Source organism: Pipra filicauda, unplaced genomic scaffold (assembly GCF_003945595.2).
Source record: "Pipra filicauda isolate LSUMZ 115617 unplaced genomic scaffold, ASM394559v2 scaffold3_size10097308_pilon, whole genome shotgun sequence".
NCBI lineage: Eukaryota > Metazoa > Chordata > Aves > Passeriformes > Pipridae > Pipra > Pipra filicauda.
The window spans coordinates 5,194,795-5,255,742 of record NW_024104532.1 but is presented as its reverse complement, the minus strand read 5'-3'; the positions used below and the strand labels follow the sequence as shown (position 1 = coordinate 5,255,742).

Below are 60,948 nucleotides of genomic sequence, written 5' to 3'. Positions count from 1 at the left end.
ATCTGCTCAAGGTTATGGTGTGAAGTGTCCTCCCAGCGCTGGGTATGTCTGGGCACGTGCAGCTCCCAAGGCAGGGGCGCAGGAACCAGATCAGCTCCTCACACTCACCTTGCCGAGCAAAGCCCGGTGCGGGCGCTGCACCGTGTTTGCTTTCATGGAGGTGCTGGCAGAGGACGTGCCCTTGAAACGTGCAGATAAGATACTGATGATGGGGAGCAATTCCACTTGCTATTAAAAACATCCAGTGACTGGAGAGCTCCTCATCTGATACCTGCTGCAAGGGCACGCCAGGCGCCGCGGCAGCCTTGGGATGTCCTGCAGGCACTGCACCTGTGCCAGGCACTGCGGCAGCTCCAGGGGGGCCCATGGGCATCCCTGGCTGCTCCAGGCACCACAGCAGCCTCAGGGGATCACACGAGCATTGCTGCCCACTCTGCCCATGCCCAGCCACACATCAGCTTCCCGGGGTCAGCATTGAAATGCATGTCCCCCCACAGCACTCTCCTTTCCAATCCTGCTTCTCAGAGAGCAGAGGTCCCTTTCCATGCAAAAATCAGAAATGGCTCCCCCAGAAACCAATAATGATTCCCAGTCAACTGATCTGGTCTTGTTTGTTCCTCTCCCGTTTGGGTCCATTTGCTGTCCCCATCCCGTGGCAGGACACAGGAGGACCAGGGGCTCTGCAATCCATTCATGTGCCTGTTTATATTCACTTGGCTTCTGAGATATGGTTTGGAACCGTAAAAATATGTTATTTACTGTACAATTAAATATTTGTTTTCTAGTGGCTTGGACTTGGGTGAACTGCAGTTTCTACAATACCCTTTAAGCATGACTTACTATCTTCCTCACTGCCTTCCGTTTTTTACCATTAATACCCTCACTCTCCATTCCTTTAGTGGCTGCAGTGAGCTTTGCTGGGGACTTTACGTAGTAAAAACTGAAACAAAAAATTCTCAAAGGAACAAATGCAAAGATTTAAAAGATTACTTTGCAATTGAATCCATCTCTCCTAATTTGATCTGCAGGAAGTGCAGTGACAAACTGAATACAGAATATTTTTTAATTAATCAAGAGTACTTCCCCTGCACGTACATTGGCCCAGCCCAGGCACCCAATTACTGTATTTTTAATGATGACAGTGCCGTGACATATTCGAGTGGACTGTCACAGCCTCTGCCTGTGGATTATCTGCTTCACCAGCACTTCCCACGGCGCTGTGTTTAGCTCTGGATGGCTGTTGTTTCCAGCAGGAGCCTGGCAGGGCAGGGCTCAGTTTCCGCCAGCCGAGCTCTGCCCTGGGCTCCCATGTCCCTGGCAGTGTGTGACACGTTGTTCCATGGGGATAAGCTCAGCTCAGTGCTTCTGTCAGGTTGTCCATGTTTGATCCATGGTGTGGTTTTTGGAGTTGTCCTGTGGAGGGCCAGGAATTGGACTTGATGATCCTTGTGAATCCCTTCCAGCTCAGGTTCTTCCACGATTTTATGATCCAGGTGACTCCTAATTTTGCTGTTTTCTGGATAAAAATCTCTTAAATGCAATTCAGTGTAAAAACCCAAATTATTTCCTTCACTTCTTCTAGAAGTGGGCAAGTTCCCCATTCATTTGATACTTCACAGCTGGACCCTGACCATTCCATTTCCCTGTGCATCCGGGGGCCACAGTGCGGTCAGACCCCCCAGCCAGGCCAGACGCCCCCCACACTACACAGCCCCATACTCAGCACCCAGGACAAGGCCAAACTGCAATTTTCTGGGTTAATTGCCAGGATGCCAGTGCAGGGGAGAGACAGAGATTCCTTTGTGCCGGCTCCAAGTGCCTCTGTTCCAGGAGAACGGCTTATAACCGACCTTGCTTTGTGTGCCCAGCCCTGGCTTGACGCTGTTTGCACAAGTGGCTGGGCTGACAAAGACAAAATCAGGAATTCTTGGAGATTTTGGGCAGTGAGGTATCTCCTGGAGCAGCTCTCAGACACAGAAGTCCCAGTTTTCATCAAGGGTTCAGATCAGAAAATCCAATGCTGCAATGAGCAGAGCTGACATTCCTGGGAGAGCTGACGCTCCGGGGTCCTGGGCTGCCCTCCTTGCCCTCCCCTCACGCAGTGAGGGAGCAAAAACCTTCTGATGCAGCAAGGCAAAGAAAGTTCCACCAGTGGCACACACTGGGAGAGCTGAGATCCTTCAAGTCCATCCATCTCTGTGACCTCAGTCCTGCCAGGTCCAGCCCCGCAGTGCCAGCATCCACTGGGCTTCATCCTGCTCATGCCAAAATGAGGAGAAAAAAGTCTGTTTCCATTGTCAAGCACATGGGAAATCAAATGAAAGCCCAGCACCGCACAAGGACCAGCCAGGACAGCTCTGAGGGGGCCCTACACAGAAGGGACTTTCCCACCTTTCCTTCCGAGCCACCACTGCCGGTGACAGACACCGCCCTGGCTCACGGAGCCAGTTCTTTCCCAAGTGGGAAGAAAACTGCCTTGGCTTGGCTTCCAGGAAAGCAGGGGCAACTACAAAAGCTGTGGAAACCACACAACAATCAGAGGAAAGAGGAAAGTGATGCTGATGAGCAGATACTGGCTCTGAGCCTCACCTTGGTGGGGGCTGGGAACAACAACAGCTATGGCAAAGGGTGGATGAAGGAGCAGCAGAGATGCACCACTTCCTGCTCAGAGGAATTACCTGGGTGGCAGCAGCTCCCAAAGTCAGGAAGGTTAAAGGCAGCCAGAGGTGGATAACCTGAGCCCAAGGAGCCTCCTGGGCAGTCCGTGGTTTTAAATATGGATATAAATATAGATTTGTGTTAATATACGTGACACAGGTTGCCCAGAGACGCTGCAGCTGCACCATCCCTGGAAGTATTCAAGGCCAAGTTGGACAGGGCCTGGAGAAACCTGGTCTGGTGGAAGGTCTCCCTGCCCAGGGGTGTGGGACTAGACAAGCTTTGTGGTCCCTTCCAACCCAAATCATTCCATGATTTCTATGATTCTATATTTTGCAAGGCTGGGATGAGGGAATAGCAAGCATGCTGGTGGGTTCTTGGCAGGTCTCAGGAAAAAGCTGTGTCAGTGGATTGATGCTGTTCATGATGGAGCAGGAACTGCAGGGAAGAAACATCATCGGGAAGCAGGGGAAAAGGACAAATGATTTCTGTCAAGCTAACTTGATCTATTTTTAGATAAAACTGTAATTAAGTCAGTACTTGATAACAGTAGGACTTTTAAGGTAATAGGGCTTCTGTTAGGTATCTAAATACGACATGGCACATATTAAATGAATCAGGAGATGTCTGTTGTCTCTGGAATGTAATTACAAGAGAAGAGGCCTCATTTGGTTAGTGTATCCAGGAGAGTCCTTTGGGAATCAGCTCTTGACTCTGAACTAGTGCTGAGGGGAGTAAACAATGTTCGTTTCAATTTGTTAAAATACAAAGGCTGGGAGTCATTCCTCAGGATGGGGTGCTCCCTCCTGGGAAACAGTGACTGGGAAAGACCAAAAGGATCCTGGTGAAGGAGCTGGGACTGAGAGCAATGTGCAAGACCATGGCAAAGACAAACAAAATTACAGTCCTGTGTGTCTGGCTGGGTAAGTGACAGGTTCTGGCAGAGATCAGGCAGAGCAAGAGGATCTTAATGAGGAGCTCCTGCCTTGCTTACAGGGGCAGAGCCTCATCCCCACCTGTGCTCATGCAGGAAGCAAAACCAAGCCTGTAGCACCCGCAGTGGCTTTTGGAAGACAGCACAGGTAACCTGGGCCCCAGGTCCGGAGGTGAGTGCGCTGCCAGCTGTGCACAGGGCCAGCCGTACCTGAGGTGGATGCACCACAAGATGAGTACATGGGTGTGACACCAGGTGCCAGATGTGCACAGTGCCAGATGTACCAGAGGGGGGTGCACTGCCAGCTGTGCATGTGGATGTGACACCAAATGTGCACAGTGCCAGATGTACCTGCTGCCACTCGGCCAGAACTGCCAGCTTTGCTGCCACCCAGATATGCCCCAGCTGTGGATGCTGCACCTAAACGAGCTTCAGATGCCCCATGGCTGCCAGTTGTGCCACAGCCAACACAGCTGTGCCAGGGCCCCAGCTGTGCCCCAGCTCCAGACATGCCCCCTCGGCAGTGCCATTGCCCCCTCTCCCCTTTGCCCTGTGCCCCAGATGTGCCACATCCCCCAGCGGTGCCCCATTCAGCTGTGCCTTACCCCCAGCGGTGCCCGCCTCCCCATCCAGCTGTGTCCAGATGCTCCAGCTGCGGCCCCGCTGCGCCCTCTGGCGGCCCCGACGCCTCCCTGCACCTCCCTCTTCTTCAGGGTTTTCCCTTCTCAGTCATTTTATTCATCTTTTCCTTTGCTAAAACCTCTGTTACTTTTATAAAGTAATTGGTTTCCCCCGGAGCCCTCCCTAGAGATTGTTCCAAAGGGGTAAACTGGCTTCTTAGGAGTTAATGGTTATCAAAATTCACCTCATTATTATAAATACCATAATTTGCAGCAAGTGCAACAGAAAAACTTTGGTGGGGTTCATGGTGAAAGTTCCCATTCCCCCTAAAAGAGAAGAGAGCATTTAATAGGTGTCAGAGAGGAATTCCTTATTAAGTCCCTATGTGACCTAAAACTGCTTAATGGGCAGCAGTAACAAGAAAACAATTATATATATTCTTACATATAAATAATATATTTTCATTTTATAGTTTTATATATATTTAATGTACATTTTATGTATTTATTATATTTTATATATAGAATATTAAAAAAAAGAGACTGGGAAACAGGCTGAAAAAAATGGGCCTCAAATTTTTGAACCTGAATTTTTCCACTCATGTAACACACCTCTGGAATAACCCATTTCTCTGTAACACAAATCACACTGACCTCTGACTGAAGTCTCACATGGTGGGTCCTGTACTTCGCCTGTCCCGTGCTGCCATGTGCCACCTGCCCACAGTGCTGTGGAGTCAGTGCTGAAACCCTCTTCTTTCATAGCTGAACTGGGGAGGCTGGGGAGAGGGAAATTCAGGTTTCTCTGAGACTCATCAACGAGTTTCAGTCATGCAAAGACCCAATTTAGGCAGCCAAACGTGCCGTGACAGCACCCACTCCTCCCACCATCCACCGTGAAAGGGCACAGATGTGTCTGCAGTGACACCTGCACGTGGGGACAGCAAGAGCCAGTGTCACATCCCAGACATCCATGTTCTGCCCCACTCCTGCCCATGCAGGGGTCACTCCTGCATCCCCTGAGCCACAGAGCCAGGCTGCCCTTCCCCAGCACCCCACTGGCCCCCCTCAACTTCATTCGTGGGGCTGAAAGACATAAATGGGATTAAAATTGTCAGTCCTGACAGTGCTGAGCGTTTGACACCAGGATGTGCCCAAGGATGTCCCCAGCAGAGCCCCTAGGGCAGGGACAGGCAGGACACAGCACAGACCCCCAGAGTTCCCCCCCTCACCCATGTCCCCACCTGTCCATCTCCTCCAGGCGCTGGTGGGATGCTCCCAGCCAGAAGGAGGGGAATGATGGGCAGCACACAGAGTCAGGGCTTTCAGTGGTTCATTCCAAGGCTGCTAAAAGCTCCAAGCATATTTTTAATGCATTTATCTCCCATCAGCTTCCTGCCAGGCTGGTCTGGGGGGGAAACGGGCAGAAAGAGGCAAATGGTGCTGGGGAGACTCCGACTCTGCAGCTGAGCCAGTGCCAGTGAGAACCCTGGTCCCAAAGGGCAGGGGGAGGCCATGGGATGGAGGGGTGACCAGGCACGGTGTGCTCACCACAGCCTGCTTCCATCACCCCTCGGCTGCACAGAGCAGAACACAACAGAAAGGGCTCTGCAGCAAGAGAGGGAAAGGGCTGGAAGCAGGCACGGACCAAGAGCCGGTGGCAGGGTTTCACCCCGTCCGCAAGCAGACAGGCAGAGGTCCTGGAGGGCCTCCGGGAAAGGGGGAGGCTGGATTCAATCCTTGTCTTTCACCTGGGCTGGAGTCCAGCCCCAAAATAGCTGTCCAAAAACAAGATCACATGAGAGGAAAAAAATAGCAAGGCGAAGGATTATCCATACTTCCTTGTCCTATGTGGGTGCAGAGCGGCAGCCGGCACTGCCAGCCACGGTGTCGCTCTGGTGTCTGCCGGCCAACACCAGCCACTGCCCAGGACCTGGCACATTCCCGGTGCCTGTGCCCATCTGAGGGACCCTGCCTTTCTCTGGGACACCCGTGAGTGCTGCGAGGGGTGTGGGTACGATTGCTGTGGGAGCTGCTGGCTCTGGGAAGCGGGGCAAGGGGCAGGGTGACCCCAGCTTCCCAGCCGCCCCTGCCACCCAGCCCTGCACACTCCGACTGACCCTCAGGTGAGTGCCTCTTCCAGCATTCCCCATTTCCCCTGGCAGAGCACCCTGCAGAGCCACAGCCTCCCAGGGGCTTTGGAGCCCCTTCCTAAAGAGTCTACACCGCACGGTCCTGGTTCCGGAACTCCTGGCCAAGCTCACCAGCTCGGCCACACGTGTGGCACTGGGGAACAACTGGGGTTTCCTTTTCCTCCCTCCAGCTCTGGCAGGAGTGGCTTTCTACCATTGTGAAGTACCCAGCTTGTACTGGGCTGAGCAGTGCTCACTGAGTCTTTCCAGGAATACCACTCCAAAAGGGATGGAACCAAAGCCGAAGGCTGGGGGATCTTATGGATCTCATTTTAAATATGCAGGACGTTTCGCCTAAGTTGTCTTTGCTGCAGGACCATGGTTTGTGGGGATAAGGAGCTGCTGGGGCAGCAGGTGCTGGGGCTCAGCTGCCCACACACGCACTGCCTGCGTGAGCTGGTGCCAGGCAGAGAGAAGCACCTACAGCTTCCTCGGGGCTCCATAGTTAATTATTCACTGTGCTTCCGAACAACCCCAGGAAGTGTGGATTATTTATGGGACTCAGAGCCGAGGAGACTGGTGGGCATTTGAGGCAGTGAGGTAAAGAGGTTCCTTACCCCAGACAGAGGCAGGAGCAGGAGAGGAACAGGAGCAGCAGCCAGCCACCAAAATCCATCCCAAGAGCCTGGGAAATACCATGGGTACCTGCTGCAGCTGGGGCTGCCCAGGCAGGGCCAGACTGGGAAGGGCAGAGGGAGGCAGAGCTGCTGCCATGGCAGTGCCCCGCAGTACCACCCATCCCCTCAGTGTCCCCATCACTGCAGTGCCCCCCGTTTCCATAGTGACCCCATCCCTGCATTGTCTCCCATCCCTCCAGCTCTCAGTGCAGGGCCTGGGGTCACTGCAGTACTGTCGGTGTCTGGATTTTGGCCAAGTCTCCTCTCCCCTTGTGCCTGGTGCAGATCCCACTGCCCAAGCCCGTGTTTGCTCCGCGTCCATACCTCACTCTGGCTGTTGGCTCCGTCCCGGGGCCGTCTGCCTTCAGGACAGGCAGAAAGGACACCATTTGGCAGGACACCATCTGCAGCGCTCCATGCCCTGCGTCACACCAGGGCTGCTGAATGCCAACCAAAACCAGGGTGCAAGGGGGACCAGGCAAGTGGGGAAGGCTGGGTTGCAGGGAGGGGCCAGTCTCCCTGCAGCTCCAAAACAAGGGGAGGTGATCCCTTGAGTAAGAAGGAGCAGCATTTCCTAATCTTCCTCATATACTCAAAACCCCAGTGCCTTTCATCCAGGACAGCCAGAGGCAAAGCCAGGACTGCCATTCTGTGAGATTCAAGAATGTTTGGCTATAACTTTTTTTATTTCCTGAAATAGCAGGAGGAATGTGTGGGATTGTTCAAACTGGAAAAAAAAAGGAATAGTGCTATAGCAGGAAAGGCCATAGAGTCCACCTGTGCTGTGGGGTGCATTAGGAGCCATCTGCACCAGCCACTGGTAACCACAGTCAACTCGGGAATGTTTTATCCAAACGTCTGGGCTCACAACATTTCCAGCCCGGAATGCCTGTCCAAACACACTGGCTCCACGTGAGCTGGGACTAAAAGCCTATTCTGGGCGAGCCTTAGATAACACAGCCTAAACACCACATCAAAGTGCTCATGGAGCCCAGCCAAGCGCTGAAGTCATCGCTCGGGCTTCATTAGCCCTGCAGCAGCAGCAAACACGCAGCGACCCGCAGCCTCACACCTCGCACAGCTGCACCCCAACCTGTACCCAGCCTGTACCCCTTGAGCTCGCCACTGGCACCCCATAAGCCCACGAGCTCACTGCTGCCACCTCACGAGCCCACCTCCCCGGCATCTCATGAGCCCACAAGCCCGCTGCTGGCACCTCACAAGCCCACGACTGGCACCCCAAGAGCCCACTGCTGTCATCCCACAAATCCACCCTGACATCCCGTGAGCCCATTAGCCCACAGCTGGCACCCCACAAGCCCAGCCCTGGCAACCCAGCGAAGCCGATGCCCCGGCTGTGGTAGAGCCGGCATCGGCACCAGTTCCCGTCCTCGGGGACGTAGAGCTGCATTTTATCTGGCTGACAGCGCTCTCGGGAACACTTCGGCTTTTAAGGCCAAGCTCTCTCATGCCAGCGGGAACACAGCCGGAGTAGCCCTGCGGCCGCCCCTGCCCCGGCCCCTTCTCTGCGGCTGCCCAAGGGGAGGGCAGGGACACCGTGAGCAGGGCAGGGACTCCCACGGGGAGGGCAGGGACCCTGTCCCCGCTGCCCGGGGCACCCGGAGCTGATTAGGGTGAGAGGGGTCATCGCCTTCTCAGAGGGTACTGAGACACCCAGCACTGCAGGAATGTCCTTGGCCGCAATGATGGGAAAGGGAAACGCGAGGGACAGGAATGCTGATGCTCGTCCAGCATTTGGGGGGTTTTCTCCGATCCTACTGGCCGGGGGGGCCTCAGCCCCAGCCCGCTGGTCTGATCCGTGGTCGGGCCGTGCAGGCAGGTGCCCGGCTCCGCTGCGGGAGTGGATGCGATCGCGCACTGCCGCCCCCTTTCCCTCCCCCGCGTCCTCCCGTCGCTCCCCCGCCCCGAGGCAGCTCCTCCTCATCCTCCTCGTCCCCGTTCCCTGTGTTCATCCCGGTTCTCCCCGCGCGCACTTGCGGAGCCGCAGCCGGGAGCGCCGCGCAGCCGCCGGTAGGTGCGGGGCGGGGGTGGGCAGCGGCGGGATCCGCACCCGGGACGAGGCGGGCGGCGGGGCTGAGCCCACGGGGGTCTCTGAAAGCCCCACGGGAGACTCACACGAACCCCTCGGATCCCCATGCATGCTCTGCCAGCTCCACGGATCCCCACTGGCAGCTCTGGGATCGCCAGGGCATGCTCGTACATGCTGCACCGAGCCCTACGGGATGCTCTGGGTTCCCCATGGGATGCTCTGCGAGCCCTATGGATCCCCATGGGAGGCTATAGGATCCTCACAGGATGCTCATATATGCCCCATGGATCCCTAAGGGTTGCTCTGCCACCCCCACGGATCCTCATGTGATGCTCTGCCAGCCCGATGGGGTGTTCTAACACACTCACAGATCCCAACTGGATGCTCTGCCAGCCCAACGGGATGCTTTAACACCCTCACGGATCCCTATGGGATCCTCTGCCACCCCCACGGAGCCTCACAGGATGCTCGGGTTCCCCATGGGATGCTCTGCCAGCCCCATGGACCTGCACAGGAGTCTCTGGGATCCCCACGGGATGCTAGTACATGCCACATGGATCCCCAGGAAGTGCTCTGCCACTCTCACAGATGCCCATGTGATGCTCTGCCAGCCCCATGGATCCCCATGGGATGCTTGGAGTGAGGGGGCAGAGGGAGGTTCCAGAGCACAGGTGTGGGGTGGGTAGTGGGGAGGCAGCAGGTCCCTTCTCCAGGGACAGTTTTAAGGAGTCAGTGTGCTGCTCCCCCCAACTGGGACAAACCCCCTCAAGCCCTGCAGGTGCCCCCAGACCCCGGGAGATAGGAGTGGTTCCGCAGCCAGGAGCATCATTCCAAATAACACTTTCCAAATTACTGCAAATTCACCTAAAGCTTCGGCCAGAAGCAGAAGCCCAGATCAGAATTTAAATTGAAATATACATGTAACAGACATACAATAAACTAAAAACATTTTAAATGGCAAAACACAATATTTGGACCATTAAAATAACCAAACAAACTAAAAAACCCCAAACAAACAGGAATGATATAGTGCAGTGACACAGCACTATAAATGGTTCATTTTTGATGCAAAAAAACCAAAATAAAGTCGCAGAACCATAGAAGGGTTTGGGGAAACCACAGTTTCTCTGGACAATTAAGGGTGATTGGGGATGCTCCATCCCTGGAAGTGTTCAAGGTCAGGTTGGGTGGGGTTTGGAGCAACCTGAAGGTGTCCCTGCCCATGGCAGGGAGTTGGAACTGGATGATCTTGAAGGTTCCTTCCAACTCAAACCTTCTAGGTTTTATAGCTGAAATAACACTACTGCAGCAATTATCCTGATGGGCCTGTCAGCCCTGACTCCTCATCACCACCATGCTCCAAGCTGTGAACTGTTCTCTCAGCCAAACCAAAGATGCCAAATATAAAGACAAATCGCTGCAAGGCTCGAATCGCCCTGGCTGGGGGTGCGGGTGGTGTCAGGGCTGAGCCTCCTCACCCCCCCAGGGTTACATGTCCCCACTGCCACTTTCCGCCACCTGCAGCCTCTTGGTCCCTTTGGGCCATTTAGCAAAGAGGAAACTCCCTGATAGAGCAACAGCTCCCCATCCCTGCTTTGCTGAGGGTCCGGGGTGCCGTGGGGCTTCTGCTCTGGAGCTGAGTGTGCAGCTGATCAGGAGTAAGGGCAAGGAGCTGTAGCCAGCTGCATGATGAGCTGCCTCAGCTGGGAGGAAGATCAGGGTCTCAGGAGTGGGAGGAAGGCCAGGGTAATTTAGGGAGCTTGGGAGGAAAAGTTTATCCCCTGGGCTGGGGTGGAGCTGGGAATGAAAGTTTATCCAAAGTTCTATCCAAAACTCTATGCAGAGTTCTAGGTCTGGCTGGGGACCTCGGCAGACCCGAACTCTGTCCAGCCCAAATCCAAAGTCTGTGTTCCTGCACATCTCGAGCCCAGAAATCAGAGGAAGTTGGGCTGACTTGGTGTGCAAGGAGAACAATTGGACATTGTGCTGCCTTATCGCCACTGAGCCCTGTCCAGGCCCAAGGAACCGATTAAACTTTAGACCCCTCTGCACAGACCTTCCCGTATGTCTCATGTGCCTCTTTGACCTCTCACCCCTTTCCATCCTCCTCTTTTTTTTGGTCTCTGCCTTTCCTTTGGCCTCCCTCTTTATTTTGGCCTCCTGCCCTTTTCAGCTTCTGCATTTCTTTCCCCCTCCCACCCTTTCTTGGCCCTCTACCTTTTTGCAGCCTCTATTTTTTCTGGCCTCATTTTCTCTTCTGGTCAATCTTTTTTTCCTCTCGCACTCCTCTACTTTTTTTTCTCCCCAACCTTCTTTGTGACTCCACTTCTTTTGCAGGCTTCTTCTCATCTTTAGCCTCCATTTCTCTTTCAGTCTTCCTTGCTTACTCCATCTCCAATCTTTTTTGGCCTCAAAACACATTAGCACTTGTACTATATCTTCCAACTCTTTCAGTAAATATTCCCTAAAGGAAAATGTATATTCCAGGGAGGTAAACCCTGTCCTGACCTAATGGGCTGCCCCTGAGTACCAGCACATCTCCCTCCTGGGCACAGCAGGCACTGACTCACGGCTGGGGCATTTTTAGGAATCCTGCGTACATTGTCTGCCAGTGCAGAGCTGTCAGGGATTATTGTGAGGGCTGGAGGCCTGCCTTTCAAATAGAAATCTCACAATAGAAATCTCTTTGCAGAAGAATTTTTTGAAAACCCGTTCAGCAAGAGAGAATGAGACACTATGGCTTTGTCACAGTCTCTGCTGTGGATGCAGGAATCCTCCCTCTCCCCCTTTGTTTTAGAAAGGTGCCTGACTTGGTGTTTCTCAGCAATGGCAGTTCCTATTTTTTCCCCTCGTTTCCAACATTGGTGTCTGTTGGTTTAAAGAACCAAAGCAAACACTGAAGCACAGAGCAGCCACAGCAGCAGTCAGTGACTTGCAGGTTTTATATTCCTCAGATTCTGTTGGTGTTTAACAGGGAAGGTGGCACTGCCCACCAAGAGACAGGGACTCGTGCCTCATGCCTGGGTCACAGGCAGCCGTAGCCTCCAGCCCAGGGAGGAGGCAGAGGCAGGTCTGTAGCATGCAGAGCACCCGGCACCTGCAGGTGACAAAATTCTGGCTGTCACAAGCCTTGCTTTCCTCTCTAAAAGCTTGCTAAGGAAAAGAGTATAATAAAATGCTTCACTTCTGAATGTGGCAGACCCTCACAGTGCCAGGGTTAATATTTGGGAATTCTCTTGGGAAAGGACCCCCCTTTCCCCTGCTGTTTGTGCTGACCCAAATCCCCAAACCCATTCCCTTGCCCAGAGTACACACTGGACCAAGAAGGCTGCCCAGGGATGGACCAAGCAGAGATCCCATAGACAGCACCCAAGCCCAGGGTACTTGAGCCTGGCAGCTAACTCTGAGGAAAAAGATCAGAAAAGAGGCAGAAAAAGGTTTGCCGCGGGAAGTGTTTCACAGGGTGCAGAAGCTGGGCTGGCTGCTGTGCCCAGGGTGCCACTGACTCACAGGGTGACATCTAAAACCCTTTTGTCCCCTACAGACTCCTTTCAGAACTGTTGTCTGCTGTGAGGCTTTGCCCTTTGCCCACAACGGTCTGGACACACAGTTCACACATGACTCACAATCCACTTGCACTCACAAAGTCTGTCCTTGCTCCTGGCTCTTAATTTAGATCTGTGCCTCAAGAGCTGAAATCTCAGATCTTTCCTTCCCACATCTCTGGGGTTGGTAAATCCGCCTGTCCCACCTGCAGACCACCCTTGCCAGCTCTCACCTGTGCAGGGACATTATTTCTGCAGAATCATAGAATGACAGAATCATTCAGGTGGGAAAAGCCCTCTAAGATCATCAAGTCCAGCCATTCCCCCAGCACTGCCAAGGGCACCCCTAAGCCCATGTCCCCAAGTGCCACATCTACACATCTGTCAATCCCTCCAAGGTGGAGCCAGCCCGGCAGTGACCCATGTGCAGGGTCATGGTCCTGCACCCCCACGAAGGATGCAGGTCCCACCGGACACTCCCAGCCCAGGGGGCCAGGCAGGCAGCTCGCCCAGCCTGCAAGCCCACCTTGGGGGCACAGTCACCCTCACCTGCTCAGGGTGGCCCCCAATTGCACACTGAGCTGTCTGACCCGTGCTCAGTCACAGAACAAGAGCAGGAATGGGAGCTGATTCCCTCCTTCACTCTCATCCCTGTTGCTGTGGTGGACAGGAGGGGGAGATCTTTACCATGACAAAACCTGCTTTGTGCATCCAAAGATGAACTCCAGATCCCAGCTGTTTGCATACTCCAGACTCTCTGCACGCCATAAAGCCTGTGAAAATTATGCTGATCATGGGAGCTCAGTGCTGGATAACCCAGCTGCTTCCTGCCCATCTCCCTGCCACATGCTGCCTGCGGCAGTCACTGAGGGCACAACCTTCTGCATCCCTGCACCATCCAAGCAAAAGATGGAGCACCATCCACCCCTCCACACGTTTCCAAATCCCCCAGACATGGCACAGGGCCATCCCTGTATCTGTGACTGGTAGATCCCAAGGATGTCCTGCTTTTACCTAATCCAGTTATGTTTTTCCCCAGAGAGGTTCCTCGTTTCCCCCAGAGAGATCCACTGCTATTTCTCCAACACCTGCACACCCCCACAGGGCACGTGGGTGTTGTACACAAAACTACTCAACTGGGTACATTTTCCACTAGAATTTCTACCTCCTTTTGTACTTAAGTCTCAATTACAGGTCAAATCTTGGACATAAAATACAAGTATTTCACATCAAATAAAACACTCTCCCCTCCCCTTGCTTAATATTCCCATTGTTGCAGGGTGTTCACAAAAGCTTCCGACTGATGGGAAGAGTTTACTGGCTGCCAGATTCCAAAAAGGGATTTTGGAGTTTACACCTAACTTGGTGTGGGTGTGATCTTTACCAGGTGCACATATGTACGTGTTCACAAACCACAGCTGGGGGATGCTCACTGACTCCCTGGGGATCCTGCATCCCACTGTGGGGCTGAATGTGCAGCTCACGGCTGAGAAAAATGTAAAAACTCATTGGGGTCCTGGTGACGGCACTCCCAGCTGGGCAGGGGGCACAGCAACAACTGTTCCCCAAACTGCCTGGTCGTCCCAAAGATTTTGGTTTAGTTTGGGGCTTTTTTCCCCACTTAGACAATTCAGGGCATCTTTCTGCCTCGATCATTGTGAGCATCACAGCAGAGAAGTTGTGGCTGCCCCATCCCTGGAAGTGTTCAAGGTGGGGGTTTGGAGCAACCTGGTCTAGTGGAAGGTGTCCCTGCCCATGTCAGGGGGGGTGGAATGAGATAACTTGGAAGTCTCTTCCAACCCAAATCATTCTGTGATTCTCTGATCCTTGGCTGCATCCCTGTGGGCCAGCCTGACCCCCAGCTTTCCCCTAAACCAGCTGTGGAAACACTGGGCACAACAAACATCCCGATGTCTTTAGACTGCCCACTCAGGAGCTGTAAATAGCCAGTGTGGGTGTCACCTCTGGGGCTGAGGTTCAGCAGGTAGTTAAAATTGCAGCCTTCTCTCCTGCACCATGCTCTTTGTGGTGGTTTGTTGTTTACAGAGATGAGAAAGGGTAGAAGAGACTTCAAAATATATCCCCTTCCCTCTGAGGACTCTGTAATGGAAACCTGTGGCAGCATCCAAGGCAGGGCACTATTTGCCTTGGAGCAGTGTGGAAGTACTGCCTGCTGTCACACAGCCTGTGGTCACAGATGTCACGGCAAGGACCAAATAGGTGCCCATCTCTATACAGACACAGGTGCCTCGGTGTGTCCCTGTCTGGGACAGGAGGACCAGAATTAGGGCTGTACCTTCCACCAAGGTCTGGCAGGTCCTGGTGTGTGACTCATACTCCTTTCTAGGCTGGAGATGAGGGTGACAAACATAGAGCTCAGTGCCCGTGGCCTCCAGAACCACCCACTACTGGAACTGAGAATTCCCCATATTTTGCCTAAAGACCACGAGTCTCTACAGACTCTATAGACCATAAGAGGTGGAGATGCCCAGCTGCTCTCCCTAGTTTACTCCAGTGGCTACTTATCCACACTAATTATTCCAGGTTTTTTGCTAACCCACTCATTTGCATTGAACAAGATTCAGCTCTGAGCTTGCCTTGCTCTGATCTTTCATCTGAAATGCCCCTTGCATGCTCTTATGCACTGCAGCTTTCCGCTGGAAAGCATTTTCTCCAGTCCCAAAGTCATGCAGATAAGAAAATTATTATTTATTGGAGGATTTTCCTGGTAATAGCAATTATTATCTCAAGCTTTTATTGCACTGTTAAGTTATTGAGCAACAGTGTGCACAGGAAAACACAGCCCAAGCTCCTTACTCATACAGCTTGGAGGAAAAAAAAACCAGGAGGTAGCATCCATGGGTACTAGACACTGAATTTAAAATAAGGTATTGAGCAACAGAATTAAGAACAGGATTCTTCCAGCCAGTCTTACTTAGAAGTTAACAAGAGCAGCTGTACAGCCCTTACACAAACATTGCAGGATGAGCATCATTAACTCCCTGCACATTATCATAGTAAATCACTGCTGAGCTTATGGTGAACCCAGGAACCAAGTGATTTTCCTTGGAACAACCCAGACCGAGACTCTGCTGAAGGAAGTTGGATTTCTGAGCGATGATATGTCTACTGATGGTTAACCACGAGGATGGATGTGGGGTTTCACTTGGCCTGGAGATGAAACCCTGGATTCCATCATCCTCTACTTCTTTGGGGAAGGACACGGTATAAAGGCTGAACCCAAACTCAAATCCCAGTTTTGAAGCTGGAGCCAACCCTCAGCTGGGCTTGGCCACCCTTCAGATGGCCAGCTGCAGGAAGTGCTGCCTGACACCGCATGAGCATTCCTCCTTTTTGCTCCTAATTCCATCCTCATGAGTATAAGCAACAGCACACGGAGGTGTCGGACCCGTCTGAGCGCCGAGGGGTTGGCGAGGGCTCGCGGCTGACGGAGGGTGACCCAGAGACTCAGTGACCAGGCACGTACCTGAACGGGGCATCGGCAGGAGGCTTGGCTTGGGGTGGGACTGGAGGGCTCAGACAGGACGTGGTACAACAGGAGAACCAGATCACCCCTTGGATTAAGAGTATTGCATAGAGGGAAGTTTTGGGGCTAGAGTCTGACATTTGCTGTCATCTGTCCATCCTTCTGTCCGTCCATCCGTGGGCGCACAGGGCAGCCACACCTGCAGGGCCAGCCCAGACAGGACAGTCAGGGCTTTGTGGTCTGACACTGTGCCCAGTGTCCTGCACTGACACCGGGGGTGGGTGGCAGGGGGATGGTGGCATTTAAAAGCCCTGTGAAGTGTCACCCAGCTTAACATCCCTCCTGCCTGCTGGGAACTGAGTGGTGGGTTCTGGGCAGGGCGTGGGTTGGGACCCCACTGCAGGGACCCCAACTGTTTGGAGCTCCCCAGCCTAAGGGCTGCTGAGCAGGAGCCAAGGGGCACGTTGAGTGCCCCCTGCCCCCAGGGGCTTCCTACCTCATCACAAAATATTACAACCAACAACTGATAAGGTGTTACAGCATCTCCTGTGGTTTCCCCTCCCTCCAGACACTTTTCCCTGGGAAGCCAAGCACAGGCAGACCCAAGGAGGAAAGGTGCCCACGGCCCTGCCCTTAACCAAGATAGCAAACACCCAAAACAAGGTACCTGCACCTGGTGTGTCGTCCCTGGGTCCTTGGCAGCTTTGGCAGCACAGAGCCACCCTCCTTGGGTGGCAGAGATGAGACCACAACGATGGTGTAACTCACGGCACATGTCAGTGGCTGCTCCCCGTCAGTTCCATGTGCCAGAATGAGGTGCTAGGAGGCAGCAAAGCACAGAAGGAGGGATAACGTTTTACAATGGTCTCAGCACAAGCCTGCAAGAGGGAAAGGGCACTTTTAAAGGGCAGACAGCACCTGCCATCTCCTGGAGGAAGGAGGAACCCTGGGAGTTTCTCCACTAATTGCCTTTTGTAACTAGGACACCTGTTGCAGTGTAGCAGAGCCAGACACGCCCTCGGCAAATCCCCTAGGATGAGGTGGGAAGCACTGGGTGTAGCTGGGCTGCTCCCAGCTGTCACCTCCTGCCAGTTTCCTGCACAGTGGTCACAGTCACAGCCACGGCGGCAGTGCCGGCCCTGGCAGCCCAGCCCTGGACAGCAATCTCTGCTCAGACCCTGGTCTGAGGGAGGACCAATACCAGCATTCACAGGGGAGCCACAGCCACCCCTCCTCATAACTGAGCAATGGCATTGCCTCTTCTGGAGGTGTCCCCTCATCCTCTGGGAGCTGCACATCCTCCAGCCCATCCTTGGCTGGAGGGACTGAGCTTTGGCAATTCTCTGTCCAGTGTGTTCTTTCAATCCAGCAGGTCCCACGCATCCGGCTTGCACTGGGAGTCTGGGCTTAAATCCCCAACATGAGGTGGTGGGATTTGTGTCTGCAGCCAGTGCTGCTCGTCTACGTGTCCGTGCTCTCGGTCTGAATCCAGACAGAACAGAGGGGCAAGATCTTCCTGGCAAAGCTCCTGCTCCCAGGCTGGATTGACTCCTGGAGCTGGAACTGCAATTAAGTTAATCACCGGATTGCAAAGGGCCGTGGGTGGGGAGGTGGGAGAGGCGGGAAGGTAATTAGAAAGTGGGTCATCTCTTGGTTTTCCTGTCTCCCCACAGACACCACCAGTTTGCTGGGATGTTGTACTGGCTGTCCCAGTGTGAGGCAGCATCTGGGGTGTCCCGGGCTCACAGCCCTGCATAAGTCACACCAGGCTCCAAGGCAGGATACAGGGCTTTCCCCTGGGCATCCCTACAGGCACAGGATTTTCTCCCTTCACCTGGGATGGGTTGACCCCTGTCCCTATCTCCCAGGCAGGATGCCACCTTTACCTAATCTATCTTTACCATGATGCTCCTGGTGTTTGCCATCAGCCATTAGTGACACAAACTCAGTAAAATGCTAAAAGTTTCACTCCTACCTGTTTGACCTGCCACAAATCCAGTGTGACCTGAGTGGAATGACCGTGTTTCCTGGTAGAAAGCAGGAGATGATGACAGCAGGCATTAGTTAAATTGATTTCTACACTTTTGGTCACACTTCATGCAACATATTCCACTTCCAAAGGGCAAAACCTGGCTGATAAATATTTCATTGAGCAGTTAATCACATTGCTAGAGATAAAATCACCTGGCCATAAGCAAGACCAGAAACGAGCCAATGCATTCTGCTGATACACACAAAACAATCTATTACATATTTATTATATGCTTTGCCTAATCATTTATTAAGTCACTCTTAGAGGATGCATAGTCCAAGGAATTTAAGTCGTGCCTTGCACCACCAGCCCTTGGGATGGGAACACCAGACCTACCATGCTGCCTCTCCTACAGCAACCAGAGCACGAGGAAACCTCTGCCTGGTCTCTAATCTTTTCCTGGGTGAGGAAATCTATCCCATGCAGTGGATCTCTAAAACTTATGATTAATAAAATCATTGTTTATCCAAGAGATGTTTATTCCACATGCCCAGGTGTTCTCAGATTGCCCCAAAGCCGTAATGGGCAGCCCATAGGCTGCTTTGGGAACCCTCAGGACAGACAGTGGGTGGAGGAAAGCCATAGCCTGAATTCCTTAAAAATATTCTACCTGTTGTAAGTGCTTTTGATTCCCATATGAAGTGTCTGAACTGCCTGAGAAGTTACTGTTCTATCCAGGTGGCTGTAGTCAGAAGTGGGAATGGGAAAGGAGCCTATCAGGAGGTGTTGCTGTCTGATCCCAGCTGAGTCACATACCCTGGTAGAAACAGGATTTCTACTTTAATGGATAAAATAACACTTTCCAAAGTAAACCAACTGGAGTGTTTTCACTGAACTCACCAGAGCTGGGTTCAGGGGATGCTGATCTCGTTAGCTGAACCTTAGGAGACTCCTGGATTTAGCAGTCTCTCATCTCTCTGGAGTACTCCTTGGAGTTCTCTGCATGATCTTTAGCTGATCATCTAAATGACAATTGTGATTAACTGCACTCTTCATCACTGTAGCCACACAGAGACCATTCAGAACATTTCTTTCCAGCCCCATATAAAGGCTTGTGTCCAAAGCCAAGGACAAGTATTTGAGTCGACCTCCAATCCTGGTTTAACCCAGTATGTGTTAACTTCTGCTTTCCTCCACATAGTAGCCAGGTATTTTATATCTAAGGAAAAAAGACAGGCTCACCTTAGTTGGCCACCTCCTAGTTTGAATCTTTGCTGGCTACTTAATTGGTGCCACAGGACCCATAGAAGAGCCACAAAAGTTCCTGGCAATCCAGACTTGCAAAAAACTTTTGGACCATTAGCAATCCTCCAAGTTGCCATCAACACCACCTTTGTCATGCAAGCAAACGAGACAGCAGTGCTATCTAGTGAAATCTGCATCGACTTTAAAACAGGAAGGGAAAACGACCCCACTCCTTTTCCATGGCTCCCAGCCTGCGCTGTTATTTCAGAGCTCACACGCCCATTATTGGCAGCACAACCAGCCCTCGATGCTCAGACTCGGATGCTTGCAGAGTTTGGGATTTCACATCAAAGCCACTGGTTTGGCCAGTGATAAAGTTTGGAACCAAAGCCAAACTTCTCAGAATTTCACAGCTATTCCGGTCCCACGCCGGGCTCATCTCCCCTCAGTGCTGCAAGGAGCAGGCACGCGGCAGCGCTCCAGCCACCACAGCTCAGCAGGACCTGGATCAAATGAACATTCGGATTTAACTCTCTTTTTAAGTCCATTTTGTCCTTTAGAAGGCTATTTCTGATCCTTTGGGGTGCTGACATCTCCTTACAGAAGAAAGAGCTGGGTGCCATCAGGCACCCTGGTGGGACCCCTTGCCCCCTTGTGCCACAGACAGAGCTGGGGCTGCCCTGGAGCAGGTGCCCTGGGTCCAGCTCCCAGTGATTCATTCTCTGTGGGGGTTTTCTCTTAGCACAGCACAGGAAAACTGTTACACAGAGGTGGAGGAAAGAGGAGCCACAAACACAGCTGGTCTTGAACAAACACTGTCCAACTCAGCTCCAGCTCACTGTCCTAGTGCGGCCGGCGGGGTCAGTGCTCAGCAGCAGCAATCTCCTACAGCAATCTCCTCTTGGAATATTTTCCTTTCTCCGTGGGGCACCAAATAATTGCTGGAGTGTGGTGTCTCTCAGCTTTGCTTCTTGGAGAGAGTGCTCTGTTCTGCTTTGAGCTATTTAATAGCACTGTTGGGCTTCTACCCAAAGAAATAAGGCCCTTTGTGTTGTCTTTGGTTCAGGTTCTCTCTCTCACTCGTGCTTTTTAATTCCCATAAAAACCTAACATGTTCCTGCCAAAAGTGTAATTGTAGGACCATGAGTGGTGGTGTGTGTAGAGGAACGACTCCGTGGTCATAAAGTATGAGAAGAGCGATAGTATTTAGCACAGAGAGACAACAAGAGTGGAAAAGTGTTCATTCAGCTTTTCTGTGGTAGTTAAGGCAGCTGTGAGCACTGGAGTCATTCTAAAAATAGCAGAAAAACCTTAAAGGAAATAAGTAATGATGAAGAAGCTGATCTGGTCAAGCCACCCAGAGATGCCCTCAGACCTTCAGGTGACCATGGGGAGAATCCAGCCCATTCCTTGCTGCTGCTGGCTGCAGGGTTTGCTGAGATCCTGATCGGAGCTCTTGGATCTGGGGTATTTCTTTCTCATTACCATCCATCATCAACCCAAGAGACTTCTGAGTGCCTTTTGCACTCAGATAAAGGTTCAAGAAAAGCTTTGGTTCCAGGAAATTACACAACGCTGCTATCTTGATTAATGCTCAGTAACACACCAGAGCCCTGTGGGCTGCATTGGGTGACTTAGAGGCTTTCCTTCAGAGAAGGAGTTGGCAAGAAAAACTGAACTACTGCATGGAAAGTACAATCTCTTGACAGGAAAATAAATTTAGGGACCAAACACTCCGAGAAATACCTGATTCACCTGACAATGGTGTTAAAAAAGGATTTTGAGTTTGTATTTGGCTGCTTTGAAAACCATTAGGAGCTCTTGTGTGTTGATTCACCAATCTCAGGGAAGGGGGGGGCTGGCCCATGTTATCACTCCAGAGAGCACTTCCCTAAATCCTGATCTGTGTTGAGCGGGGTATCTGAGAGCAAGGAATGAAGTCTGTGTGTGAAGCAAAGCTGGTGCAATGGCCGGGAGTGCTTTCAGCAACAGCCATACAGTCTGTATGTCCAAGGTTTCAGCTTTTAGCAATCCAACTTGTAAACGTTTTTATCCTCTGCAGGCTTCTGGGATCTATTTCAATAACAAGTTTCCCCTTCTTGCAGCTGCATTTGCAGATTTAATTACTAAAGAGTTTAGGGCCAAATGTTTAGAGATACTATGTATATATACGTGTGTGTGTGTGCGTGTGTATTGCAGAGAGGTGCCGTCCTTAATATCTCCCAGGGCACTCAAAGCACCACAGCAAACCCACACAGTGTGGTACTGGCTGCATCCCAATGTACCAGTAGCACATCTCAGTGCTAAAGAGACATTTTTACAATCTATAAACACATATAAACAGTGACTATAAAATATTTTCCATAATCCGGCTATGGGAATACATGACATTTAAAGTAATTTCCTGTATCTAGATTTATTCTGTGGCATGTCTTTTTCTGTTCATAAATCCACTTCTCTCTAAGCACTATAGAACTCTGCATAGGAAAGACAGAATGAATTCACGTGAGATTTTAAATGTAGGCTAGAACGTGAATGTACCTGGAATGTGTGTGGGACTCTAGTCATCTCCCATGTCACCTCCTGATGGCACAGCTGTGAGGGCAGTTCTCACCCTCAGACATCCACAGCATCTTCCTCTTATCAATCTGATGCCTTCAGGTTTTTGCACAGTGTCTGCTGAAACATGGATCATGACCATACAGTCTCCTGCAAAATGAGGTTTCAATATGATCTTCCACTAGACCAGATTGCTCTAATCCCTGTCCAACCTGGCCTTGAACACTTCCAGGGACGGGGCAGCCACAGCTTCTCTGGGCAACCTGTGCCAGGGAAGAATTTCTTCTCAATATCCAATCTAACCCTGCCTCTGTCAGTGGGAAGTCATTCCCCCTTGTCCTGTCACTCCAGACCCTTGTCAAGTTCCTCTCCAGCTCTCCTATAGCCCCTTTAAACACCGGAATGCTTCTGGTATATTCGTGGCATAATCTAGACTCACAGTTCTTGGTTTTCATATGGTCTTAATCACTGTCTGGGTAATCCTCGGACTCACCCCCAGGCAGTGAACAGTCCTGCCCCCTGCTCATCTCCCACCACGTCTAATGTGTGTTCTGACCTTTTCCATGTGTGTGTTCCTGGGCCAGGTGAGCCACTGAGTGCCAAGATATGAGCAATATTTACTACCTGGCATGCAGTGGGTGTTGCAATTCCTGGTCATAATTGTGTTTGAGAGTCATAATAGTGGAGAAAGTTATTACCTGGGCTCCCTTCCCGCCTCTTGTGGGTTCCAATCAGACACTGGGTGTTTTTCAAATTGGTTTTTGAGTGTATAATTTTAGTACATACGTCAATAGAAAGCAGAACAAAAACAGAATTCACTATGATAAAATTAAAAGGACAGAGTCCCTCCCAGTGAGGAGACAGCCCCCCGCCACCTCCCACGCTGGAGGAGCATCACCTTTGTGTCACTTTGTGTCACTTTGTGTCACTGCCGGAGCCATCACCGCTGTGAATCACCTGCCCTGCAGCCAGCCCAGGGACCAGCAGGGACCCCCGGGCTCCCCCCCTTCCCTTTAAAGCCCAGGAGCAGCAGCGTGTGCCCAGCACTTGGTGCCACCCTTGCTGCCACATCTCTTGCAGCTCGGCTGTGGGAGAGGCTGCGGGATGGCCGAGGGAGAAATCACCACCTTCACTGCCCTGACCGAGAAGTTCAACCTGCCCCCGGGGAACTACAAGAAACCCAAACTCCTGTACTGCAGCAACGGGGGCCACTTCCTACGGATCCTCCCGGATGGCACAGTGGATGGGACCAGGGACCGAAGCGACGAGCACAGTAAGCAAACCCTATGGGTCTTCTTGGTGACCTCCTTGCTCCTATGATTTCATCAGCTAGGATGGGGGCAGCTGGGGAAGACGGGCACTGGACCAAGGTTTCTTTAATCCTGGTGGTAACACACCTTCCAGGAGTCACACATCTATAGCCCATAGGCAGAGCAGGGGAGGCAAAGTACATGTGATATAAAAGTACAGATATAAAGTACATAAATAGATATATGAAGTATTCAATCTGACACTGGTCATTACCTCATGAAAGGCAGGCAGACACAGGGGAGGCAGCAATGACACAGCAGGGCTGGGTCGCACAGGGAGCTGGCAGAAAGGGCTTAGGGCAGCCTGGCATCCCACACACAAAGCTATCACTTGGAATTCTGTGCTATCTCTGCATTTGCATCTGTTTGCCACAGCAATTTAACAGGTCACCCATGGCCAGGGTCTCATCTCACCTGTCCCCATCCCTGCAGTCGGTGATGTTGGTGGCCCCATGGGACTTTGGGGACCTGCTGCTGGGAGGAACTGCCCCCGCAGATGCCACCATTTGTCCTACCAAGGAGTCATTGGGAAGTTTTATGCTTTTTGAGCTCTTGCACTGCCAAAAACTCTTCAGCGGGTTTTTTTAACCCGATGCCCAGGAGAGCTGGACCAGCCACACAGCAAAGTTCCCGGGGGCTCTGTGGGGCAGCAGGACCAGGCTCTTCCCTTTGGCTGTCAGCAGAAACCTCTGGGTACACCATATCCTGAACATTTACTGGAATATGACTGGGATCTGCCAGGCTCCTATCCGATTAGAAGGAAGGGCTGGGAGGAGCCAAGTCAGCTTTTATTTACTTTAAACTGCAAGCACACGTGGCTTTTCCCCAAACTTAACCTTTCCTCTCACTATTGTTGTTTTAATGACAGGCAGTTTATAGTCTAATTACAAACACTGTCTCCCATCACTTGCCCAGCACAAGTGCTGGGGGATGGATGAGGATGAGTCTCCTGAGGCTGGATGAACACAGAGTGGGGCTCCAGCCTCCAGCTGGGTATGAACCCAGCACATAACCCTGCTCAAACTCCTGGGAGAGACAGCCAGGACAATGACCCAAAGGATCTTCAGGAGACAGGACCAGGCTCACAAGACCCACAAGGAGAGGTCATATGAGCTTAGCCAGTGTCTCTGCAGCATTTTCCAGAGGTTTTGCTGGAGTCTGAAGGGGAGGTCACAGTCAAGATGGCATCTCCTGGAACATGCGGAGCTACCAAGGCCTTGAGCATCCAGCTTCTGCACCCCAGCATGGCATGGATGCTGCCACACAGCCCAGACTCTTTCCCTCCGGAAAAACAAATCCATCACCTGGGAGTGAGCTGTTCCCCACAGCCACATCGCACACACGGGCAGCGAGTGCAGGCAGGTCCTGCACCCCAGCATGCTCACACCTCCCCGGCTACTGGCCTGGGGCCACGTGTTTGAAAACCTCTGCCAGAAAGGAACCTCCTGTAAATGATCTCATAAACTTGGATATAGGAATGTACTAATATTTACAGAGGAAACTCCTGGAAGGGCTGCATGCCAGCAGAGCAGCCCTGCCACGAGGTGCCCTGCTCTGAGCACCAGCAGCTGCCCACGGTCCTGTCCCTGTGCCTGGGAAATGCCGGAGCTGCTCAGCACCATCCCCTGGCGTGCAAGAGGAGCAGCCCAGACCGTGACCAGCACCATGGGATACTGCTCACCCAGCTGGGACAAGCACCTGCCAGCCCCAGGGAGGGACAAGACATGGGAACACCCACAGCTCATTGGGAAGCCAATGGACACAGAGGCATTATAGTCTGCATTGATGCTCTGCAAACTGCCCAAGCTCATTTTGCTCCTGACAAATATCAAAAATTCTTATTTTTACCTTGAATGGCCTTGCCAGGTGCTAGCCCTGGAATCAGGGAGGATCTCTAAGGAGTGCAGGAGTCCCTCCAAGCCCTTGTCATTCAGGCCGATGTCAGGATTCCCTCCCCGCATCCTTTGTTGTTGTGTGTGGGTATCCCAAGCTTGCACTGTGAAATGGGAAGAAAACTTACCAGGACATTGCAGACCACTTGGGATGAAGCTTGTTTCCACAAACAGCCTTATTTTTCCTGTTTCATCCCATTACTTCATGGAAGGAAATCAGGCCTGTAAAAGGACACAAGAAGCACAAGCTCCTTCCTCCGAACCCACCATTCTCCCTTCCTCTATGGCTGAAGACCTCAATGTCCCTATCGGCAGCCGGAGGATTCTCATTCGCCTCTCTCAGAGACAGCTTTTAGGACAGTATCATCATTTTCATCCCATTCCCCCCTTTCCCCCTGGATTGCTCTTGGGGCTGCAGCACCACAGCAAATGTAGGTGGGCTGGGGCTTTCCCACTGCAGATTCCCAGCCTAAACCAGGCATGCACTTGGGACCGTGTATTCCTGCAAATCTGCACCCACACCATTTCCTAATTAGCCATCATTTACTAAGCAAGAAATGCAAAAAAAGAAGGAATTATAGCAAAGATTTCACTGGGAAGAGTGTTCTGCCAGGCCAAGAGGTAACATTGCCTTTTAACTCATCTAAATAATGATAAATAAATTAAATATAAACAGGAAGGAAGGAACTGGAGCCGAGGCATCCGTTCATACTTCATTCAAACCAATCTAAATATTGCTGTCATAAATCTCATGAAAAAAAACTGTCTAGGAGATGGGAATGATCGCTTGGAAGAGCTGGAATTTGCAAGTCACACTGACTACAGCCACAGAGCCACAGCCTCCACACACACTGGTGGGGCTTTTAATGGCTCTGGCTGCAGCATTCCTGCCCACCCATGAGAGCCCCGTGGGCTCCTCCCTGAACACACAGCACTGGGGAACTGTCCTCCCAAGGCTTCTCTCCAACTAAACAGCCTTTTCCTGATAAATACATTAAACAAATACTTGACCCAAGTTTTAATCACTTTCCAAGACTCCTGTAATCAGCAAAGTAAGGAAAAAAGAAACCAGACAAATGGAAAGTTTAAAGCTGCTGGGTGAGGTACAGGATGCTGAGTAGAGCAGGATGCTGCAGCTCCCGGCTCACTTCCCTCAGCACAGGACCAGAAAAGAGCTTTTTTTGCCCTGGAGTTTCTAGCTGCAGTCCAGCATCGGGAATGGGGATGGAATCTGGTGTCCAGCGGCTGCAGGGCCTGAGGCAGCTCCCATCGCTCCCACCCAGGCTGTGCCCTGGCAGACCCAGGTCCTGCTTCAGCATCAAATCCATGTTAGCATTGCACATTCAGAAAATCTAAGGTGTGACTACCTACAGGAGGTATTTTTTTAAGATGAAGATCAGCCTTTGCCATTTCTCCACTCTCCACCTACAATGCCCTGAATAAATCCAGCCACAGTGCACGGCTGGATGGGACACGCTGGATCAGGAGTTTGCAGTGCAGGCATCTGCACTCTGCCCATTGCTGGTTTAGCTCTCAAAATACTTCTTCATATGTCACTCCTTAAGTGTCTTGTCAAACCACATGAGAAATTTGTAAATTAGAGCCAGAATTAAAACCCCAATCTCCTGTGTCCCATTCCAGCATCGTAACCAAAAGGCTGCCCTTCCTTTGATGTAAAATAAGGGGAAAATTGGTCTTTGGTTCCTAAAGGATGGCTGTGGGGTTTCTTTGAAGGAGAGGGTACAAGGAGACACTTCTATTACACACTGTACTGTTTCCTATAAACACTTTATAAGCCAGGCTTTGGAACAAAACACCCTGCTAACCTTCCTAGCAGCTATTTTTTTCCCCTTTTCCTATTTTGCTTTTAATGTTGTTGTTATTGTTTCATTTTTACTTCCAGTCCAGCTCCAACTGAGTGCAGAAAGCGTGGGAGTGGTGTACATAAAGAGCACCCAGTCGGGGCAGTACCTGGCCATGGACACCAATGGGCTGCTCTACGGCTCGGTAAGTGGGAGGATCCCGTGGGACCAGACACAGAGAGGGCTTGAGGTTTGCAGAAATCTCATAGCTCTGAGTAATGCAAACCACAGGCAATAATTAGGCTCTGTTTGTGATTCTGGCAGCTGGACAGTCGCTCTGCATCTGGCTTTATTTTGGGGAGAAATAAATAAATAACCAAATATCGCCATTACTGCCCTGCCTCCAACAAATATTGGATTTCCTATCTGACACTTGATAAATACTGTGTTTCATACCTGGAGCAGCAGCTGCTCTGCAGCCCTTCAGCAGCTGACAGCTGGTCTAGTGGAAGGGGGATGGAATGAGATGATCTTTAAGGTCCCTTCCAACCCAAACTATTCTGTGGATTTGTGCTCTGAGCCTGTAGCTGCCACCCCACATCTTAGTGCCAGAGCAGGAGCCAGGGCCAGGACCAGCTGATGGATCATGGGGCCGGACTCCATCACTGCTGAATAAAATGCCCAGGCCGTGGACATGATGCTGCAGGAGTGGCCCAGGGGACAAAATCAAGGCTACTTACCTCCATGCTTTAATATGAGCTTTACTGGGGCATGGAGATCTCGGAGGTGGGTCTTTAGCTGGGATTACCACGTTAGGAACACACGCCCCCATCCCCATGGCATCACCCCGGCTCACTGTCGTTCCCCTGGGTTCTCTTTCAGCAGTTACTGGGTGAGGAGTGCCTGTTCCTGGAAAGGGTCGAAGAAAACCATTATAACACGTACATCTCCAAAAAGCATGCGGATAAGAACTGGTTTGTGGGTCTGAAGAAGAATGGGAACAGCAAGCTGGGGCCGCGGACTCACTATGGCCAGAAGGCGATTCTCTTCCTCCCACTGCCCGTCTCGGCTGACTAAGCCCCATCCCAGAAGCTCAGAGATGACCCCAAATACCAAAACCCAACTGCTGCCGCCTCCTTAGAGCTCGTTAGAGCTCCGAGCTTTAGGTCAAGGCTTTACCAAAACTAGCCAAAGCAGAGCTCCTCAGCTCTGCACAAAGCTTTGCAGAGATGAGGGGAAGAGTCCTGACACCCTCCCAAGGGCCACCAGCCCCCCTGGCTCCCCCTGCCCCCCACTGTCTGCTGTTGTGTGCCATGACCACACTGCAGCTCCTGGGGACAGGCACCCAGAAACCTGCCCAAAGGGCACCCCAAGGTCACCCCAGTTACCAGAGAAGTGCATGCTTTGTGTCCCCAGGCATTCTAAGGCAAAACCCTCCTGGATACTGTGTATTAATGTATTTATCTATCTAAGTATGCAGCTTCTAACGTGCCCTCAAACAATCTCATATTGGACCATCAGTCCTGTTATCCAAGGCCAGCCTGGTGAATGCTGGCCAATATCCTTGGTGTGTTAAGCTGAACAAGCAGGCAAAGCTCCAGTCCCAGACCTTGGCCTCCCTCACAACACCAGTAGTGCTGTATTTCATGTACCTACCATATATTATTAGTATTTATTTATCAAGTAAGTATGTCTCTTCTACAATCTGTTCATAGGTAATTCCAGGCACCAAAGCCCCTTGATGCTGTCCCAGTGAGGAAGGGGCAGTGGCAGTCAGTGACTGGTGTGAAGGTGTGATGCACAGCAGGAAGATGCTGCATGACAGTGGCAGCACATCGCACCCATTCCCAGGGGTATTCCCCCCACTGCTCTGGTGTCTGGCTACATGGGGCTCTAAAAATTCCACTGGAGCCCCTTGATGACTCCCAAACCCTGTGGAAAGCTGTTTCTCCTCACCTGGCATGATGCAGCTCAAGAGCAGCTCAAGAGCCACTCCTGCCATGTGAGAGCATCACAGGAGCACCAAGCTGCCACAGTGTACCCAGAGCATCCACAGCTTCTCTGGAAAACCTGTGCCAGGGCCTCACCACCCTCACAGGGAGGAATTTCTCCCTAATATCTAATCTAAATCTACTCTTCTTCAGTTTAAAGCCATTCTCCCTTGATTTATCCTGCCATCATGGACAGGGACAAGAAGTGCTCCCTGCTCCCGACAAACCCAGATCAACCATCTCTACACAAGAGAGGAATAAAGAGCACTCTGCCTTGCATATTTCTGCAACAGCAATTAGTCACTAATTACTGCACTTCTGCACTTGCTGGCTCTGAAACCTTCTCCCCAGCACTGATAGCATCACAGGTAATCCCAGTGCTCCTGGGCAAACAGGGAGCTGGCATAGGAATGGCAGAGCCGTGGCTGTGAAGGAGCCTGCACCAACTCCTTGCACCTTCTCATTGCCATGGCCCTTCAGTGCTGCTTCTCACCTGTGGGATCCATGTGGAAATCGAGTGGAAAGGTGAATTTTGCTAATCCTGCAGGTACCAGCTGCTCCTCTTGTCTTCTACACAGCAACATTCCTGTACAGCTGCCCAAAGGGAGGGCAGATGGGTGGTCTTGGAAGTATTTACTCTGTGCACACCGAATGCTTGAGGGACCACAAACATAAATTTTCAGTTTTTACTTAGAATTCCCAACAGCCAAAAAGGCACATTTTTAATATATATATTTCTACATACCAACTAAAACATTTCAATTAGAAGAAAACAATAATACTTACAAAAAATCTACTCTGCATTATTGCCTTCCCCCCTCAAAAAGATTAGGCACAGCAGTGGGATAACTTTGGAGTTTTTCAGTATCCCTGTGTCCCAGGTAAGCCTGAACAGGCAAACACCTGTGATTTGCAGTGTTGCCTTATTTTCACATCTAAGCCCATTAATATAACTCACACCAGAGCAGATACAGCTCCCTGCAACCTTTCAGCTGGCAAGCACTACCCCATGGAGGTGTCTTCATCATCCTCATGGGTTCCCTCATCCTACATCTGCAGGGACATGGATCCCTCAACAGGCTGGACCCCTCCACCTCTGGCATCAGTGCTGCTCTGAACTTCTAATCGCTTCACTGCAGTGGATAAGAGTTGAGAAGTACCTGACAGTGCCCGGTAAGGACAGAATATCTGCCAAAATCCTGGATTTCAGCCAACAAGCTGCAGGGGGAGAAAGGCCAAGAGAGGGACCCAAACACTACTGATGGCCCTGGCTCAGCTGCTATCACAGGTCCAGCACGATATTCCTACGGCAAACAAAAAGCTGGGCAAGACAGAGCGATGTGGAAGACTGACAACATCAACACTCTTCTTAAACACCGTGGTTGCTTTCCCTGTGAAAGTCCAGGCTGTCACTCAAGTCAAGAAGTGAATGAATGCATGAGCGGGAGATGCAGGTTTCTAATTAAACTGGAAAGTTGGAACGTGTAATGCCGGATTTAGCTGTGCTGTCTTGCAACACCTCATTAACCCAGGGCTCTCCTCTCGTTAGGCTTCTGCCGCTCAGAAACCGCCCCCGCAGGTACACGCTTGACGCCCAGCCGGGGAAAAATGTCAACACTTGGGCTGAAAAATAATCCCCAGGGAAGCCACAGTAATTGCTTCAGACAGATGGACAAGCCAGGATGGCATTGCCCAGGGAAACCATGCTCACCTCAGGGAGTTTGTCCTCAGGGTGAGAGGTGAGGGGGAATAGGGGGGAAGGAAAATGATAAGATTTAAGAAAATCATTACAAGTGAAGATCTTTCCCAATAAGTGCAGGGAGCCCAAGTGTGCTGTGAGAGGTTTTCTGGAGTGTGAAGGAAAGGGAAGGGAAGAAAGGAAAGGGAAGGAAAGAAAGAAGGCAGGGAGGTAGGGAATGAGGGAGAAGAAAATGCCAGAGAAAGGTAAAATCTGGGTCGGGCCATGCTGCACAGCTGGGTTGGGCTGTGGAGTGTGCTGGAGGGAGGGAACACACACCTCTGCTCCACGGGACAGTCTATTATGAGCTCCCTGTACATACAGGGCAGATGTCCTGCCCAGCACTCCCCATCTTTGTGTCCAGTTCAGGAGCCCTCACTCCAAGAAGGACATGGAGGGGTTGGATTATGTCCAGGGCAGGCAACAGAGCTGGAGAAGAGTCCGGAGCACAAGTTTTGTGAGGAGCAGCTGAGGGAGCTGGGGGGGGCTCAGCCTGGAAAAAGGAGGCTCAGGGGGACCTTCTCACTCCCTACAACTCTGACAGGATGGTGGAGCCAGGTGGGGGTCAGGCTCTGCTCCCAGGGAACAATGGATAAGACAAGAGGAAACAGCCTCAAGTTGTGCCAGGTGAGGTTTAGATTGGAGATTAGGGAAAATTTCCTTCCTGAAAAGACTGTCTAGCCCTGGCACAGGCTGCCCAGGGCAGTGGTGAAGTCCCCATCCCTCGGGGGATTTAAAAGCCGTGTGGATGTGGCACCTGGGGACATGTTTTAGTGGTGGCCTTGGCAGTTCTGGGGCAACGGTTGCACTCGATGATCTTAGAGGGCTTTTCCCAACTAAATTATTCCACGACTCTATGATTTTCAGCCAAGGGAGCCCGCGCAGGGAGCACCAGGGCTGCTGCTATTTCGCCTTCGGTTTCAGATCGGGAGCCGGCGGGAGCGGGCAGGGACAAGCTACGAGGGCGGGAGGCCCCGAACAATAAAGAAAATAAACAAACTCTGCCCCCCAGGCTGCTGGGGGGCGGCACACGGGAATTCCGCTTTCGCTCTGGAAGCTCCGCCGCGCCCGAGCCGCGGGATGCCCGGGAGGTGGCGGTGCGGAGGCGCCGGGAGCGCCGGGAGCGGGGGGAAGACCGGGCATCCCCCCCCGCGCTGCCGGTGCCAGCGGGCGGACATCGAAGCGCCAACATCTGGCTCAGCATCTGGCGGACAAATGGAGCGAGAGGAGCTGAAGGGGGCCCGTGAAGCGGTGGGGTCCCCCCACTTGCCCAGGGGTGCTGCACCCACTCCAGGGAGCCCCTGCTGCCCCCCGCGTGGGGCTGGGGCTGTCCAGGGACCCCCGTGGGGAGCAGGAAGGGTAGAATGGGGTTACACTCCTGGCAAAACCGCTCATCCCTTAACGTGGCTTCTCCTTCCCCATCCTCTCACCCCACTGCTGCTTTGCCCATGAGACAGCGCTCGGCCCCAGCCTGCTGAGCCAAACCAACCCGAGCAAGGGAGCCTGGAATAGTCTGTTATTAAACTCGGGGAACTGATGGGAATCCAAGCAAAAGGAAAGCTTGGGTTTCTGCTGCTTTCCTGTGGTTCACATTTTGGAAAGGCTGCTGGAGGACACACACGTCTCAGGACAGGAGCTGTGGGATGCAGTGTTGGGCACCACGATGCCGTGAAGCATCATCCCCTCAGAGGCTCTGGCAAAGACTGAGAGAGCCCCTGCAGTCACAGCCCCAGCGTGCCACCTCATGATGCCCATCCTTGCAGCTCTCCCTTGGCAAGGGAGGTGCAGCAGCACTGCCCATGCCCCCACCTCCACACACCCATCTCCAGCACCTCCCGCTGCACCCCAGACCTCCCTCCCCACTGTCCCAAGCCTTTCTTGAGCACAGGTTATGCCAAACCACTTCAGGATGTGCTGACTGAAACAAGCTCTTGGGGCAGCACAGCTATTCCCATTTGTGCTGTGACTCCATTTTTAGAGCCAATATCTGAGGATTTCCTGAGCTGTGGAGGGAGCTGGGGTAAATCTCCGGCCAGGCTGGTGGGACAGTGTAAATCCATTCAATAAAGAGGAGCGATTTCCATGGGGAAGGTCCCATTGGGAAGAATGGGGGGATTTGCCAGAGCAAGGTCTGCCAAACCTCCACCTCACAGCATTGCCACAGTTCGCGCAGGTTTGGCTCTTCCTCAGCACGTGCAGCAATTTGTTCTGGCTAGTGAGGGTGGCTTGTGGCAAGTGCTAATCCCAACTCCGGGGTTGAGCCCCTCAGGAGGGGTAAGAGGCCCCAGCTCCCAGCCCTCACTCCTCTGGAGACACTGAGTATCCAAAAGCAGCAGCTTTGTGTAATCCCCACACAAAGAGGTGGTCACCGCTAATGGGTTTACCTGCTTAATTCTCCCCAGCCCTTCCTGGCTCTCAGGGTTTTCCCTTCCCCACTGACTCGGTGCTACAGGAAGCTCTGCTTCCCACATTAAGCAGATTGTCTGCAGCAGGACATGCAAATGCATTTATCCCGCTGAATTCCCGAGCTGTTACACCACGGCGTTTCCGGGATATGAATCCTCTGTCACTCACATCCTTCCCTGCCCTATTTCCGGACCTGGGCCACGACACATTTATCACCCAAGGCACAGAGCATCTTCAATCCCCCCTGGTTCCCAAAGTGGTTCCCCTGGGATCATCTGCTGTCACCACCAAATGCCCAGAGGAACCCTGGTGCTCATGGTGACCACCAAAACACCTCCCACCCCATTGCCAGGGCTCACCCCTGCCCAGTACAGCCCCACATCAGGGGGTCCTGGTGGTGGGTACACTTAGGACAAGCTCAAACCACTCCCCACCATTCCAAATTTACTGTTTCGCTGCAGAAATTATCCCAACATGGGTTTCCTCCTTTTGCAGGAGAGGAGTTGGGAAGGAGGGTGGGTGGGCACCCGCACCCACGTGTGCCAAAAGAGCCGACTGCTGCAACAGGCCTCAATTAAAAGGGGATTCTAGGCTCAGATCAGCAAACGCTGGCCTAATTCAGGAAGGAAAGGCTCTGTCACAGCACTGCTGGGCAGGACGCTGGGCAGGAAAACCATTTCCAGGCACAGCCATGAAAAGTTACAGCTTGATAACTCAGACTGCAAGGTCTGTGCTCTTTAGAGAACAAGGCCTTGAGCTCAGATCCAAACACTGCTCTCCAAGGACAGGTCAAGCTTTCCAAAGCAAATCCAAGTGCAACTCAAAGCCATCTGAATCCAATCGCTGTTCACTCGGGCAGATCCCCCTTGTCACCGAGCATGGAAATTCAATATGTGGGAAGAACTTGAAACAAGAAAATGAAATTCTGTTTATTTTCCTAGCAGGAGTCTGGCCTAAACCCTTCACTTTTCAAGAGTCAGTAACTGTTGCTTCCTTTTTTACCCTCCTTTAATTACATTTCTAAACTAAATGAGAACCAAGATGAAGGCTTGGGGCACTACCACAGCATCTTTGGCGAGATGCACCCTGGCCAAAGGTGCAATTCCAGAACAAGACACTGCATAATGAATTATAATTAAAATACTGTTTTACCAATTTTTCTCAGAGTCTGGACAGGTTTTCTCCAACACAAAAAAATCCTATGTTTTTTCTAGGCAAACAACCTGTCTGAGAAAGAGCTTGTGAAGGGCATCTATAAGGAAGGCAGATCCTGCCCTTACCGTGTCTGCCCACATCAACAGTCTGGGAAAATGCACCCAGGCAACTTGAGTTTTCCCCATCCAGGTTCCTCCATATGCCATGTGGAGGCAGGTAAAGACGGAGGGAAGGAGAGAGGGAGGGACATGTCACCTGGATGAGCTGGGCAGAGCCAAATCCTGGTGGCACCCAGCACGAAGCCCCTAGCTTGGGTTTGGATCACCTCTGCTCCCAGTCTCCTTTCTAGATGGTTCTGAAATTTTAGTCTGTAAAAAAAAGGATGGTGTCAAAGTATCAGGAAGGGAAAAACAACACAACTGCCTCACAGTTGTCATTGCAGATGCCTTTGTGGCTGAAGGAAAAGGCACATGGGCATTAGCTCCATTCAGCATTAGCTCCAACCATCACCATGAGGAAACCCCTCACCCCACTCACAACTGCACTGCTGTGCTGGGTGACTCCAGCTCCTTCACCACTTCAGGATTTAACTTTCCTTGTGCACCATGTAGTTTATATTGTGTTAAGCCCATCTAGACAGCAAACCATTTCCTCCTGCTTAACAGCCCTCCTGTTCCTCCCCGTCATCCGCTGCACGCCGCTAAGCCCAAACGATTAACGCTGTCTCCACCACAGAGCAAAGAGAGGTCCCACAGCTCTTAAACGCCCTGTGCTCCCCCAGCCTGCTCTGGACTGGGGTTCTGCAACAGACCTTCTTCCCTCATAACACTTGTGACACAGTAATTTATTCTGTGCCCATGGGATGGGTCCCAGTGTGCACGGCACAGCTTCATGGACCATCCTGCTCCCCCAGCCAGGAGCTGCTCCATCCCGTTATTCCAAACCCTTTGAAGACATCTCTTGTTCCTTCCACACCTCACTTTCTTTTTAGTAAAATCCTTTTTCTGGTTGCACTCAATGCTCACTTAACTCCTGTCCACCTCCAAGGTCCTACTGAACAGTGTTGCTGTAGCTCCTGCTCCCCTTGGCTCCAGCCCCACTGCTGCCCCCCCCCGTCTCCTATCTCCCATCTCACCTCCCCATGTAACCAACCAGAAATTACACCCCACAGAAGAGTTAAACCAGCCTGGAGAGTTGCTGCTGCCCCACTTTGCTGCCTGAACACCATCCAAAAGCAATTAGGCAGCACAATAACCCCGGTCAGGAGCAGTGAGGTTCTGCAGGGACAGATGACGCGACAGCAGCAGCACCAGCCACCCCATTCTCTCCAGGATTTTTCCTGCAAAGCCATTTCCATTCACAAACATGAATTCAATTTTCTTTCCTCAAGCTTCCAGTGCTGAACCCCCAGCCCAGGCTCCCCCCACCTCACAGTTTGTGCTGCCTGGCCCCATCCCCACACAGTTGTTGTCCCCCCACGGCACAGGAACCCCAAGCAGCCCTGGAAAGCCAACACAAACTGCCACTGGGACGCCACCCATCATGCTGACAAATCTGCAAATAAGTAAGTGCTGAAAAGAGGAAGAAAAGAATAAATAAAAGGACATGGAGGAAGGAATCTGCTTGGGGAACAACTCCATCTGGGCTTGGCATGGGGTCACACTCACTGCATCACTGCTAAAGGGATGATGGGTCCTGGCCAGCCACAGAGCTGCTGGCTCTGACCCCGCAGGGATTCAGCCAGTTCAAACTCTGAGGGTGCAGGAATTCTCTGCTGAAACGGGGGCCACACAGCCAGGGATTCCTGAAAAAATAAAGTAGGTGTGTGTTTCCCTTGCTTCCCTGCCCCAGACAGGCTGGGCAGTGTCCTCGGCATCATGAGCCGGGCGGCTGCGACCAGCATCACCTCAGGTCTCTGTCCCATGAATTCATCACTTCCTGGCAGTGTTTTATTTATCTCATGTGTTTATTTTCTATACGGTTCGTCCTGAAATATGGCAGTTTGGACTTTCTAGGCTTTCCTGTCCCACTGGGATAAACCCAACATGTGGGATGACACGGGAGATGGAATCAGCCAGTGCTGCTATTATTGTGCTCTGTCTTCTGCCAGCTCCACAGAGGCTTTGTGGGCTTTGGAGGTTTTTTTTGTTTCTCAGCTTTTTTTTTTCCCTTTTTTTTTAACTGAACTGGTGCTTTTAACACTTGATAGCTTTAATCTTTGAGAAAGTTAGAAATAGGAAAAAAACCTGCTGAGATCTACTTTTCCAGGTTTTCACGAAAATAAGAGAATCTCTTTGGTGGGTGTTCTCTATGGGTGACTGCTGGGATGTGCCAATGTAGCAGCGACTGCAGGCCCTGTGCTTCCCCACCTCACCATCTCACCAGGACCTTAATTCTGTGCGTTTTGGGACAGAGCATCTCTGTGATGACAGCAGGATGTTCAGCCCCGGCTGAAGCACGGCTGAAGCAGTGCCATGACCATCCCCCAACCCAGTGATCAAAAATAAGAATTAAAAGAAAAAAAAAAAACCTCTTTGAAATCAGTTTTAAGTAAACAAAAAATTGATCTCACAAGCTCGGTAACCACAAGCATAAATTTGGGTTTGGCTGGGCTTTGTGTTTTGCTTGGGTTCTTCTGCATCACATATGAAGTCTATTTTAGGATGATTTGCTCAAGCAGTTCAGCACATCACCAGGGCCAACACGCACTCAGCAGTCACTCAGGAGCCACTGCTGTCCCCATGGCCACCAGCTGCCCCAGAGCAGCGAGAGGCAGAGCTGGTCTGGAGGGCAAACAAAATCCCTTTATTCCTTGGGCTTCTACTACCATAGGCAAGCTCTGGCATGAGTTCTCCCACTCATCTGGCCACTTCTCCTGCCACTGGACATGTTCTTGTCTACACTGAGCCTGCTGTCTGTTTTTATCCACAGCCAAACAACCTGGAAGGAGTCCCTGAATGCCTGTCCTTGCCCCAGGACAGGCAGCCGTGGCAGCTGTCACCTCCCCAGGTGAGGGACAGAGGCGCAGCTCACCCAGGCATCTCCACATTTCCATAGCTCCGGCCACGCAAGCTCAGCTGAAGCAGGAGGGAAAACAGAGCGTGCCAGAGCCCCGTCTGAGGAGTGTCAGGAGAATTACAAAGCTGCACAGAACATCTCACCACTGCACTTTCCGGAGAGATAAGGACCCGGGGGTGGCGTTCCTTGGCCGAAGACTGAGAGTTCCTGTGCTCCCAGCCAGAGGGAAAGCAGGGAACCGCTGACAGCCTGAACACTCCTCTGCTTCCCAGCCCTGCCATCAGCTCCAACAGCAGCTACTGTCTGCCCCGAGTTACCTCGGCGCTCACAGAACATACTCCTATGGTCAAAAGTAACTCCTTCCCTACCTCCTGGCGAAGTTGAGACTGCTGGAACAAGGAGGCAGAGTCATTCACTCATCCTCGCAGGAGAGAGATCAGTCCTGGCTGGGAGTAGGACCCTCAGGGCAAGGGGAGCAGCACCAGTGCTCTGAGCTTTGCAGGGCTGGGGGCAGTGCTGCATGGAGCCTGCTGGAGAAGCACGAGTCAGGCACAGAACTGTGCAAGCTCCTGTGAAATACAAGTATTAATTGCTAGGGCTGACACCTCACTGATGAGGCTGAAGGCCACACACAGCTGGGGTCTACCTACCCTGAAGGAAATTACCTAACCAAATTCATGCCCATAAAACACTGACGGCTCATCCCCACATACTCAGCGTTCAAAGAATGACTGTTGTCATCTTTCGAAACTCCCTGATTAAAAAATGTATCTAACTGGCATGACTGTAGGTTGCCTTCATTTATTCATTCACCACGAGTGAATTATTCAGTTTTCCAGAATCCCAATGCAGAAACCCTCCCCACTGAGATGGACAGGATGTGCTTTTAGTGGTTTAGCAGCTGTGCATGCTGTGTGTCCTTCGTGACAGCCACGAGTCCCACTGCAGCACTGTCAGACTGCACTAAATACATCTGCACTTTTGTAGTAACTTCAGTATAAATATATATTTATATCGAGTCCAAGAGTTGGACTCAATGATCCTTGTGGGTCCCTTCCAACTCAGGATATACCATGATTCCCTGATATAAATATATTTGTCATACATTCAGGAAGGCTGACTTTTCAAAGTCTTGCAGGTCTTGGAACAAGGAACAATTATAATCAGGAAGTGAGCAGTGAGACATCTCCCATCTTTTTATGGAATAAAAGTTCCATTTCTATCACTATAGGGATAGATCTGACATTAAACTCAAGCTACCTGGATATAGGAAAAAAAAGAAGTCAGGATCCTACAAAGTAAATTCCATACTATTGCTATCAGATTTTAACATTTCAAGACAGATAGAAAAAGCATTTCTCCCCTATAACATGAAATTATCTGGAATTTCTGTGGAAAACTGCAGAAAACAGCCTGACCTGCTGAAGCACACGGAGAAGAGCACATGGAGACACCAGGACCATGGCAGCACCTCACTCACCAAAGGATAGCTCCAGCACAAGTGTGAGCACCACCTTGCACAGAACCTGGGTCTCTTTCTCACACAGCAGCAACTCCAACCTCTGTCTGTTCTTTGCACATCCCTGGATGGAAAGAATAATTCAAATTAGCCATTAGCTGAGATTATTGGGAATTAGTCAGGTTCTGTTTCTTGCTGTTGGAGCATAAAACCTGCCATAGTTGTCTGAGGAAGACTGAAAGTGGCTTAGGAGGTTTCTTAAGATAAATTTATATCTAGATGTTTAACTTTTTAATTAATTTTTTTGCTTTTGTCAATTTTATTCAAATCTGATAGTTCTTAGTCTCTAAACCAGCAGCATCTGCACTGGTGTGGAAGAGCAGCATCTCCAAGAGCAGATGCAGGGGGACACAAGGGACAAACCTCTCGTTCCCTCTCTGTTTCCAGACCATAGCAAGCCCACACAGCAGACTGAAATTATTTACTCCACAGCACAGGAGCCTTAACCACCTGCGGCAAGCGGAAAATGACAATGACAGGGAGAAAAGGCAAATTTTATTGTGTCTGGAGAACTGCAGCTCCGTGAAGCTGGAGTATTTAAATAGACAAGAATCTTTTGTTCAGGAAACTGAGCACTAATAATAACATTTCCTCCCGCAAAGCAGGCTTCTTCCCAGCTGCTTTCCACGGTCTCTGCCTCCTCCTGTTCTCCTGGCACTGTCCCAGACCTTATCACCCCCCTTTCCCCTCTCAGGCTATGGAACACCCCATGGTTTTCCAGGCTGCCTTCACTCCAGCTTTCCCTCCTCTACCAAACATCCAGATTTTCTATTTGATTCCCTGCTCTGTTTTTTTCCTCCAAGCTGTCTCAGCAAACACACACCAAAAAGAGAAAGCCTCTCTTCTATGGCTCTGGTGCCCTGTGACACGGCTCCCCCTGGCCCCACAACCTTACTGGAAGAGTCTGGTCCTGCTCATACAGACATTGCACTTGGAGGGCACAGGACACCAGAGCAGGCTCATTCCAGAGTCACCACCAGCATCTTTTGCTAAATGCCCATAGCTTCACAAAGCTCAGGAAGAGTTTTAAGAGGGATGAAGGAAGACATAGATTGATGTCCCATCACCCCATCAACTTTCCAAACCCTGACCAGAGCATGGAGGTGTTCCAGCTATGGAAATTATTTCATTATTAATTATTTAATTACTTATTCATTTTCTATGGACAAGCTTCCCAAGTCAGCCCTAAAATAAAAAACTGCCCCAGGACACCAGTCCTGTACATGGGTGTTGAGATCCACTGCTGTGGGAGCAGAAAGGCTCTTGGTGTAGCCAGATACTCCATCAAGGGAGGATGGGGAATTTCCTGGAGCAAAGACCAAGCCTTAATTTGTTCCTGCCAGCACAGAACAATGCACTGAAGGAGAGAGCAGTCATTGTCCGGGAGAGCAAAGCTGTGGTTCCCGTCTTCCCCACCAGAATAACATCCCTGTCCCCACAGCTGGCAGGTTACGCATCAGCAGCGGTCCCAGGAGCTGAGGGCTGGGAAAGGACATCCCATGGGAAAGGACAAGCCAGTGCTGGCCTTGCAGCCCTTGCTGGGGCAAAATAAACTGAAGAAAGAGACTGAGCAGTCAGAAACCAGGTCTTTCGGAAATCAAGTCCTACCTGGAGGAAATGTAGGGCTGAAGGAGCTGCATCTGGGGTGGAAATGAAAGGGGTTAGAGCAGGGGGTTGTGGCTGCTTGGAGATCACAGCTCAAATCCTTCAATATCCTGCTGCTGTCGGGGGACCAGAGGGTCTCAGCAGAACCCCAGCTTTCTGAGGTGACAAATTTGAATACCAAAGTGCTGAGTATTCAAAGAGGAATAGAAAAACGAGCAAAAATAAGTGAGTTTAAGGAAAAGGTATCTTGTTTCAATCTTAAAGAAGCTGAAGAGGCAGGACAATTCTTATCCATACCCCAACATATTTACTGTAATTAATTTAAGAAAGAAAATTCACAGATGGAAAAAATATTGTTCAGTCAAGACTAAAGTGTCCTGACAGTGTTGGTGCAAAACGTTCACTGGTTCTACTAAAATAAATTGGATTTAATGTTGGTTTGATCTCCTGAGTTCAGCAGGGCCACAATCCTGATCTGCACCTTCAAACCAGCTTTGGAGCAGAGGATGGGTGTGGAGTCAGGAAAGCTGCAAGATATTAATGAATATATAAAAATTAGGGCACAGATTTCCATACACAAAACCCTAAAGAAATAATTAAAACGCCAGTTTTAATTAAAGAGTAGCTTATTATAAATAAGAATATTAAAAAAATCCCAGGAAGTAATATGTAATTATTCATCTACAGAGCTGATGACTCAGATTATTCTATTGATTTGAAATACAGTGTCCAAATGCGTTTTACATATACAATAAACTTGTTAGTTTAATAAATATGTGGAGGGAACATGGAAATGTGCGTCTGCTTTTAGAAACAAGTGACTAAATCCCCGATCCATTCATCTGCATGAGAAAAGTGAAGCAAAGGCTTCACTCCTTTTATTTTATTCTTAAGCAAGTAATGATTTAGAAAATGTACATTATCATCAACACTATAATCACCGTCCCGAGCCTATAATCCCACGAAGGAAGCCTGCACTGCACATAAACTAAGTCTACTGGGGGTTGTTGAAGCTTAAGTTCCTTAAGAATTATTTTTAAGTTCCTCTCCATCAAGGATATTATAAGTAATGAGAGCAGCTGCAATTGTGGCTTTTTAGAAAGTGTTCTCCCAGCTTGTTCTAAAAAGGCTGTTTTAAAGGTCGTGCTGCTGAGCCTGTGGTGCAGTGCCTGGGCTGGCTGGTATAAAGTAACTGCATTTTAGTTGGCATCTGGCTGAGCCTATATTTTCATTTGTAAAAATTGAAAAATTCTTGGAAGAACTCCACAGCCTACCAAAAAAAATGTTCTTCTTGAAAACTAGTTACAAGTTAATGATAATTCCACTTTGGGCAGGAAGGAAGGGTTTAGGCTGGACGTCCCTGGGTGAGTCGGGAGGATGTTAAACCACAGCCCTGCTCTGCTGCTCGGGTCCCATTCACAGCCCAGGCTCCTGCTCAACGGGACAAAACACCCCATTGCCAGGAGATTCATTAAACATCTTCCACAGAACCAAATTAATTCTATGAGCACTAAGTAATTCTGAATATGTGAAAGCTTTCTGAATGGAGTTCAAATCCAGCTTTTCCTTTGATACGTCCCTAGAAGGAACCTCAAATATTAAATCCTGAGAAATGTAGCTGAGACCACGTAAAAGCTGAGACATCCTTGATACATACAATGGGATCCCTTATGCTGGAGATACAGTGAAACATTCATAGACGTCACAGTAAAACTCAAATTCTGATTTATCCCCACATTTAGCTACAGTCAGGGTACAATTCTGGTTAGAGTGTCCATTTGCCTAAAATATATATTTTTAACTACCTTAAGGGGCCTTGGAGCTGTCCTGTGTTGGGAAAAGAACAGGTCATTATTTGGAAGGACCTGCTGTAACTTCTACACAAGAAGCAGGCTGGGGCACTGGAAATAACCAAAATGGAGCTGTACAAGCGCTGAGGCAGATACACAACCTCTCCTCTGCACTGAAGGAAAAACCTGCTGTGCTATTCATTTCTTTTCAATAAATGTCCATATTTAAGATGGCTAATGTGAATTGGCATAGGTATAGAATCCTAGAATTCAGCTTTGCATCTTTCTTCACTGGCATAAATCATAGAATCATATAGAACCATGGAATAATTAAGTCTGGAAAAGACCTGGACAATCAAGCCCAACCATCAACCCAGTACCACCACCATGCACACGATGTCCTCAAGTACCACTACCCCATGTTTTTTGAGTACTTCTAGGGATGGTGACCACCACGTCTCTGGACAGCCTGTTCCAATGCTTGACAAACCCTTGCATGAAGAAATTTTTCCTAATGTCCAATCTAAACCTTATGGTGCAACTTGAGGCCATTTCATCTCATCCTGAGGGATGCATGGGAAGGGACAGGATTTTTGTAGCTCCATAGCTTTACCAGGATTCATGTACCTTATAGAAACAGAGAAAGAGCTCATGAGAGAGAAAGTCTCAGCCAAGCAAATCTGGAGAACAGCACAGTGCAGCACCTCACCCAGTTCCTGCCCTGCACATCCCAGAGCTGGGTTCTGGTTCCAGTCACCCTCACAAACTGGGGTACCTGAGGGATCACCACTGTGGAAGAGGGAAATGAAAATGAGATAGACGTGTCCTGCTAATTCCTTTGCCAACAGCCCACATAAGCTGGGATGTGGTGCACATAAAAAAAGCAACTGTCCCTCGTCCCCTGCAGAGCTCCGGAGCTGCACGATGTCCCATACTCATAAATGTTTCATTGCACTTCTGGAAAACAGACGTTGCTTTTGAGCAGTCTATGAAACAATATTGTAAACAGCTCAACCATTCTCCCCTCTGGTCTTGGCAGAGCCAAGAACAATGTGCATTCAGGGATGAAAACCCTCTGCCTTGGGCATCCCAACCCAGGGATGCTCAGTGATTCCCACCACGCCAGGGAGAGGTGATGGGGCTGGATGGAGGGTCAGAGGATAAGATGGGCAAGGCAAGGGAGAGGGCTTAACGTGAGCGAAACCACAGTTGATAGGGATTGCAGGATTTAAGCTGGAGCCAGTGAACACACTGGGCTGGATGCACCCGCCTGAAAAACAAAACAAAAAATCCAATAAAATGGGCAGATGGTCCTGGAGACATGGGGGGAAGGGGGACTGGAAACAAGGAAACCAGATATTAAAAAATGTAAATGAGAGGGAAATTATAAAAAGCATAAAGCTCCTGTCCCTGAGGGAACAGCTGTGTATGCTAATCCCTCCTGGGCTGCTCCTTTTGGATCTCCCTTCCTTCCTTCCTCCGTCCCTCTCTAATAGCTCCCTTGTTCCTGCTGGACAAAACCGGCCCTTTGTGGCTGCTCTCAGAACAACATTAAAAACAGGAATAGGGAAATTGTAAACAGGAGGCTTTTGGCCTACAGGCCAAGGCACACACCGGCCTCTGAGGTCTACTTCATGCTAAGCAAAGAAACAGATCTTTGTTGCTAAAGGGATTAGGGCTGCGGGATTTCGGAGGCTCGGCGGAGGCATTCAGCTGGCCTGAAGTGGGGGCTTTGTAAAGAGATACCTCCATTATGGCCCCGCCAGCGGAAATGGCTCGCGCTCTTTATGCAATCGGGGTAATGCGATATTGTTGGGCGGCTGAAGGGCTCTGGTGAAGCCTGGCCCTATCTGCTCAATGGCAAATTCTTTCCCTGCTAAATAGATGGTGGGTAATTACCTTTACTGGGGGGGGGGGGAACCGTCCATCTTTAACCCTTAGGTGTTTTAATAAGAGCCATCCCAGCGAGATGCCACGGGGTTCACCAGAGTCTGTGCCCATGGTGGGCTTCTAGATGAGTTTCTACCACCTGCAACAGCTTTATCTCAAATTCCTCATCAAGCAAATAAGCACATGCCATAAAATATCCATCACCTGTGTTACTCCTAGGCTCCCTGAGCCCATCTTGGCTCTTGGGGTGCTGATAGCCCACGCTGCAAACCCCAGCACAGCCCTCAACCAGGACCATCCACCACGTCATGTCTTCCCACGCTGCTGTGGAGCTGCCCAGGTTTAGTGACTCAAAATACTCTGTGAGGTTTGTGGTTAGGGTTTTGGCTGGGGGTGGCTTTTTTTTCTTTTTTTTTTTGTTTTAGAAATAATCAACTAACTCCTTCCTGATGAACAATAACCTATATTCAGGTTTGCATTAAGATTATCCCTTGATTACACACAGCCCACACCACCTCTATGTAAGTATTATGGAGTTTTCCATGGTTAACTTCTAATTAGATTCCCCAGCTGAGCACAAGAACTGTGGGATGATAGGCAAGCCCACAAACAGCACAGTACCACCAGCCCCTGCACTTCCAGTGGGAATCTCTCCTGGAAAAGAAAGCAGGCAACACTGAGCCTGCCCACAGCCAAACCATCTCCATCACCATAAACATGCACTGCCTTCACAGTTGTAGGGCATGGGACATCCAGAGATACACACTTCTCTTAGTGATAACTTAAGATTACTCATTCATTTACCCCAAAATCAAGCGCGTTTGCGACTGGAAGAGGTGGCTCTGCTCTGGAAAAAGAATACAAGTCTGCTGCAACATCTGGAGAGGAGAATAAATATGAAATCATTTGCATCTGGGGCCATTGGACGTGAAGTTCTACTCAGGCTGTACCAGCGTTGCTGATGACCAGCTGCTGTCTGTCACCTCTGCCCATCACTCCTCTGCCATCCAGCCCTGCAGCTGGGGAGTCCCGAGGCCATACAGGGAGAGGGAGGGGAAGAGCTGGATTTGATGGCACCATTCTAAGCCATTCCAATTTTTCAACAACACAAACTGGTCATACTGGAATGAAGTTCACTAGAACCCATTCATTTGAAGTTTATAAGTTGGCCTAATAATAAAAGGCAACTACCATACAGTCCGTTTTGTTTGTTTGTTTTTTTTTTTTGTCAGGCACTGCCTAAATCCCAGCCTTCTCCTTTTTGGCCCTAGTTTCAGACTCTCTTCCCAGGAAAATGTTTGTAAAAATAATTTGCTATAATTAGAAAAATGTTTCATTGAAAATTCATTGCTGGAAGCCTGTCCTGCCAGTCGGAGTTAGGCAGGCTCCAAGACACCTCTTTCTGTGACATGTTCCTGCTGAACTGACAACCAAAGTGACGCCCATGTTTATTTTACAAAAGCTGGGCTTTGAGTTCCAGATCCCAGAATCAAAGCATTATGGGTGGGTTGCTACAACTATTAAAAATATCAGTTGACTCCAGTCCCTGCACCATGAGAGTCCTGACTCCCAACAAGAATGGGAATAACAGGAATGGGATATGTACTAGTTTGACAGTGTCTCGTTTGACGGTGCCTCTGCTCAGGTGTAGCAGAGCTGCTGACAACTCTTGCTGTACCTGCTTCTAGGACACTCGGTATTTGGCCTCCAGAAACACCGACCTGCACACACACAGCCTCTGCCCCCTGTGCTGTGTAATCTGGGAGCCATCATCCCTCGGGAGAAGAGGAACCATCGTGGCAAGAGCCAAATAAATTTGGATGATGTGACCAAGACCAAACGATGCCTGAGGTTTTGGCATTCCAGTGCTCCTAGTGAGGAGCTTTGTTATGCCATGCTCTACCCAGGGGTCACCGTAAAGGCTCCCCGCAACTGAAAACCAGCAACTTGAGCTCCCTTTGCCTGTCCCCTCTCCACCCCTCTGCACCAGTGTGGAACCCTCCGGATACAGCATCCCACACACACCACTGCAGCACAAATCCCACTGCTCTCCCCATCCCAGAGCTTTGCTCCTGGCAAAGAAAAGCACAGTCATGTCTGTTAAAAAAGGAGATGGCATGAAAAGGCAATCCCTGATCACATCCCTCCAACCTGGGTTTCTGAGCTTTTAATATCCCTCCATGTCTGGGACTTTCCAAACCCAGCAGAGCAGGCTGGGGGCTGATGAATGGTAACACTCTGACCAATTACAAAGTAATTAAAAGTCCCACCGAGAAAGCTTTGCATATGGACTTTAATTATTATACCACAGTCCTGCCAGAAAAACACAAAAGAGGATCTCGGGCGGCTTGGAGGATGCATATGGCTTGTGTAGGTGGAGAGACCTAAGAGACTGTTACTTTGGGTAGGAAGTGGATTTTCCCTCTCCTATAATCTTGTTAAATTACCCTGGTTTTAAATCAATGATTTATATCTCCCTCTTCGAATCCAGAGGGGAAAAAAAACCCCAAACTCTCTCTAAACAGCCAGTGTGTGACAAGCAATACATTTTCACTTTCATTTACCCTCACACTGCAAAGTTCACTCAGCGAACCAGAAGTGTTATAGGAAAATACTGGGAAGGACTGGTTAAAAAGAAAACCTTGGCTGAAATGAGATGGAAAACAGATTTCCCAGGTTAGGTAAGTATCAGAAAATAATACATAATGTTAGACATCCGAAAAGGGAAGTAGGAAAATATTTAAAAATTTGCATAACCATTTGCAACCTAAGAAAAGAACAGAAAAACAGTTTCATTAGGAAAGGACATTTCAAACAGGAGGCAGTGCTGGATCTTCCTGGGAAATGGCCATACCCTGTGTCCAGCATTGACTTTTTGTGAGTGCCTGTGTAACTGACTGAGGACTCCCAAACAGATTTTCATTTGCCATTTGGGTTTCAGGGAGTCTTCCTCCCTGCTACACCCGTTCACATCTGTGTACGTCTGGAAACTTCCAGGGGGAATCATCTCGTAGCAACACTCACAATAATAAAATAGACTCGGCACAGATCTGGGACCGAGGCCATGCTGCAGCCCACCTGCAACAGGGAGCACTCTGAGTCTATCCAATTAACATCTCATCAACCCTCCAGTTTTGTGAAAGCCCCACTGAGCTGCCATTGAGCACCAAAGCCTTTGTCACTTGAAAGCCAACCATGTCCTAGGCTGCATCAAAAGAAGGGTGGACAGCAGGTCTAGGGAGGTGATTCCTCTCTCTATTCCACTCTTGTGAGACCCCACCTGGAGCACTGCGTCCAGCTCTGGGGCCCTCAGCACAGGAAGGATGTGGACCTGCTGGAGCGAGTCCAGAGGAGGCCATGGAGATGCTCCAAGGGCTACTGCTCCGAGAGCTCTGCCCGACAACCCAAATGCCCCATGTAAGGTATCACCAGCAGTGACAGCAGAGAGGAACTGCGTGTCCCAGAGCCAGGAGGAAGCACTGACATCACCCATAGACGTCTTTAGCTCTGCTGACTCACTGCTCTTCCCCCCAGCAGGAACAACATCCAAGCACCGGGAGCATTCCCACAGCAGCCTGTGTCACCGCTGCTGGAGCCGTGGCTGAGCAAGACGTAGGGGAACACAAAAAAGCCCCTTTCTATTTCTGGGTGAGGTGGATGGGTGGAAATCACCAGGCTCCCAGTTCCCGTGGGAAGCCATTAATAACCTCCTAAACACTGCCACATCCTTTAACAATCGTGCTATTATGGGATGCTGAGAGAGCAGCCATGGGGTTGGTAAGCCCACAGGGCTCCTTCCCCCGCGCTGCCCACCAGGCACTGCCAGGACGGTCCCACCGTGCCCCAGCCCTGGCACAGCACAAGATGTGACTTTGTGTGCCTGTCCCCACTGCTGACGGCGTGTTTGGAAAGGAAATCCCCCCACGTGGCCTGGAGGACCGCGAGGGAAATAAAGCCATCTGTTCATTGAGACAGACCTGCTTCAAACCAATTAATATAAAGAGCTTATATTAAAGGGTCTCGCTTCGATGCAAATCCCCTCTTGTAAACAAACCTTACAGGTCCCAGCTCCAGTCTCCAAGGCAAGTCTCAATCTGATTAGTTACTCCACATGCCTTAAATTCCCCCTTACCAATGAATAAAACTATCTTCTTGCAGACATATATTGAACACTTACTGAATTTCACCTTGAGGTGTCCTTTTCAGTGCTATTTAGTGAAACTGGGACCTCTCTGGGTGAAAAACAAGCAAATTAATTTGTTTTCTTGGCAGTAGTTGTCCTCCAGACCACCACCCACACAGCACAGCACACACAGAGTTCTATCTCCCATATATGCACCACTGTGGACTATTTTTGGATGCCTGCCTAAGGCAGAGCACACAGGGCAAGGTGTGCAGTTCAGTATATTAAAAACAAGAGAATGAATTAATGAGAAGGGAATTCAGCAACAGTTTTCTGCCATTCTCCAAGCAGCAGCCCTGGAAAGCACCTGTGGGAAAAGCACTTTCTGTAGGTGAGCTTACCTGGGCAGGATGAGGACTGAGTGTTGCTGCAGGAATACACACATGTTGGCTCCATGGACTCTGGAAAAGCAATGGGATGAGGAAACAATCACTTCTATGGAGGAATTGCATTTGCTGGCTGATGGTTGTAAACATGGTGAGCACCAAACCGGATCCACAGGCTGCTCCTCCACAGCTCACGGAATGCTGAGGAAACTCTCCACAGCTCCTTTGAGCAGCAGCCTTCCATCCTTCCACAAAGACCCATTTTTTTTCTCAGATATTTCTGAGACAAATGTCTTCTCAGTCTTTCCATTTAAATACACAAGCCTGAAAGTTCCCAAACTTGTAACACAAACTGGCAAAGCCATTTAGCAATGTATATCCCTGCCCTTTCCAGCTTCAGCCCTGCCCTGCCCCACTCTGCTCCCCACAGCAGGGACGTGGTTCCAGCTCAGTGGGCACGTGCCCAGCAGCAAAGAGGGTTTGATCCTGGGTCAAAACCAGCCTGATTTTTTTCTATTGGCTCATATATCACTTTTTTCCTAATATGTTTTAAAAACAGACACAGAGAAGCAGAAAATGACAAAATTATGAGAGCTAACTGAATATTAAGAAGCATATACCTCAATTATTTGCATTTCTTTCCTGTCTTCATAAGTAAAGCTGAGTCTCTAGGTGGTCTCTGGGGTGTTGACACAGAGGTTTTGCTTCTCTTCTCTTGCTTCAAGTCAGATCCCCTTCACTTGGGAGAAGTCCCTTTTCCCAAACAGTAACGGAAATTTCCCAAACACGTACAAAATAATAGTCCTGCAGTAGAAGACAGAAAGGGAGGAGAGTGAGGTGCATTCCTGGGGAAAAAAAGAAAAAGCTTTTCATTAAAGGTGAACTCTGCTGTCAGCTCCAGGACTTCCAGCCGGTACAGAACAAGGATCTCTCCCTCGTCCTGGAGGCAGCAGAACAGGAAGTTTTGGTCTTACAAAAAAATGAATGAAATAGTGACATTGTGGGTGCCCTGTACTGAGCTGCCCTGAAACTGCTGCATCAGGGAGTCTGATGGCAAGAGAAGAGCTGGTGCTGGGAACGCTTGTGAATTTGGCATTGAAAGTGTTACAGAAAACGTGCCATAAAGTTCCTCTGAGGCTTTAATTTCCCTCCCCCCCATCTTCCTTTGATTTTGATCCCCTCCTTCCCTCGTGTCCTTTGAACTTTTAAAAAGGCACTTTGAAGAGATGTCATAAAGCAGTGGGTTTATTCAGGATCTCCTCTTTGATGCTCCTGCTGCCGCGTGTGAAGTGCGGCCCTGCAGGATGTGGAGCCAGAGGAGCCCAAAGCCGAGATGGAAAGGAAAGGGCAGAAAAGTGAAAGTGTGGACACAGCGTTCTGTAACAGCTCATGGACACAGGCACAACCCAACATGTGCTTCTGGGCTACAGGGACCTGGTGTGGTTACACCCATCGTGCTCCTCTGAGCTCACTGTGGGCTGGCAAACTCAAGGGGGAAGTGATGGGAATGAAGGAGAGAGGTAGCTGGCTTGGAATCCTTCATCCCAAAGGCCATCCTGATCTCACTGCAAGGTTACAGATATATGACAGTTACACACACACGTGTGATATCCCCACGGGAACAGCCACGTCCATGTCACGCAGAGCTGCCACCCAACACCCAGGGATCAGCCCAGCAGCTCCAGGACTCGGTGCTGGAATCACCCAGCAGCCTTTCCCACCTCCAGCTGTTCCAGTCATAAAAGGCTCTGCTGTCAAACATGCCAAATGTTGTTAAATAATCAAAAAAGTATTAAATAATCCTGTGCACACATACTACACAATCACCAAGAACAGGCATTCGGCTTCCAAGCCCATCCCATTGGAAGACAATGATGCTGCTCAAGCAGAAGGAAGTGGCTGCAGAGCTCAGCACTAGCTCTTCAGACCCAGGGAAAGTGCATGTTCCAAAGCCCCCTTTCCATACTGGAATATATAGAAAGCTCAGACTCAGAGAATCATCAGGGTAGGAAAAGTCCTCTAAAGTCATTGAATCCAGCCTCACTGCAGCCCAGGCTTAGGCTGGGTGACTTTTTTCCCTTCCTGAATGTCTTTCTGAACTAAAATTGGACATTTCCATGGCAAAGTTGGTTTTGCAGCACAGGACTTCATGGCACAACGCCACCAGTTGGAGCCTCTCAACTTTATTTAACCTTTGCATAGGGAATTGCATTAACTCATCCAAGAGAACCTCTCGGCAAGGGAGAAACAGATGTTCAGGCATTAGATAAGCTACAAGCAAGTCCATGGCTTTTATCAGCAGGGACGTGGGTTTGGGGTCAGTTTTGTAATTTTTAGTGGTTGACCAGTGGTATGAATTATTCAGAAATAAGTGAAAATTATCCTGAAAATTTCTTGAGGGTCTTTTGAAAGGATATTTTTCCTCAGTTGCTCCTTTTTACCTGCAATATCAATTTCTATTCTTTTTTTCAAATTACAGCCAAGTATCTTCTCCTGAGACTGAATGCAGATGCAGCTGGAATAGGAAATTTTAACTTGCTTCCAACCTGGGAATTTTGCACTTTAAACTTGAGATAAGGAGAGAACTTTATTTTAAAGACACATGTACCCAAACAAAAGACAATTATACTCCCAGAGAGGTCACCCCGCAGTGCTCCTGAGAAACAAGTACTGCAGAAAATAGCAAAATGTTAAGGCCTAAGCAATTTTAGTGTATATTTATTAAATTATTCCCATTTAATACACTCCTAGAATCATAGAAACACAGAATGGCTTGAGTTGGAAGGAACCTTAAAGATCACCTAGTTCCAGCCCCCTGCCATGGGCAGGGACACCTTCCACTAGACCAGGTTGCTCCAAGCCCCAAACTTGGCCTTGAACACTTCCAGGCATGGGGCAGCCACAGCTTCTCTGGGCAACCTGTGCCAGGGCCTCACCACTCTCACAGGGAAGAAATTCTTCCTAATATCTAATCTAAACCTGCCCTTTTTCAGTTGAAAGCTATTCCCCCCTTGTCCTGTCACTCCAGGCCCTTGTCCGAAGTTCAGCTCTCCTGGAGCCTTTAGGTACTGGAAGGCTGCTATTATATATGTGTATATGTATATATATATACATACACATATATACAGAGATGATATATACATATATATATATACATATATACACACGAAGTCAAATAAGGAGATTTGGGGCATTACAACCCCTCTACATTTAGGATTGTCTTCTTGAGATGTCCAGAAGAAAGGCCAGCCCTTTTTATCAACACCCAAGCAAAGCAGTACCTGCACTGCCCTGAAGATCTTACAGAAGACAAGGGAAATCTGACAAAACCACCAGGGTTCTTCTTGGTACAGCCAAGTAGCCTTGGGAAGCACCATGGTAGCCTGGTTCCTCCTGCAGCTGCTCCCTTCACACAAGCATCCTTGAGGAAAGCAACCAAAGAGAAAAAATTTAGGTAGTAAATGAAAAAGGAGTATTCAGTGAAGGACATTTTGTGTTACGGTAGATTTTTTTAAAGACATATTCAAAAAATGAAAGCTGCAAATATAAAACCTGGCACTACAGAGAAACCCAGCACTCAGCCTGTCTGCATCAGGCTACCCAAACAGCACCCAAAACTCAAGCCCTGAGGTTTTTATCCTCCTTAAGCCCTGCTCCCCCATTCACATGGGGCATCTCCTCCATGTTGTGCCTGGGGCTTCCCAAGGACCTTCACCAAGAGGAGAGGAAGGAACAGAGAGCTGCCCTGCCATGGCCAAACCCATTTTGCAGCAAAGTAGGTCAAATTGAAATGCTTTGCACTCATCTGAAGGTCACTACTGTCTCCACAGCCTGTGCTGGGCAAGCTAAAGTGTATTTACATTGAGAAGATGTAGAGAGGTTTTGGAGCTGGAAGCGGTTAGAGGAAAAACAGGCTGTTAAAGAGAGCAGGAGCATGAGCCTGCATCCGAAATGGTGAATGCCAAGGGAGGAAAGAATGAAAAATCCCAAATATCAGTCATTTCCCTCAAAGGGCAGGAGTGTTAGTCCTGCCCTCCCTGCTCCTGGTAGCACTGGTAGGTGTTCCTGGTACAAAATACAGCACTGACAAGAGGTCTTGGGTAACATTTGCAGAGGGCTTTGACATGGAAAGCCTGAATTCCCCTTTACAGAGGCAAAGTCTGACAAAAGCATAATGGAAAGAGGCTTCTGACGGACAAAAATTGACTCCCTGGCACACGCACAAGCCCACGCAAACTTTCCAGCCTGCCCTCCAAGTGTGAGCACTGGTGTTTCCATTAAGTGCCTGAGAGCTCAGAAAGCATCCGGAGAAAAAGTAAACTCATGATTAGACTGAGCACAACTTTTTCCTTGAATTTCTGCAGAATTATTACAAGTAGTTTTGCAACAGGAGCAGAGATTACCCTGGTCCTTTTGTGGGTATCTCTTCTGACTGCCCTAGAGATAAGAACACAAATGTAGCCATTTTGGAGTATTTGTCTGAAATCATTGTTGGGAAGATCTGTCAGAGGAAACTTCATATAGTTAGAATCATAGAGGAAGAAATCACAGAATTATTCAGGTTGGCAAAGATCTCTCAGACCACCAAGTCCAACCATTCCCCCAGCACTGCCAAGGCCACCACTAACCCATGTCCCCAAGTGCCACATCTACATGTCTTTTAACATGTGACTCCTCCACTTCCCTGGGCAGCCTGACTCAATGCTTGACAGCTCTTTTGGTGAAGAATTTTTTCCTAATATCCAAAATAAACCTTCTCTGGCACAACTTGTGGCAGTTTTCTCTTGTTCTATTCCTTGTTACTTGGAAGACAAGATGCGTCCTCACCTCGCTACAACCTTCTATAGAAAACAGTTTAGAAAGAGCTCTAGGTCTGGAGCCACACTGAACTTGGGGAAAGCCCAAAACTAGACCAGGCTGCCTTACCTGCCCCTGTCCCTCCAGCATGATCCCACCACCAAGGTGGGCAACTGGGAGCCTCAGGAAGGGGACACATCTTGACACAGCAGTTACATCATGGCCATCATTCACACATTGTACAGACTATCTCCTCTGCCCCCGTGCCTGGCTGTGAAAGCCATAGTACTGCCTGCACAGGAAAGTTATGTTAGAAAACTAATTAATGTATTTTGGCTGTCTTCTAATGAAACTCAGCAGCTGGAAGCAGGCACGGAGCCAGTGCCACGTGACCACTCAGTTCTCCCTTGGACACGTTTCAGGAATCCCTTTGCTGAAGTATCCAGTTGTCCTGCACGACTCTTTTTCCCCCCAAACTGAACTAATCAATGTCTGGCTGCAAGTTATCATGGAGGGAGGGGGAGAAACGTGCACGGAAAAGCTGTTGTACATCAGCCGCTGTGTTATAAATACGCAGGCGATGCAGCCATACACAGTATTTTACTCCTCCATTTATCTCCCCGCGAGCAGAACGGCTGTAAGCGGATGAGTGCCTGCCATGGAGAGCAGTTCTGAGTGAGGTTATTGCATTCTTGACTTAAGCCCATTTTTCTGGTTTCCATGCAAACGTCAATGAATTTTAAAAGGGAGCATTCAGCCCAGACCTTCTGATTCAGACAAAACACAGTATCTCTCTATATCAGGATTATACTCTTGCTTGGCAGAGGGAGGAATCCAATGGATTTCTCCTCCTCTCACTGTTGCACCCCCCTGACTGCCCCACACGTCCCAGTTACCTCCATTGGTTGCTGCAGCCGTTCCCATGAGCGCCAGGCAGGAACACACACTGTAAATGCACAGGAATATATATGCTTGCACCTCATACATGTACACACAGACACACGTACAGGTGTGCCCGGGACCAAGGACGGCAGGAACGTAAATATGTTTTACGCCTAATTATGGAAAGTACTTTGGCAGGAGGCGGCCGGGGCACAAAGAGCTACTATTGAGGTTCCTCAAGCTGTGGCCTCCATTCAGCACACAATTGACAATATTTAGACAGTATGGGCTAGTTCCTTCCTTTGCAAGGTAACTTCCTTGTCTGGCAGCCCTCGGGCAGGCTGTAAATGACCTTGTGTTTAAGGACAGTGTCAAATCAAATAAGCGGTCAAGGGAAAACCGCGCCTGCTCGCCTTCCCTGCATCGCCACCGTTGCTTTTCTGTTCTCTTCTTTCTCTTCAGGGTACTGGCAGCTCCTCGGGTTCAGCAGAGCTGAAAGCTCCATCAGCAGACGCCCCTGTGCTGCCCAGCAGGGAGGCAGCAGGCAGAGCGTGCTGAGTGATCCCACTGCCCAAAGCGGGGGAAAAAATGATGGCATGCAAATGAAGACTTACTTATTAATCCCAAAGGAATTTCATTTGGGGTTTTGTCTCTCCCACCGCTTGTCTCCCATTTCCAGCCTTCCCCAGGCAAACATTTTCCTATCAGATGCCCAAAGGTTTTCTGGTCTTTCACTGTGCAGCTTCATTACCAATCCCTTCCTTGCTGTCCGTGCCCTGCTCCGATTTGCTGCCCATAACACACGGTTCCAGACCACAAGGCACATTGACTTCTGGAAGTCTGGCTCTAAAACCAAATAAAAAGCTTTTCATTGACACTCAAGTGTAGGTGCAGCAAGTCAAAAGCCTTATTTTCATGTTTTACAGTGCTCCCACCTGAATAAATTCATTTTAAGTGCCACTTTTCCATTTGTGGATTATGAAAGGTTGGGAGGTCTGGATGCCATCACCAGGGACCAAAAAGCAATATATTACCCACTGCAGGAGTCTGTCAGTGCTTCTGTATCCCACAGTCATCGTCACTGCAGGGCATTTTAAAGCACTTACCCTGAGCTTGCCTTCAACACATGGATGGACGATGGACATCAGCTCTGCTGCTCACAGGGAGGGGTGGGCAAGTAGCCATAAAGCTATGGTGGGACTTGAATGTGACATGGCTCAGTGGAAAAAAAAAAAATCACTAATATAAAATATTTCCTAATCCACCCACCTTCCTGCTCCCCTTTGGAGCAGAACGGCTCCATTGTACTGCAGGGTTTGCTCAAGGCAGAGCCTGTGCAGGGAAGGGAGGTCTTGCACCATCCCTTGGTATGAACACACACCCCCCCCCCATCCAACCAGGACTTTTACAACAACTCAGTTTAGATACAAGTGCAACTCTGCCCATTTCCAGCTGTAGCACTCAGCACCACCTTAAATTACAAATTACATGTTCCTGTGGGTGTAAATGCAAGTGCGTGAGGCAGATGTAGCACACCAAAAGCTACAGTAGAAATATGGAGAAATAAAGTGGCACAGGATTGCTGGCTCTGCCTGTATTTAATTTTCCAGCCCTTTTTAATCATACAGAACCATAGCTTAGCTGTGTTGGAGCATCACTGTCTGCTAACCCAGAGGATAAATGTGCTCTGTGTGCCCAGCTAAAAGATCTGAAAATCTGTCCACAGTAGGAACATGCACCATCCTATCAAACACACAGAACATCAGCAAGCTCAGCATCTTCCATGGAGGAGGATTCACCAGGTTTAAAATCCAGACCACGGGGATTCCAGAAGCAAGAGGTGCTCTCTCAACCTGCTTCCTCCCACTCAGCACATGCAAGGTTTGCCACAGCCCTTGGTGGCTCTCAAGGAAAACAGGGAAGGTTTGAGTTTATTTCACTTGTGCAAGGAAACTCCACTGACAAATCCAACAGGCTGAGGAGCTGCAGCATATGGTTCCTCACTCCTCACACACACAGCCCTCCACAGTAATGCAGGGACAGAAGCACTAGGTGGCAAAAAAAGCCAACAGGTCCTTATTAGTTACACTCTGGAAATGAGCACTAATGTCTGTATAAAATTTCAGGTACTTTAATAACAACCGTGATGGGCATCAGCCCATATCCCACCAGCATGTTTTATTGTTCCCAGTGAAGGACAGAAGTGAGGGCTCACAATTATACAAAAAAAAAAAGGGGGAGGAAGGGGTTCAGTCCCAAATTGTTACTGAATAAATATTACCAAAGTAGAAATAATATCTTGCTGGATTTCTGTGTACCATTTCCTTCCTGGTAATGGCAGTGTAATAAAGCATCAAAATAAACAGTAATCGAAAAAATAAATGGCTGGAATTGGTCTGTAATTCCAGATGAGAAACATCTGCAGGGGTAGATCAGCAGATCTTTTCTCTTTTTCCTGGGCAATTAGTTGGACAATTCTGTGCTCTTATAGGTAAAATTATTCTCCCAACCTCTTCTATCACCTCATAAATTAAACCAGTATTTTTGGAAAGGAAGGAAAAATCAATAAATACCTCTAGATAAATAAGAGCAAAAGACTCCCCTAGATGTAGTTGAGCCTCCTGCCTCGTGACTGTTTCCTGTGCAGCCCTCCTCATTTCTAGCTGTGCTTTCTCAAAAGGACGGGGGGAAAAAAACCAACCCTCAAATGCTTTAAAATTTAAAAATAAGATTGTGATTTTTCTTATGCTAAAATGAACATAAAATAACAGATGGATTAGACCAACGTATCGACTGTCTGACTTGTTACAGACAATAAACAAGGACAGTCTCATTAATTTTGGAACCACCACTGCCAATTACGAAAGCATTGTGTTTGCCATACACATTGATTAGAAAAGCTGTTTATTTGAACTAATAAAGCAGTAAATGAGCTGAAATTGTCTTTTCTTTATTTTTAATATGATAAATGGAATAAACTATGAGTACATCTGTTCCAAGCCTCTTTTCCACAACATGTTATGCCTGAAAAGCCTGAAAAATGTTCCTTTCTATTCCAACATTTCAAAGTAATGATTTTCTGCAAAGCATCACCTACAAAACATCCATCAGGCTTACACAGTTTAATCCTCATTCTGCATTTAGTTCCCTTTCTGAGCTAAACCACATTACATGGGAGGAGAAAACAGGCATTAGCCTGCAGATAAACCGTGGGCATCGCTGGCTCAGCACCCCAGGGTGCAGATCTCTGACATGCCATAGAATCATGGAATCATTTGTATTGAAAAATACCTCTAAGACTGTCGAGTCCAACTGTTAACCCACCTCTAAACTAAGTCCCCAAGTGCCACATCTACATATTCAAGTTGCCGAGGTGATTTCCTTCAGACAAACCTGTGTCATGACAGTAGGAAGAAGTCAGAGGGCCAGACACATGCTCTATTTTAGCCACAAAACTATTTTACATCTCTCATTCTCACTATTTTTTTAAACCGTGCTGCTCAGTTCTGAGTCTCCCCCAAATAGGATAAAGCCCTGGTCATCTAGAACAGGCATATGCACACAAACCTCTAGGATTTTAAAAACATTTTCACCAAATAGTAAAGAAAAGTCCCCACACAATCTGTGCAGCACTGCAGCAGTCCTTGCTCTACTGAGACACCACCTTATGATGTTATTCAATAAAGTAAATGCTGAACCTTCTTTTGGCCCAGGTGCTATGATGACAAGAACGTGTTTAGGTAAATCCATGGTCCAGTTTTGGGATCTCCCAGGACCAGTCCAGCTGGAATAGACTTGCTCCCAGCACCACCTCTGAATGGGAGCTCAGTAAATCAGCAAATTAAAAAAAAAATTAGCAGATAATGAGCACCTTTTTTTAGGCTGTGGTCAAGTAATTTGCTTTGCTAAGAAGGGATTTTTTTTATTGTATTTAGTGGGTTTTTTACATCAGCCACGGAGAAGTTTCTACATAAAGGAAAAGCAAACAGCTGAGGAGTCTTCCCTGGGCTTTGATCCTCCCTGCAGAGAGTAAACCATGAAGTGTTTGTTAAATCCTAATCCGATTTAAAACTGCTTTTGAATGCTTTAGGGGAGGAAGTGCTGGCTCTCACTGTCTCATTCAGCCCAGGGTTTTAAAGCTGTGTTACTCTGCCTGTGCAAAGCCAGGATCCCCCTCCCGGGCAGCTGTTGCTTCTGCCAAAAACACCCACCTCGAGATAAAGCTCATTCAAACTGGAAGTGAATACATCTCTTCGTGTGGGCACCATTCTGCTCCCTGTAGAAAGCTCTGTGCAGCTCCCCAGTAACTCAGCTCTCAACTGTATAAAGCAGGGGAACACAGTTCAAGCAAGAGAAAGAAGCTGACTCTGTGCTGGCAGTCACTAAAATACACACCTAACAAGGCAAGTTGGAGAGGTGTTTAACACAAAGTTATTCCCCTGATGCCCAGGAACCCTGAGCACCACATGGGCACCAGCACATGAACACGCATCTCATCTCATGGAATATGGATCCCAACATGCCACAGCAGGTACCAGAGCTACCAAGGAATTCTCATCCTGGGCAAAGCCTGGGCAGGCCTGGCTTTGCTGCGACAGACTCTGCTGAGAGCACAATCCATCCCAACACCAAAGAGCAGCTTTCAACCCAAATCTCCTAAAAAGCATTTATGGGATGTGGATACAGATGAGTATTTTTTAACATAGGTTGAACTTAGCACACAAAACAATTTATACTTTTCTTTTAAAAATACCGTTTCAAAGGGAATCAGTATCCAGCAAGCAGCAAAAAACTAGTGCAATGATTGTTGACCAAACTGTAGCTGCAACATCTTTCCCATGGCAGTTTCTCACATTATGGGTAGATGGGTTTTAAGCCACCCACTGTTTATTCCAATACCTTTGTTATTCTCTGGACCCCTCAGATTTGTTGTCAACAAAGAGATTATCTGTAAATGAAACTTGGCATAGGTACACCTGTAGCCCAATGTCTCCGTTATTAAGAGTCAGAGAGATGTAGGACCCTGCTAGACCAGGAGCCAGAATGACAACCCTGGCTTCAAAGGGTTTATGAAGGAGAAAACCAGGAACACTGAAGATTTAGGATCCTCACATCTGGATTCTGTCACTGTAGCAGGATAAAACAAAGCCGTAATCCAACCTTCTTTGGTCAAGTGTGGATCAGAAGATGAGTGTACACAGCTCGGCGGGTCGTTGTTTTCTGTGAGTTCAGTCCACTAAGAGCCTGTTAGGAGCAGAGATTTCAATATGAAAACTAGGGCCCCAGGACACCAGGATTAGAAATGTGCTGGCAACTGGTAAGATGAACAGTTTCCTTGGCTGGAGCCAAAAAGCAGCAATTTTGCCCTGGAACTGTTTATAAATCCCAGCTCCAAAAAAGCTTAAGAGGCTCAGTGTGACCATTGACACAGTAAAACCAGTCCTTGTGTTTGCAGGACACAGGTGTCGGTTCCGGGGTGATGGAACAGCGTGGATCTTCAGGGGCAAAAACAATCTTCCATGTGCCAATGTACACTCAGTCATGACTACACTTCCCCTGTTACTGGATCCCAGCTTAAACGGGGTCTAAGAGCTGCCTCAGCCCAACAGCGAATGGTTTAATGTTCTTCAGGGAGTTTCAAAAGGTAGGAGTGGGGAAAGGCAACAGCAGGACCCTCCCCTCCTTTCCAAAAGCAACTTCTAAAGAGCACAATGACCTTTACTTCAGGAGATTGTGCTTATGTAGCAAGAATGTCATATTTTTTTAAGTGATCTCTTTTCAAACAATTAAAATACACGCCCACACCATATGCAAGGACACGAGTCAAATCTCTGCTTTACATCACGCACGGCCCTTTTAAATGACATCTCCTTTTTCCGGGGTGGAAAATCACAGTCAGCATTTGTATATAAATATTATTACACAGCTTGAATGTAGAAGCCAGGAAACAGAGAGTGCTGCATGACAACGTGCTAAAAATTCCTTGCTGCATTTTTTTTTTGTGTGAAGAACCCGGCACTGTTTGTACAGGAATCCCATTGTCACACACGGCGTTGTGCTCACAGCGGCTCACACGGGACCAACACATTGTCCTAGAACCAGAGCACAACAGCATGAAGGAAATTGTCTGCTCATCTTCTGACCTGGTTCACTGCTCTTCTAAAAGTTACAGATTAGTGTAACCTGTGCATACATTAAATCCCAGACTATTGTCGTGCTCTGACTACTCATATGCCTACGAGCAGTAACATGTTAATTAGGAGTGTGAACATCTCCTCCAAAAAGAAGTAGATGAAGAAACCATGTTGGCACACATTCTCTTTGAAGTAGTAATAGCATTACTTATCTTAATAATATTACTTTATTTTAATAAAAGTACTTTTTAATAGACAAATTGTCAACCACAACAGTCCTCTTTCATAGCCCACAAGTAACTGACAAGGCCAAAGACTAGGACTTGGCTTTGTTTTGGGCTAAGATCAAGCATAGGATCAGCTTACTGTGCAATACCTTGAGCCTGTCTGAGTGGCATGAGATCCTAATTTCTCCTGGGACATTTTTACTTGCTATTCCTGAGCTAGAGAGACAGTACTTTAATAATCCAGGGCTTTTCCATCTCCAAGGAACAAATGACAACACCTGAAGCTGGAATCTCCAGCCTCCAGTTCATCAAACCCTAATCCTCCCGTATCAAATGGTCAACTCTCTGGTGCTAAAAATACTCCAAACTGGCCGTCGCCAGCTCTTTAACCATCCATAAATAGT

General features: G+C 49.4%; 1 protein-coding gene and 1 long non-coding RNA gene across 2 annotated transcripts; one reads left to right on the top strand and one right to left on the bottom strand.

The window, feature by feature from the left end:
• Positions 1-4,721: 4,721 nt before the first annotated feature.
• LOC113986747 lies at positions 4,722-52,054 on the bottom strand. Its single transcript, XR_003540266.2, has 12 exons — positions 51,786-52,054; positions 49,125-49,308; positions 48,520-48,579; positions 38,672-38,774; positions 37,560-37,718; positions 29,368-29,528; positions 27,624-27,792; positions 25,210-25,303; positions 18,976-22,029; positions 18,079-18,130; positions 16,104-16,981; positions 4,722-4,991 (listed from the first exon to the last, which is right to left on the bottom strand). It is a non-coding gene; the product is annotated as an uncharacterized LOC113986747 (long non-coding RNA).
• Positions 8,959-30,359, top strand: FGF1 (fibroblast growth factor 1). Its single transcript, XM_027718726.2, has 4 exons — positions 8,959-9,052; positions 22,960-23,152; positions 26,985-27,088; positions 27,766-30,359. Exons 2-4 carry the CDS (start codon positions 22,984-22,986, stop codon positions 27,958-27,960), a joined length of 468 nt encoding a protein of 155 aa, XP_027574527.1. The 5' UTR covers positions 8,959-9,052; positions 22,960-22,983; the 3' UTR covers positions 27,961-30,359.
• Positions 52,055-60,948: the final 8,894 nt, after the last annotated feature.

Coding starts and splice junctions, on each gene's coding strand:
- FGF1 (XM_027718726.2), top strand. CDS start 22,984: ATGGCCGAGGGAGAAATCACCACCTTCACTGCCCTGACCGAGAAGTTC. Junction 23,153..26,984: donor GGACCGAAGCGACGAGCACA/GTAAGCAAACCC, acceptor TTTTACTTCCAG/TCCAGCTCCAACTGAGTGCA. Junction 27,089..27,765: donor ATGGGCTGCTCTACGGCTCG/GTAAGTGGGAGG, acceptor GTTCTCTTTCAG/CAGTTACTGGGTGAGGAGTG.